This window comes from Protopterus annectens, chromosome 5.part0 (assembly GCF_019279795.1).
Source record: "Protopterus annectens isolate FY-2018-M chromosome 5.part0, PAN1.0, whole genome shotgun sequence".
NCBI classification, from domain to species: Eukaryota; Metazoa; Chordata; order Ceratodontiformes; family Protopteridae; genus Protopterus; species Protopterus annectens.
In genome coordinates, this window is record NC_056735.1 from 23,119,310 (window position 1) to 23,191,398 (window position 72,089).

The following is a 72,089-nucleotide window of genomic DNA, read 5'->3' on the forward strand; positions in this document are numbered from 1 at the left end:
ATCCGTATCTGAAGTTGACATGGATAAAATGATGAGGAGGTTCATTTGTACTCAGATCCAGATGGGAGTCTTGCCAGCCCACTCTCCCTCTGAAGGGGGGAGCTCGCTTCCTTTCTTCACACCAATTTCTCCTTCCCCGGTCTGTCCACTGGGTTCGTAGTACTTGCATCTGAGGATGGCCTTAGTCAGGGGGTCGGCGCCGACTAGTTCGGATCCGAGTGGATCTTGGAGCTGGAGCCTGGGTGTCAGATCCGAGGGCGTGGAACTTTTTCCATCGGCTCTGACATTGAGGGGCTAAGTTCCCCCTTTGGAGCTCCGTCCACTTCGGGCCCGGCTCCGATTCTCGCGTCGGATCTGGGGAGAGCGGTTTCCTTAATGGTGCCCCAGGAGGCTCGTTCTCCCTCAGCGTTTGACATGGTAGAAAGGGTTCTCTCCACTGGATCGAGACCCTTGACTATTTCCTCGCACTCCGCCCTGACTCCCTCGGCTCTGTCTACGAATCCCATCATTTTACCAGAGGGACAGCCCATGCTCCAGGAGCTGCAGATGGTTCCCCCTGAGGAACAAGTGGCTTGCGAGTTCCCCCTGGAGAGTCCCACCAGTGATGTACCTCACAAGTATACATGTAGGAGGAGGCACTTGGACTCGCCCGAGTCCCTCATCGAGGACACGGATTTGGATGATGGGGACGGTTTCCCCAGATCACCTCCTGAGAATGTCTCCTTTGGAGACATCATGGAACTCCTATGCCAGTGAGGAGGTTGGTCCACCCCAAAACCTTCTGATGAATCTGTGTTCCTGGAGGCTTTAGGCATGGGCCCATCTACTTCTTGGGTATCCCCTCCCACAGATCTCCTGGTGGACCTGGTCACCTCACGGGCCTGGAAGGAGCCGGACACCATGGAACTAATACCGCAATGTCCAGACAAGATCTTGAGTCCACCCTTAGATAGATCAGTGTGGAGCAAGGGCTCCCCTGTAGACGCTATGGTGGTAGCAGCAGACACTAAAAAGAAACTAGCTCAGGAGAGTTCCTCAGTTCATCCCCTCGACCGAGAGTCGTGGATGATGGACCACTTAGGGAAGTGGGTTTATGCATCAGCAACCTTTTCCATCAGGCCGCTGAACTACCTGGCACAAGTGAATAGACTACAGTGAGATCTGGTCAAGGAACTGGCTGAGTCTCACCTAAAGTCCATATTGCAGGAGGACAGAGACACATTCTCCATGAGGACGGCCACTTTAAAAGCAGTTTCCAATTCATCCGTGCGACTCCTTTCACGTGCTACTGAAGGAGCAGCTAGGGCATCTGGGTCCAGCGTGTCCATGAGGTGCAACTCCTGGCTCAGATTATGGCAGTTTTCAGAATATTTCAAGGCGTCTTTTGCCGATGCCCCATATGGGCAGGATAGACGCCAGCCCAGCGGTAGAGGGGGTCTGAGGAATTTTGGGTCTCGAGAACCATTCTTGGACAGGCTCGGACAGCAACCCTGAGGGGCTGCCCAACTGCTCTACTCTGGAGGCAGTTGGGGTCGATTGTTTTTGCATCTGGTGGCATGGGAGGCCATAACATCAGACCACTGGGTGCTTCAGATCATATCCAGAGGATACTCATTCCCTTTTGTGGTTCCTTCCAAAGCTACCAAACACCTCCCGGACATACTACCCATAGAAAGGGAGGCAGCAGCACTGGAAATATCCAAGCTGCTAGAGAAACGAGCCATTGAACCCATCCCTCCAGATCAGTCCGGATCAGGCATCTACTCCAGGTTCTTTTTAGTGCCAAAGAAAATGGGGGATTTAACGCCCATTCTGGACCTATCTACCCTGAGCCTGTCAGTTGCCAAAAAAAAATTCTGGATGGCCACATTACAGTGCATCATGCCGTACCTGCAAGAGAGCGACTGGATGTTCTCGTTAGACCTCCAGTATGCCTAATATCAGATAAAGATGCACAGAAGCACCAGGAGGTTCCTCCGCTTCCGGCTAGGAGTCAATCATTACCAATTTCGAACCGTACCCTTTGGTCTCACCACAACCCCCAGGGTGTTCATCAAAGTGATGGCAGTAGTAGCGGCTCACCTGAGGCTTCAGGGGATTTAGGTCTACCCGTACCTGGATGATTGGCTCCTCACTGCTCCCGCCAGGCATCTACTTTGTCAAACCAGGGATTATTTATTAAAGCTTGCACTTCACTTGGGGATGACAATCAACACATCCAAATCTCTTCTAAATCCTGTCCAGATGATAGACTACATTGAGGCATGGATAGACACTACAGTGCAAAATCTTCCTCACCATGGAGAGAGTTCAGAACCTGAGAGTGCATGTTTCCCTGATCTACCATTCTCATCTTCCTTGGGCGGAATCGGTTTTGAGGGCCCTAGGTTCTAGCAGTGACCATTATGCTTCTTCTGTGCACATGGCTACACATGCGAGTACTACAGTGGACTCTAGCAGTGCAATGGTCCCTGTTGGATTTTCCATTATTATATCCGATACACCTCAGTCGAGTCTGCAGGTCGTCCCTTCTTTGGTGGATGTACTCTCCAGAAATCTTGGAGAGACGACCTTTTGTCCCAGCCCCTGTCCAAGCCACAGTGACCACAGATGCCTCCCAACTTGGGTGGGGGGGGGGGGTGTTGTTTGGGCAGGACAGTCCAAGACCTGTGGTTTCCTGTCGAGACCAGCTTGCATATAAACATTTTGGAGATGAGGGCAGTCCTTTTAGCATTGCAGGCCCTTCATGCCTTTCTTCCTCTGGGAACCATTGCAATTCAATCAGACATGTCAGTGGTCTGGTATGTCAATAAACAGGGAGGGGCCAGATCTTACCCCTTTGTTGCAAGGTCAGGAGAGTTTAGGAATAGACAATCTCCACCAGTCACTTTCTCATAGCAATGCACATTCTGGGAGAGTCCAACATCCTAATGGACAGGTTAAGTCGGACTATACTGATGCCTTATGAGTGGTCTCTGAATCATTTAGTAACACAGCAAATCTTTCTGGAGTGGGGTCAGCCTTGCTGCGATCTCTTTGCATCTCCTTCCAACGCGAAGTACAGCAAGTTCTTCACTCTGAACCCTCAACCGGGGAGTGCCCCAGAGATGCTCTAGTCCATGCTTGGCCTCCCGGTCTTCTGTATGCTTACCCTCCAGCACCTCTTATTCCAAGGTTTCTACAGAAAGCTTGTCAGTTGGGGAGCAAAGTGATCCTCATTGCCCCGTTTTGGCCTCGCTAGGTATGGTTTCTTTTCCTTTGGTCTCATCTTCTGGCTCCACCTTGGGTCTTGGATCCCATTCAGGATCTTATTTCACACCCTTTGAGGGTTCCACATCCAAGCCTGGACAGCTTGAAGCTCCTCACGGCTTGGCTGCCCCAGTTCCCCTGATTGCTAGGACTCCTGGATTATCCTCTTCAGTCAGGTCTATTCTGGTGGCAGCTCATAAGTCTTTCACCAGGAAGATTTACCACAGCAAATGGAAATGTTTTTCTTTTTGGGCTTCTCAAAGGAGTTTAGACCCTTTAACGGCTCCTGTTTTTGCCATTCTCATCTTCCTAGCAAATATTTTTCAACAAGGAGCAAAGTCTTCTACTACCAAAGTTCAATTAGCTGCCATCTCTCATTTCCAGTTGGGTGGGAATTCTGCTTCTCTGGCCTCTTCCAGACTGTGCAAAGCCTTTATTAAAGGTACTTTCGTACTACGCCCCCGGTCAAGGATCCTGTTTCCTCATGGGACCTTACTGTGGTTCTTCAAGCTTTGATCGCTCCATCATTTCAATGTGCAGCAACCACAGATCTTTGAAAAACAGCATTTCTAGTCACTATCACCTCTGCTAAAAGGGTTTCAGAACTGCAAGTGTTGTCTATTAAAGTTCCATATATGATTTTCCATAAGGATAGGGTTTCCCTTCGGACCAATCCTTCCTTTCTTCCCAAGGTTGGATTACAAATTAACATCAGTCAGACTATTAACTTACCTGTTTTTTTTCCAAATTTTGCTAACAAAATGGAATACAGACTCCACTTGTTGGATGTTCATAGACAGTTACTATTTTATTTACACAGGACCTTTCGTAAATCTGATCAATTGTTTGTGTCCTTCTCTAAACCCTTTTTGGGTAAACCTATCTTTAAGGTCACTATCGCTAGGTGGATTTCCTTGTGCATCCTTCAGGTCTATAAAGGTTTGTCTCCTCCGGGTCAGGTGAAAGCTCATTCCACTAGGTCAATGGCTACTTCTGTGGGCTTTTGGTCTAGAGTCTCATTGGATGATATTTGTTCTGCAGCTACTTGGTTCTAATCTCATACCTTTATCTCTCACTGCAAATTGGATTTGACTTCTAGAAGGAGAGCTTCCTTTGGTACTGCGGTGCTCTGGAATATCCTTCCATGAGGGCCACCCAGGAGTTTAGTAGCTGGGAACTCTGTCCCACAGGTTGAAGACCAAATGAAGTAAATTACTTCAGATAAAGAAGTTATGTACTCACCATAACGTTCCATCTGAGTAGTTCTACTTCATTTGTCTTCAACCGTCCCTCCCTCCTTCCCCCTGGTCTTATCATATGGACAGCCTGTTTGGCTGCAGTTTTAGTACATAAGTTGTTCTTATAGGTCGGGTTCTCAGTATAAGTGGCAGCAAATTTGATCTGGGGGTTGGAAGGTAGTGGAGGTATATTATGGGTAAGGGGAGGAGATTGGGGCTTGGAGCAGATACTAGTGAACTTGCCGGCTCAGATCCGATACGGATCTGGTACCCACAGGTTGAAGACAAATGAAGTAGAACTACTCAGATGAAACGTTATAATGAGTACATAACTTCTTTTTTATTATTATTTTAAGTTACAAAGGTTATCATATGTATGCCATATGGGTACACACATGCACCAGGTTGGGAAGAGTGACATTATAACCCCTACCTTTCTAGTCTTATACACTATAGCTCACGGTACTTATTGCACACACCACGGCTTATGTCTGATGTTAGACTGTCAGCCAGTAGTCTTGAGGTGGATGACATCAGCAGGCCTTGTATAGGAGGGCAGTTTGGAAGCTGGCAGCTAGTTACAGGGCCAAAAAGTGCATAACCATTACAGGTAGATAGCCCATGAAGGCATGTCCATTGTGTTGCAGGGGGCTACACACACACACACACACACACACACACACACACACACACACACACACACACACACACACACACACACACACACACACCAAGTCGGTTGCAGTGAGATTAGCACCCCTACCTATCTAGTGTTATACACTATAGCTCACAGTACCTATCACATGTGCCATGGCCTATGTCTGATATTAGACTGTCAGCTGGCGGTCGTGAGGTGGATGACATCAGCAGGCATTGTAGAGGAGGGAAGTTTGATAGCTGGCAGCTAGTTACAGGGCCAGTGCATAACCATTAAAAGATTAGTATTATTCTGTTTTATCCACTGTCTTTTCAAGCTGTTGCTAGCATGATTATTAGGTTGAATAAAAAGCTGTATGAAATATAAAGGGTTAATCTAGAATATTATAAATGCTGAAAAATAAAATGTAGTATATGTGCTGGCGAACATATAATAGCTTAAATAGATTTTGGCATCCATGTGAAGGAGTAGAAACAAAGTCTGTAAGAATAGCCATGTAGATGGCAGCTGCAAGGACATCCATGAAGTAAAGCTGAAACTTCAAGCAAGGTAAAGATGAAACACAGATAAGCGCTGAAACACTGCGTTTCAGATAACTGAGTTTCCTTGGACCACTGAGCTTAAAGAAAGGACAAATCATAAATTAGAAGAACAAAGAAAGAACTGTTTTACATCAGACTCTGGAAAAATACCAGATGTAAATGTAACTATGCATAAACAGACTTTGGGAATTTGCTATAGAGCGCTGAGAGCATATGTGTTGCATGTTTGTAGAACCAAAAGTTAAATGTGACAGAAATGTCATACTAACTAAAGCAGTTTACTGAAGCAGTTTGCCGTGAATTTATTTTACTTAGTACAAGCCAGTATTTAAAAATAGCTGTTCATACTAAGAGTTAATATACTGTGATGTGCTTCCATGCAAAATATACATATATATATATATATATATATATATATATATATATATATATATATATATATGGCCATGTGTGGCTGATTGCAGTTAGATAGGCAAACCTGTGGCCAGGGACATTGTGCCCTGTCCGACAACATTATACATTACATCACCTGCTCACCTGTGTCTGTCTTCATGGTGACATCCAGCAGGCACAGGGGTTTATAGGTGAGTGGATTATGTGCTGTTGCATTCTTAGTTTGGTTCCTTTGAGCAACTGTATGGATGTGTGAGTGCAGATTTACTCACCATTATTAGGGCATGTGAGACAGTACATACATCCACACATATATATGTGTATAACATGGATGTCTCTATAACTGTAGCTGTGTGTGTCTATGATATGTATATGTGTTATGTAGATACATGTGGAGAATCTATGTATCATTGTACTATATATAGCTATATATATATATATTGGTATATATCTATTTGACAGTACATAGTGATAGATATACTAATCATGTGAGAGACAGATATTAACAGATGGATATGTATGCATATATTCTGTATGTACAGACATATTTACACATAGGAGGTCATTTTGATGGAGGCAACAGAATTGTTCTCATTTTAATTAAGTGTAGGAGCATGTCCAGTGGGACTGTCAGTACTTACAAGGTAACTCCAGGCCAGACCTACCTGTACTCCAGACTGGGAGTTTGTTACAGACATTGCCAGCTGCACCTGTTCTGCAGTACTGGCTTCCCCTCAAATTATCCATGGCATTCCCCAGCTGTCTGCTGTGCTTAATATCTGGCTGAGGTTCATAAAGTTACTCCAAACACAGGCTGACAGTCCGCATTCCTCTCAACTGTACAGATTTTCACAGAATGGCCAGAATTTTGCCTCATATTTCTGGTCTGTTCCTCATACATTTGTGGTGTTCTGGTAAATTATTGTATATTGAAGTTAATGAATAATACTAACTATATACAAACATTTGAGTGTCAGACTTTATATCCTTCAGATATTATGTAATAATGCAACTCAATTTCATACTAGCAAGTTTCTAGGTTAATCGGAACAATCTGTACTGTCTGTGTGTATTTTTGGGCCTTTGTCCCCCCATTCTTTCTAGCTTTGTCCAGATTTCTTCCACTAACAGATTGAGAGGTATGACAGTCTGTGGAAACACCAGCATACTAATACCTCACATGCAAAAGCTGTGCCTACTTCCAGATTTGAACCACCAATACCATTACCATTACTAACACCCCTAGCCCACTGAGCCACACAGGCTGCCAGACAGAGATGTTTCCTTCATCACACAATAAACAACATACATATGTACTTTTTACCCTGCATTATGTGAGACATACACTGTGTGATCAAGTTCTGTGTCACAGCCCTGAGATTGCCTGGTTTGCTGATGTACCATTACTGACTTAACTGTAACAACAGTTGTATGGGAACACTGATGTGTTGGGGTGGGGGAAGAACAGCACATGATCTGCTGGCATAGATAGTAGTGCAAATATCATGTGACCCCACTGTTTGACATCACCCTTGACTGCTGTAGTGAATATTCCAACCATGAGGCCTAGTGAATATTATGGAACACATACTACTGGGCTGGGTATCTGTAGTCCCATGTGGATGTTGCAGTTGTCCAAATAGCCCGTTATATTCCCTTGCATACATGCAGTAGGTCCATACATATGATACCATATTATTGTCCTCCTTACAAATGGTGTGTAGGTGAGTGGCTTACCTTGCGAATGCAGCAGTTGACAAAACTGTAGTTCAGGGCTGACTCTGTCTTATGCATGCAGTACACAGCCAATACATGGTTAGGTGCAGGTAGTGTGGGTTACCTAGCTTTGTGTTTAATATATGTATGTGAGTTGGAGTAAGGTGTCAGTCCCCAGGGCCCTAGGTTGCCAGGGCATGTGCTATGCGTTGTCTCTTAGCCAAAGCCAGAGCATACGGAACATGCCTATGTCTGCCTACAGGGACATCATCAGGGTTTTCCTCCTCCAAGTCCTCCTGTGAGTGTGGCTTTGGTGACCTAGGCACTGGTGGGGGGGGGGCTGTGTATCCCTTCCCTTTATTGATCCTGATGCAGCTGTTTCTACAGGATCATATTGTGTAGCATGGCACATACTGTGAATATCTGAGCAGATGTGCCTGGAGAGTACTGCAGGGCTCTACCGGATATATCAAGGCACCGGAACCATCACTTCAGAAGCCTAAGTACACATTCTATGATGTTCCTAGTTTGTGCGTGTACCTCTTTATGGCATTCTTCCATGGGTATGTGTGCATTTCTGATGGGCGTCATCATCCACGGTTCCAGTGCATAGCCGGCATCCTCCAGTAAATGGCCATGTGGGATGTCCCCTCTAGCAAACATGTGGTACAGCAGTGATGCATGCCAGATGTGGGAGTTGTGATAACTGCCAGGGCTACCAACACACACATTCATGATAATGCCCTGGGCATTGCACATGACCTGACAGTTGATGGAGTGGTACCACTTGCAGTTGACATAGATTCTACTCTCCTCACCGGGTGGTGCTTTGATGTGTACATGAGTCAATCTATGGCACCCGGTACCTTGGGGTAGTGTGCTACATGGTAGAAGTGTTGGATATTGCTGGCCCTCACCTCAGGGATGAGGGGAAAATAAATGTGCTCACTGGCATGTGGTAGCATGGTATCGAGGAACTGGTGGTGTACCTTGGATGCTGATGCCTGTGAGACATCCATCATGTCCTCAGTTGGTCTTTGGAAAGTACCTGTAGCCAGTATCCTAATGGCAACACATACCTTTGTTTCCACTGGGATGGGTTCTGCTTTGTTAGCTCTGGGCCTGAGTTGAGGGTGGCAGGGTTCAGTGAGTTCTTGTAGTATGTCCCTGTTCACCTTGCAGCACTCTACAATCTCCAGTTCATATAGCTTCTTGAAGTTTACCCTGAGCTTGAACACTCTTCTCCTTCTCAGTCTAGGCCTACTGTCAGCAGCGGCAGCACTTACTTCAGCATCTAGCAAATACAGATGTAGCAGACCTGCAGCAGCCCCTAGCATTCCTTCAGTTAAAATTCCCAAGTCTGTATTCCAATGGTGCAGAGTATGGAGGAAAATCAGATTGTAGGGTGTGTGCATACTTTATAGTGCTCTGTTGTAGGTGCTGACTGTGTGATTGGCTAACTATGATGCATTGCACCTGCCTAGTACATCATTAACATCATTTAATGCCCTAGTTTAAGTTAAACAGGGGTCATAACTAATTGATATATCATTGGCTTGCAGATACACTCAGCACTGTGGTGCGCCACACAAACACATGCCCCGTACATAAGCAAAGCTTAGCAAATAGTGTACACACCCCCGACTTCCTTGCTCAGCATAGCAGCACACCATGAAAACATGTGGAAATAAGTGCCCCAAAGGTAAACAAAGCTTTGCATCAGTGTACACCCCCCCCCCCCAGCTCAGTACAGCGGTGCACTGCACAAACAAGAGCAGCTGACCTCAAATCAGCTTACAAGTCATTGGACACACCCTCCCTTGATGTCAGCTACCTTCTGTGTGAACATCAACACGACTCTGTGCCAACATGAAGGGGATATGCAAGACACGAATAGCCATTTGTGCTATTCAGGAACTCCACCTCATTTGCATAGGGATCTGTGCTCACAGCCTGGAAACTACTCGGTTCAAAGCTCTACCTCGTTAGCAACAGCACCAGTGCACTATTGTAGGTACTCCACACAGGGTCCGATAATATATTTCTGTCACATAATATTACTTTTGGTTTTTCCACTTTTTTTAATTAATTTTTTTATTTTTATAAAGCATGTTTGCGCACTGTGGCTCACTGCACAAACATGCACAGATTACAGAAATAAATAAAATTATTTTAACTTATTTCTCATACTTTTGCAGACACCTGGTGGATAGCTTTGCTCATATCTGTATGTGCTATACCATTCTGTCCATCTACCTACATTTTTACAGTCCTTGTTGTACACTACGAATGCTGACACTGGTTCTGCAGGACTGCATATCTGCTTGATGGATCACTTAACTCATTTGCATGGAATTCACCTGCTTTTGTGGTGATCTGCATGCCACAAGTATTTCCGTGTTGGCATGTGCATGCACAACGCCCAGCTGTGTTTACTGAATCTAAGTCCTGATTACTTTAATATAAGCAATGTGCCACAATGCCTACACAGTGAAAAAGAATGTGTAGGCTTTATTAAATCCCCCCCTTAATTTTTTCCTCAAATCCAAAAAAGCAATGTTGGGATGTCTCTGCAATATTATAGCTTTTACACATCCTTTTTTCTATCATTTTATTTTTCATTAGCAGTTGGTCTACCAATAAACACCAGAGAAAATCATTAGCTTCAAAAAGATTCAAATCTATTCATCATTTTCCTTTTTGCTGTCTTATATTCACTCTCTTCCCCCATTTCCCGAAGGATCAACATAGTAGTGTTAGTTCATTATTTTATACTATTCTTTCCATTTCTACTTAATGTATCTCATCTTTCTATGTCTTTATTTTTCTTTCACAGTCTTTCTCTTCCAAACTTTTAGTTTATCTTTCCCTTTTCTTACACACCACCTCATCCACATATCTGCACTATTGTCTTTGCAGACACTTTTTTTACACCCAAACAGATTTATAGATGTTAAAAAAAAACAGATTTATTAAATTTATGCCCACTTCTATTTTGCATTATGAACTTTCCCTCTTTTAGATTCATTGTTGCTCCCCCCCCCCCAAAAAAAAAGAACACTTTCCATGCAACTTGGAACTATTATTACTCAAAACAAACAAAACATACTGGAGGGATAGGTTCCTGACCCAGAGACTCCCCAGACTCTGCAATAGACTGCCCATACATGTCAAGCAGAATGCCTCTTTGCCCCTCTTCAAAAGGAACTTTAACGATTGGATGGGAGAAAGGAAATTCACCCCGGGGATCATGTCAGTCACCCTGCTAGACAGGGTTCCAGGGAAGTACGTAGTGTGGGAAGAAATAGCCAGGGGAATTGTTATGGCTAGGCTTGTATAGGCCCTAGGGCCGATAGCCTAGTAACAGCCTATGAACATATTAGATATGCTTCCTAAAATGTATGTTTTTAGCATATATAAACCACTACCTATTAGCCTACACATTTCTTTTACAGCTTCTCTGCATTGTTCTATTAGTTTGTTCCTTCCCAAACTTGACAGAACACCATTCTCACTTCTAGCAAAATAAATTCCTGCTATTCTTTTCACTTCTGTGAAACTCCCAATGTTTGGACTTGTATAACTGTATCCCTACTCCACCCAGAATTTGTTCTGTTCTGAAAATTATCTTTTTCATTCAGTGCTTCTTGGCTACTAAAACTCATCTGCAATAAGTTAACATTACTGGAACCTTTATTCATTCCTTAATCTGCCATCTACCATCCTCTAATTCTGATCTACATGTCTGTATAACAACTTTCATCACATACAACCACATGCTCAGTGGTCAACCCTGCTTTATCCCTCTTCCCTGTCTTTTATCCTACCCATCCATTTACCATCACAGGCACTCAACAATTTTCATAAACTGTTCTCACTATCTTTCTTATTTTCCCTTCAGCTTTATATTATTTTAAAATATTTAGCCTTTCCCCATGATCAGTTCTATCAAATGCTTTATCCACATCGCACACCGTTACCTTTCCTTCTCCTTCACTCTTAGTTATACACTCGGCTACCTATTTTACAATCATTAACATTTCATTTACTCTTTTCCCTTTAATCTCATGCACCCTTTCATCCAGTCCTTCTTTCATAACACCCATCATGTTTTTCTGAATAATCTTTATACATAGTTTATAGTCAGTATTTCCCAACATTATTGGTTTCCAGTGTTTGTTTCCTTTCCTCTTTTTTCTGTATAAATGTTATAACTTATTTCTAAATCTCCTTATTTTATTCCCTACTGTATCCATTCATTCAATATTCCCATAAAAATATACTTTTCATTATTTGGCATTTATTTAGAAAAAAGAAACTGCACCCTAATCCATCTAGATCTGGTGCCATTTCTTCTTGTCCTTGTATTATAGTATCCTCTAGCTCAGACATGTCCAACCGCGACCCGCGGTCCGCATGCAGCCCTCAGAGCTCTTCCATGTGGCCATGACCTCCAACTACAACATCAATGTATGCATGCCGCAAAACACTTTTTTGGTGTGTTTTGCCTGTGACCTGTAACTCTAATGTCGGTGTGCGCATGCACCAAAGCACCCTTCTAGTTTTGATTTTTTTTTCGCCAAAGAAGGATCTGTGTGTTTGGGCCATTATTTTATGCCAAAGAATCAGTGTGTGTGTGTTCTCGCTGGAGGGACTCGTGTATGAATTTACCGCTGTTGCCTTTGAAAGTGACAGACCTTACCTATGTTAATTGGTAAGTATAGAATGAGTGAGTGTATGTATGAAAGCAGAATGTTTGTGTGTGTGTGTGTGTGTGTGTGTGTGTGTGTGTGTGTGTGTGTGTGTGTGTGTGTGTGTGTGTGTGTGTGTGTGCATGCATGACAGAGAGACACATGCACAGAGGCTAACGACGATCAATCTACCTACTAAACACAAATAAGTTAGCTCACAAATATATCATACATTAAAAGGGTTCCTATTAGATGACCGAAGATGCATTCTTTCAAATGCGTCTTGGTCGAACTTGAAAAGACGAAACGGCAAAATGACAAAGCAGCATATACGCAAATTCTTTCCCTGGGAAAGAAATCGCTTGGCCGCGTCCATTACTTTGCCATTTTCTTCATTGTAGTACAATCTCGGAGATGGTATATTTAAGTATGGGGGATAGGGGCATGTTATGTTTTAAGTGGTTTTATTTATTTATTTTTTGGAACAGCGATTTTTTTTTCCCTTGGAAAAATAATTGCTGTTCTAACCATTCGAGTTTGTAAGCTTTCGCTTACATGGAGTCAATATATCATCATTCGCTTTTCTAAGTGTTCGATGATCTAATATGGACCCCATTAAAAGTACACTTTCATTAAATTGTGGCTTTCCTGACAGAGAGAGTGTTGTATTGAATATGAAATCATACCTCTCAACTGTATGGATTTTCAAAGAATGCCTAGATTTTTGCCTCATCTTCCAATTCTTTTGCTTAGGAAATAAAAGTAGTCATCCAAGGTAATGCAGTTCCAAGGAGCAAGAATGAGATAACAGCTTAGGGTTAATGGGTCAGTAGTGGATTGACTTTGTAGGACTTCGCATATAAAGTTATATTGTTTTTTTTTCTGACAAACAAAATAGCACACAGTACTGTTTTGTCATTGGTAGGTTCTAAAGAGTGGCAGATTGGACAACAATAAGCAAAGCTTTGGTGGATCATCAATACTGGCAGATCAGGTGGACATAATGTCATTTTTTAAGTGTTGGGGGTTTTAAGTGTGTATGTGTTGGGAGGGCTACAACAGTAGATGATTATTAAAGAGAGACCCCCAGCATTTACTAAACTTCTGTCTAAGACTAGATTAGTCTTACAAGGAAACGCCAGTCTAAGAGTATGATGGCAGCGCGCCATGCATATTAATGAGGGTGCGCTGCCTCAACTCTAAAGCTTGCAAGGAGCATGGACGAGTGTAGGGGGTGTGTCGGACTGCCAAACAGTCCAAAAATCCACCCCCCTGCACTGACAAAACCCAAGAAATGTCGAGTTACATGAGCGAATCCACTCACATGTGTACATTGTATCACTACACTCCCCCATATGTTAAACCTCGTACAAATTTAAAAATTAAAATAAATTTATTTATTTTTTCTTTTATTTCCAATATAGCTGCCCGTATTTGCTCGGGATTGCGGGATTGCCCATTGCTTAGCTACAGTTAGCAACTTAGACACCGAAGAGGATAATAATAAAAAAAATATGCAAAGTAAGCAAAATAGCGATAGCGTAGTTGTTAGAGCCTTCGCATAAAGAGGAAGCTTTCCTGGTTCGAGTCCCACTACTGCATGTTCCATTTTCTGTTAGAAATCTGTATACAAAAATATTTCCTGACATTTATCATGAATAAGTTTTGCAAAAAGCATTCAAATGTTATATGTAGTAGTGAACAAATTTTATATTTATATATATATATATATATATATATATATATATATAAAGGTGAAATGGTTATGCATTCTGAAGCATGAGTAACTTATTTTAAGCAATATAAAGCACTGCTAAGCACATTAGCAGTATTTAGCATATTTAAAACCAATTGCTCGTAGCTGAGCACCGCGTTAAGTGCAATGTCTTTGCGCGTAGCTGTGCCAACCAGTGCAACTACAACGTATTTGCGTGTAGCTGCGCACCATGCTAACCAGAGCAATGTCAAGCAACATTGGGCAACATCGAGCAATGTTGGGCAAAGTCGGGCAAAGTTGAACAAAGTCGGCTAAACACGGCCACACATCCTTTACTGTACCTTAACCATTTAGGTCTGGCCAGTAGGAAAATAAAAAGCAGTGACAGGGCTCAAACTCAGGATACTGTGCGCTATAGTCACAGTACATAACCACTAAGCCATGACAGCATTTCATAGCTATGCACTTTCAACAGCCACATATCTATCAAAGGAATATTAAACATTGCCAGCATCAGCTAAGCAGGTGTGCCTACAGCTGAGTTTTTTTCAAAACTGGCCAATCACAAATAAGTGCAGGAAATGAGGCATATTTAAGCTCCACAGGTGGGATTACTTGCCATAACTGGTTGTAGCTCTCTTCTGCAGTCAGCATGGCCGGTGTTGGAGAAGGCATTCGATTTCGAGCTCAATGCTGGGGCATTGAGGAGACCAAAGTAATGGTTTGGCTCCTTATCCACAATCATGAGGAAAAACTCCTGCGGGGCCAGTATCAGGGCATCCAGTATAAAACGGAGGCCTGGAACAGTCTTGCTCATGATCTCACCAGTGCCACTGGCGTTCCTCGGACTGTTGAGCAGGTCAGGCACCATTTTTCTGACCTGAAGCGATGTAAGGAGGATCAACTGGACCAGTGGATACAGGAGTCCCATGTGATGCCTAATGCCCCAGTACTGAGTAAGTAGCCATTGTATTAAGTAGTTAAGAATTGCTATGCTTGTCTATAGTATGGATAGGTATGTCTCAATATCACTGTATTTACTTCACAGCTGCAGGTGTCCGGGCTATGAATCAGCAAGCCCATGAAGATAGTTTGCAAAGGCTGCATCATCAGGCAGGTTAGTAATTATTCTGCATGTACTTCAAAAAGTGTTTTAACCCAATAAATAAAGGTGTAATAATCCTTTCATAAATGTATAAATCCTGGAGTGCGTCTGTGTCATTTTCTTTGATATGTTGTTGTACTGTTGCATTTTACAAATAGTACTGTTGTATTAAGCAGTGTTAACCCACACTTGGGTAGGCCCATATAACGTGGATGAAGGGAGTGCCAGTAGCTTTTATGCATATTTACAGCCCTCAACTGTTGGTTCATGCCCAGCATGTACAGGTTAATCCGGCACATGAGTAGCTTGGTATTGTGATCCCCAGAAATGTCAGCGTGCTGCCAGAAATGTAGGGAGCTGTTAACATATAACTGATACTTTCACCTGAACATATCTAGATAATTATATGAAAGTCGAGCTGTCAGTGGACCATCTTAGCAGTACTGTGTGTGAGCAACTCTCAAAATATGTAGCAGTAACATCTGCTTCTTGGACAGTTTGTATGTAAGATACAGCTCATGTATATAATGATCTAGCAAAATCCAATTGCACAATATAAGGACATTGGGTAGTGTAATAATACATGTAAGGGACATATAACTGCAGTTAATAGGAATGTAGTGAAAACTAGAAGGATATATAAGTTGTTAATTGAGCTATCCTTTTCCACCTTACTGTATGTGCATAAAAAATGCAATTCCAGACCTCAATTGGTATGTCTAATCTCAAAACATTTGTTGGGACATATGTCCTATTGGTTTATAAATATTTGCATTTATTTCTATGCATGTGCCCTGTTAAAATACCACAATATTGGTGGCCTGTTGCCATCAATTCAACCTGCATGCTGTTGTAATGTCCACTATTGTTCTATATATGCATGTGTTATGCTTGCTTTTCAACTGTTGAAAATCTGGTGTGTTGGGTTAATGGGAATACCTCTGCATGCTGTTATAACTAATTGCATGCTGTTATAACTAATTGGGAATGCTGTTGACTGTTACTAACCCATATCTTTATTAAATCCTCCAAAACAGAGTTCGTATGGGAAAGCCGGTCCCGGCGGACTCACCTGTCCCACCTCAGCTGGCCATGGCACCTGGCACCAGCAGGTCTGGTGCCCAGCCTGGGACCTCCTCCTCCGTTGGCCCTGTGCCACCTTCGGGTGGAAGCGCTGCAGGGGATGGGGCTCAGCCCCCCCCCGTGCAAGCGTGGGTGGAGGAGGGCCGACTATCACCCTTCCAATGGTCCGGGCTGTGGTGCGTAGAGAGATTGAACTTTCTGTTGCAGAACCTCTATGCCAGCTTGAGGCACGAGTGGCGCAACTCCCGGGTTAGCCTGCCCCTCCTACACAGTCCCCAGCACAGCCACCCTCTGGGCTGTGAAGGTGCAGTGATGACTGCCCATGGGTGGGGACCTCAGTCCCACTGTTTCCATCTGTGGGCTCATGGGCTTGCGATTTCCAAACATCCCTCCCCGTCAAAGGTGTTCACCCACCACATGTCATATACCATCCCTGTATGTGTCTTGTTTATCTTGTCTACCACCCCAAACTACCTCCCTAAATATACCTACTTTCCCTACCCCACATTTCACTCTCACCTGGAAAAAAAGGGGGGCAATCTGCTCCAAAAAAAAATGACACCCCATACATAGCTGCCCATTTTGCACAAGTCCACTGGACACATAAAATGTAATTTAATTGGCATTACAACATACTTTGTTGTCCTCACCCCTCTCTCAGGGGTTGAAGGCTTCATATCTACCTCCAAATTTATTCCATATGCACAGCTGTTGCTGTTAAAGAAATGGACAGCTATGGACCTTCCCTACACCCATCCTGCACATCCCGAGCTACTTTCCATACTATCTTTCCCTCTTTGTGCCCCTTTTTCGCCACTTTCCTATCTCCCAATTTTTCTTTTCTTTCAAAGAAATGAGCTCGGGGGTTAGCGGGAGTAAGCACTATTACGCAGTAGTTAGCGGGTTTGCGCGAGTGTGCGCTTGTTTACGCTTAGCTAAGCATTGCTAAGCATCGCGAAAACCCGCTTACAACTGCTTAAAAGTGCCTTAGTCACTCTGTATGTGAGGGCCCTTGTTCTGCTCAGGAGCAAAATAAAACACCTCTGTCAGTCTTGAACCCCGGATCCTGTACACACTACACAACATGAAATACTACTACAGCCACAGTAGATATACAAGCTGGTGCTGAAATAAATATATCATGCATCAGAATGAGTAAATGTTAATGAAAAATAGGAATGCCATACCACACTACTTGTTCTGTGGATCTTTACCAACAGTTGTTGTGGGATTATATTACATGACTGTGATAAGAGAAGCAGCCATTCTAGCAGGAAATAATGTTACACCATCACTTTACAACCCACACAGTATCACAGCAGGACAAACACTGGCATAACTGTTTAGGGCAGAGGCCATACCTCCCAACTGTCCCTAATTTTCAGGGGTGTCCCTGATTTTGACACAAATTTTAGCTCTGTCCCTCTGAATCCCTCCTAAAACTACTGACTTTGGCCAGAAAGGTGGTGAATTACACTCAGTGAATAATGACAATAATTAAGAGTTAGACACTTCTTTTACTTCAGAAAAGGTGCATTAATTCATATGCTCTGATTCTCTCAATGTTTCAACTTAATGGCACTAACATTTTAAAGGTGCCCCTGAGTTTTTCTTTACTTTTCCCTGAGTCTGTTCAAATATGTACCAGAGTGTTTGAGAGGTCTGGCAGAGGCAGAAACACAGAGGTATATCAGCCTTTCTGCTGTCGCACACTGTGCAAATAGCTTTGGAAGGAGTTTAAGCTTACCCTTATGCAGGAATACAACACTGAAATACAAATGGATGTAGCCATGTACTGGTAGCAACCAACTGTAACAATGCCATTGCACTATTGCTAAAAAGACCTGTGTAGTGCACAAACAAAAAATAACAGGCTATTCTCTGGTTATCATGAGGATAGGTGCACAGTCAGGAGTTACGCAGACAGACTACTTGCCTTGATAAACTAACATGTACACAGCAACCCTGTAAGTCCAGCAAGATAAAATCCACACAATAATACTTACACTGTTTGTACTTCTGCACCCCTACCCAAATGTAGAATATAACTGTGTGCAGGGTCTACCAAGGATGTAGGTAAGCATACTCACAGTACTGACGTGTCCAGTTTTTCTGAGCAGCTTGTGCTAATGTCAGCACTAAAAAAGCGCAAACTGTTTAGAACTGAGTAAATGAATATTCACAGTATAGCAGTTCACAAACAATTATTGTGCCAAAGGAATACATCTCAATAACTAGCTTTGTATGGCAGTTAATTGTAAAAGTTGAAAAAGTACATCTTTCCATGTGTCTTGGGGTAGCATTTTGAGGGGTGAGTACATTTCTACACTGACAAGTGGGTACTGGAAGCAGCAACATTAGGTCTGAGTACAAAATGTAAATCTCTGGCTACATCCCTGGCTTCTGATATAAGAACTATACCAACCTTCTGTCTTAAACAATGATGTCCACAGCAAACAAGGATGATCTCCCATCTTGGAAAGCTGAAAGGGCCACGCCTACCCAGGTTAGCAATTTATAGTACTGGGTTGCTATGACAGTGATTACTGCAATTACTACACAGCAGGCTGCATGCAATTAGCAAGTGGTGGCCACTAATTGGTGCAGAGGCCATCACATGCTCATGTGCAAATACCTACAAAAGCAGGCTGCAATCTCTGCCAACAAACTCAATCACTCTACTGCAGAGACTGACAGAGAGAGAGAAGGAGAGAGACAGAGAAAAGAAAAAATAAATATTACCAAATCATACAAAGGAAAGGTATGTGACACATATGTATTTACTGGCATGTAGTAGATGTTATTGAAGAATAGTCTACATAATGTGAACCATTCATATGTGGCAGCAGTACTTATTTATGCACGGATGTTCTGCTTAACTACTGCTATGGACAATACAGTGTGTACCTGTGGGCAGTGGGACATACCTGTGAAATGTGTAGCTCGGCATTAAATGTCAAAGATCTGATCCATGTTATCTGTGTTCTGTACAGTAGTGTGGCCAATGGCTGTTGGGATTAGCGCTGACATTATATAAACATGGGTGTGACAGAACAACACATGCATGATAGTCGTATTAAAGTGTAGCTTAGCATTGGCAACTGCTGTAGCAGTCTAGTATGCTTATCTAGCATTTGTAGCCATATATACCCCCCCAATGTTAGTGTGCGTTCATATGTGACACCTGTTTGTGTTGCAGCAAGGCCCAACAGTTCAGCTGTGAGGTCCAGGGACATACAACAGTGTGGACCTTGTGTGTGTATGCCACACACAAATACGAGAAATATATATGTGTCATATATATTCACATCTGTATATGTGCATAGAGCAGGGGGCATATTGCAACTGTTTGCGAAGGGTGGAGATATATATGTAGGTGAAGGTTAGTATGCGCATATTTGTATGTAGGTTTTAATGTGTGACAAACAAGACAGCATACAGTGCTGGTATATGACATGTGGTGGTTAAACACTGTGGGTGGTTTGTTCAGTTTGCAATGTTGAAGTCAGTGACGCCTGCTAAAGCTACCTAGGCTGTGAACACCTTCAATGCATTTATCCTAAGACTGTACGATTTTATTACATTACTGTATACCTCACATCCTTTGTATAATTGATATTCTCACTATGAAAGGTGAAATGTATATGTGCCTACATATATATGTATATGTACACCAATGGATGTGTATATATATATATATATATATATATATATATATATATATATGTGTGTTATATATATATATATATATATATATATATATATATATATATAGATATATATATATATATAGATATATAGTTATATATACTCATACATGCCTACATCTACTTGTTGCAATAGATTCTCTGCACTGTTAACTGGCTGTGATGGTCAGTGTGTTTGTGAATACATCAAATATATGCATCTGTGAGATAGCTTAGTGGGAAACTGTTTCTGTCATGGTATTATGGGTCCTTGCTTTGATCCTAGCAAAAGCTGTGTATTCTGTTGCTAGGCAGAAAAAGTGCTATTGCATATAGTGTGATTAGGTCCCTTGGTTTTAACTAGGCTGTGTCATTGGAGGCTAAAGCACTACATCTATGATTATTGATTGGTACTGATGTTGAATCCAAATCCTGTGTGTACTGTAGTACTACTTGAAGCTCTGGACCTGTACAGCAAAGTATGGTGCATGTCCACATTGCTTGCATCCACTGTTTTTTGTGGTCCCTGTATTTATCATAGGTTACATTTCTCAAGATTAAGGTTGTGTAAGTACTGATACACAGTACTGTATAGTACACACTGAAAGCTTATCTGGGTTGTCATACCTTTGTGTCCTGTAATTATGTCTGATGTGTGTGGGTATTTCTGTAACATGTCTTTTGACATATGTGTGGTAAAACATATAACTGCGTATCTAGCAACATTCATAGTCTACTACAACAGTATGCAACCTATATTCCCAATTGTGCACATATTTTGGGCACGGGTTTGCCATTAACAAGTTGTGTGGTATAATAGTAATAGATTTACTGGAACTTACACTCATTGTGATGGATGGTGTATTTCTTTACACATCAGCTTCATGTATATTTGCTGTGGCTAGGTGGTGCATCGTGTTGCATACAGTGTGCCAGGTACTCTTGTATAGTCTTATATAGTGATTTTATTTTGTTGCTGTGCAGAACATGGTTCATTAGATTGAGAGTGAGCCAGGCACTTCCAAGCAGTTGTGGGGTGATCAGTGATGTGTCAGTTAAAGTGTTTCACTTTCGGTTAGCTAATAGGTTGCTATATATGGCAGTTCAGTGATATCTGTACTGTATAATGTTAAATGTGCCATATGACTTGCTCAGACATATTTTCATATTTATGTCTTCCAGGGATCATGGCACATCACAGGAACCCCAGTTACAGTAGTGCTGACGTAATTACTACCAGTATGATTCAGCACTACAGTCTCATTTTCTCACGAACCAGCCAGGACCAGCAGGAGCATACTGCAATGTGGCAAGATGTTGTCCGCAGGGTAAATGAAGTAGGCCTGCATAACTGGACATATGAGCAGGTACGCCACCACTGCAGTGATCTTCTCAGACATGTCCGTCAGTGTGCTGCTGATGTGCGGAGACAACAGTTTGCAACAGGAGGTGGTGTTAATATCCACCCCCCCCCCCACACACACACCAGAATGGAGGAGCTGCTCCTGAGCCTGGTGGCACCTGCCCAACAACAACAGCAGCAGACATACACCATGATGGAGGTTGGAGCCACCCAGCAAGCACACATGGAGCATGTAGGTAACATGGCATATCTGTAGACTACTGTTATCTGTATTGGTAGATCATGCATATATGAGATGTGGAGTGTGTCATTAAAAGATGTGGAGCCTGTTGTTGTGCAATACTGATCATTTGGAACATAATCTGTAGCCGTGTGAATGTAAACTGTTGTTGTACTGTAAGATTGCAAACACACTATTGCAATGCATCAGTTGTGGCCACTGACAAAACTGTCTCATCTATATGTAGGTCCCTCGGGGTGACATCAAGGCAGTGGACATATGCTGGTGAGTGTGTTCTACATTTATTATTGTAAATAAAAAGTGCGTGTCATAGTTAAGGTGTAGGCCATGTACACATGTAACACAACTACCCATAATGCATGCTGTGCATGTTTGGTGTAAGACCACGCACATCTCACTAATGTGATTAGCTGCCTCAAACACATGCAATACCCAGACCATCTCATACAAATGTGGCTAGACTGTCATGTCCATTGGATAGGCACAGTTGATACTCAACATGCACATAACATACACATTTATGTCATACACAGAGCATTTTAACATGCTACACATAAAGGATTCCCAAACCCTCTGTAAAGGCACACTCCAGTATCCAAAATCACATCCACACATTACACATAATATACCTGAGGGTTAGAGGTCTATCATGGGGCATTTAAACACTCTGCAACACACTACACATTCATGTCAGGGAATGCTCCTTATTGGCCTCCTTACAAACTCATGTAACAACTGGTTGTGAAATGGTGACTGTAGCCAAGGTAGTACAGTTCCGGTACAGCATGAGTAGTGCTGGTTTGGGAAACATTTGTAGCCTTGACTGACCACATGATGCTTCATGATGATGGCCTATGGTACTGTACCCCATCCAGTTATTGTAACCACAGTACTACACATAGCTTTCATTGTTATACACCTTAATGTTGCGTGTGCACACATATGCACCTCTAAACAATATGCATACCAATCACCATTTGCACAACTGACACATATATGTCTTGTGATGCTATTGAGTGGCTAGGTCATATGACACACATTGGGTATGTGCAGTGTTTAAATATGCAGTTGTGTTTTAGCATGCCATGTCATGGATGACACTGGCATGTCCCCAATATGATCTACACTCACCATAAGTACTATACATTGGGTATGTGGCTGAATGGTATTCCATCAATTATCCATGCACCACTGATGATGTTGTGTGAATACTCATCATGTATGTGCTAAAAATGTGTCTACAATTATTTGCTAAAGACACAGAGGCTGTAATCAGCATTTGATACCTATCTGACACACAGATACACATCCAGCCGTGGTATGTACACCTGTTTGTTATGGTGCACAGTACATTACAGAGTTTTGAATACCTGCACAGCAATGTTGTGTCCATGTATGCATTGGGTTCCAGGGGGTGGCCCATCACCTAATAACAAAACACATGCATCAAAGCCATGTATACTGTTAGTGACAAGGACTGTCTACACTTGCATTGCATGCTGTTGAGCAACACATGTCCTGCATGCTGACATGTGTGATATGACTGTTTTGCTTGTGATACTGTACCCCACCATCACCTGCTGTTGTGTATGTTCTGAGATTGCTGGTGTTGTGTGTGTGTCTGCTTTAGGGAGGAGTGTATTTTTGTATGTGTGCATGTGCGTATGTAGTCTGACATCATGTTCAGGTCTTAAAGTGTGATTCCTGTTTTCCTCTCACAGGTGCCGAGGTGGGGATGTCACTGAGACAGACAGTGATCATGAGTATAGGTGTGTTGAGGCACAGGCAGGTTTGTCAGGGCCTGTTGTTGCGCCACTAATTGACAGTGCACAAGTCTCCACCCCATCCATGCACACAGTCATACTGCCTCTACATCCATCATCACCATTGCCCTTAGCTGAGGGACAGTGTACGGTTAGCACTGGCCAGGACAGTGTGGTATCTATGGCACATGTATCAGGACACAGCAGCCATAGCCAGATGTCTGGAACGGTACCACATAGGCAGATGCCCAGGGGTTCTCGTCAGAGCACTGCTGGTCATCATGTCTCTGGCAGACGTGCCACACCTCTTTTTACCACATGCATGTTCCAGGCTGTCATGGTGACACAGACGCGAATGGAGCGGTACACCAGACAGGCACTTAGGCACATAGGGCTCATAACACCTCTGTAAATGACAGTATCCGTGACCTAGCAGGTGCCATACGTAATTACACAGAGGTCATTGATAGACGTTGGGGTGAGACATTGGATGTTCTCCACAATCTCATGTCCATGTGTCAGGACAGAGCTGGACGGTTGAGACGTGGACGTATGCCACCATCAGTGGCTGGAGGTCGCCGTGGACATCCAACAAGTCATAGCCGCTCTCGTAGTGCCAGTACCAGCCCCAGCTATGTTGGGGGAGCTGTCCATAGACCGTCCTAGAAGACAACATGCACGTGGCTCTGGCCAGTCCCAGCAGGGACCTGGATCCAGTGGACATATGTCAACCTCTTTGGATAGTACCCAGTCTGGATTAGTACCTAATACAGTCTGTAGCACCCCTGCAAGGCACTGGTTCTGTTTCCGTGGCCAGAGACGGTGATCTGTAAAGCCTGACAGGTACAGTCTGTAGCTGTCTCACAAATCCCCGTATATGGCAGCCACATGGTGGAACTTTGTGCATGCAGACATACACACATAAACCAGAAACCTAGGGCAAACACATACCCGCATACATTACATCAACATTGGCCCATAACAGTACTCATGGCCCTCACACACACACATGTCGATTGTATGGCTCAGTGTAGGCGTCTGGCAAACCAACAACACACCTTGTGCATATGATGAAGCCTGTGCCACCTCCTGTCATCTGTAACATTGATGCAGGAACGGGCTAACATGGCGCTGATGTACAGGGTGACTTTAATAAAACATAGCAATGGTTGAATGTGTAGCATGTTGTCCGCAGTAAAGTGTAATGATATCCTTGAAGGTGTAGCTGAGCAGGTATGATGCATTAAAGCTGTAATTAGCAATGTTGTATTGTTTCCACCAGTGTTTTGTTTGCCCATGTGCCACTTGGCTGATGTGTGTAGTTGTGTCAGCATGTGTTATACAGTGGACAGTAAGTGTGGGGTGTATGCAGCACAGGTCTGCAGGTGTACATTTGTGAACATGGTGGAGGTGCACTGGCTGCATGTGCGTGCATATTGGACACATGCCCTGTATTGTGTTAACACTCCATACTTTCAATTGGTGGCCAGTATGCATTCTACTACACACATTTTGGAACTCAAGTACACGTGTGTGTATGACACGGGTTGACACCGTGCTGTAGGTGATACTGTTGTTGCTATCTGTCATTGGTTTGCATTACTAAGGTTAACACTGTCCCAGCTGCATAATCCTTTATTAATGCACACTGTTCACCTACAGGGTTGCATGGACCATGCTATCACAAACACAATATTTTCTCACTTATACAGTAAAAGTGCATTAGTCTCATGGACCCTTGCCATAAACTAAATATATAATAGAAGGTGTGAAGTTGTACCAAAAAAGAGTTACATACCAAGAAGGGATAACCTCTCTGGTCAGTATCATAGGGAAAATACAATCCCTCAATAAATATACAAGGCAAGCTTCAAAATACAAAATGGCAAGGATTCCAAAGACAACACTAAAGCTTTCTTCAGTGTTGTCCATAATGTACAGGGGAAATCTCAGATTGGGTCACAGTTAATGTAAATGGCAACAAAGTACACTTCTCTAATTGACATTACCAATTTCTTGTCAGACAGTTTGAATGCGGATTTCACCACCCTGTCATTACACAAGGGCCACATTTCCAGACCTGGAGAATGTAAAACCTGATGATTCACAGACACTCTAGTTAAAAAATCTCTTTAACAAAGTACACACCACAGTGTTAATGGTACTGGACAGTGTCCCTGGCTGTGTCCTACACAAGCTGACATATGAAGTCACCACTCACCTAAACGCTCTGTCCAGATGCAGCCTCTATACAAGTTACATACTTTTGGAATGACACACGGTAATGGTGTTCACAGTCCACAAGGGTTGAGCTACAATGTCGTCTTCTTCTCCTTTCGGATGCTCCGATTAGGGGTCACCACAGTACATCATTTCTTCCTGCCCTCTGTATCTTGTGCTATCACACCATCCACCTGCATGTCCTCTCTCACCACAGCCATAAACCTCATCTTAGGCATTCCTCTTTTCCTGTTACCTGGTGACTTCATCCTTAGCATCTAGTTCACAATATACTCTGCATCCCTCCTCAGCACATGTACAAACCAACTTAATCCTGCCTATCTGGTATGGTCTACTAACCTTCAAACCTGGCCTGACCCTCTAATATACTTATTCTTAAACCTGTCCACCCTCGTCACACCCATTGCATGTGTTAACATAAAATAAGGGTAGAACTACAGCAGGTCCTGGAAACTCTCACCCTATAAGTCAGACCAATGTTATCTGGAAGGCTATGGAGCACAGCATTATGGAACTCATTAACAGAGACATTATGAGCCTGCAAACACTGCACCATAACCCATTTAGGTTCTCTAAAGGCCAGATCATGGCTCTTACACCTAGTAGACTTCAAGCTAGTCAACAGGGCTATAGGTAAGGGAGGGGAGGTCAACACAGCCAAGCTATAGCTCACCAGCAATTCATATCCATCCCACATACTGGTATTATACATAACCTCAACAGACTGACCATAAACAATTGTTAGATGATGGCTTGACAACTGACGCACAGATATAGGACACACAGTAACATTTGCAGCCTCCATGTACTATTCTATGCCGGTAACAAGTGATATTCACCTGCACTCAGTCCTGGGACCACTCCTGTTTGGCATATAGCTTTCTTAGGTACAAGCAAACACAGTAGGGATATGTCTGCCTACGTTTGATGACAATGCATACTGTGGGCTATACTTTATTCTCCAGATGACACACACATCTTCCAAAAGGGTATCATGCAGACAGATACCTGGTGTCAAACTCATGCTATAAGCTATATATGTTATAAGCTATAAGCCAAAGAAAGCATAGATCTGAAGTAGGCAGACTTCATTTGTCTGCAACCTGTGGTTATCGGATCCGACATCGGATCCGAGCCGGCAGTTTAAAAGCTTTAGGATCCGAGCTCCTAGCTCCTCCCTCTACCCATAACCCCTTGCCAAACCCTGACTGGCCTCAGATTTTCGTTTGCCACGTTCGAGTAGCCAACGGATTTCATGAGCTCCTAGTAGCAAGTATTTATCTTGATATTTTGACAGAAAAATTTCCTTTTTCTTTAAAAAATTTAGTTAAGAGTGTGTGCTTAGGCTTTTCTCCTCCCTTTAATTTAATTTTTTCCACGGGTTTTGCGTAGCTTTTGTGTCTGTTTGTGTGTGTTAGTGTAGGCCTGTTAGGGTGTAGTCATGGCAGAAGCCCCTAAGGCTATGTTTTCGAAATGTACCGAGTGTGGCCACAAGCTTTCTCCAGCTGATGGCCACACTCGGTGCATTAAATGTCTGGCGGTTGAACACCTGTCATCTGGTTGTACCATATGTGCAGGGTTCAACCCCCGGGCTTTAAGGGAGCGGAGGTCGAAGTTGGTTCTGGCGGGGCTTATCCCTCCTGAATCGGCCTCTGCCCCTGCTAGTCAGCAGCCCTCCCCGGGTGCTGCGGTCTCCCTTTCTCCGGCAGGGACTCAACCTCCCACCAAGAAGCTGGAGGATAGGGAGACCAGGAGAGAGAAAGAAAGGCACAAGGAGAGGCACCACAAACGGCGGGCCGATACATCTGTCTCGGCCCCCCGTCTAAGCGGGCCTCTCCTGTGGCTTCTAGCTCTCCTCCTCCTCATCTCCATTCCCCCCGGTTCTCTCCTGGACCCGAGGAGGTGGAGACTAGTCCTCCTTCGAGGTCACCGAGGTGGCACTCTAGGTCCGCCTCGGTGGCCTCATCGAGGTCTACCTTCTCTATGTCTGAAGCGGATATGGACCGGATGATGAGGCGTTTCATCCAGGCCCAGATGCAGATGGGAGTGCTCCTGGCCCCCCCCCCATCCGGGGGGGGCCTCAACCCCATGTTTCACCCCCATAGCTCCTTCTCCGACCTGACTCCCGGGTTTGGAGCTGTCAGAGCCGGGCAGAGTTGGATCCTGGGGTGGTTCGGATCCGATTGGTCGGCGCACCTCGGATCCGATCCATCCCTTGAGTGCTTCGGGTACTTCGGACCCGACCTCTCGGAGCCGGGGGCCGAGCCTCGGATCCGAGGGAGCTGGTGTGTCTTCGGCTCCGTCTAGGTCAGAGCACACCGGTCTCTTGGATCCGACAGTCTCGGCGCCAGCTCTGAACCATGCGTTGGATCCGAGTGGGGGTCGGCTGTCGGGGCTTAGAGAGGTCGGCTCCCCCTCGGCCTTCGACGTGGTGGAAAGGGTGCTGTTGAGGACTTCCGGACCCCCGGTCCCTGTCTCGGCTCCACCCCGCACTCCCTCGCAGCTGGGCCAGTCTCCCATCAGCCAGTCCCAGGGACAGCCCGCCTCGATGTCCCAAGTAGTTCCCTTGGAACATCTGGGTGCTGGCAAGGACTCCTCGGACAGTCCCCCCGAGGAAGTGCCTCGCAAGCGCAAGTGTAAGAGGAGGCACGTGGACTCCCCTGAGTCCATTACTGAAGACACAGACTTGGATGAAGGGGAGGGCTCCCCAAGATCACCCCCAGAGGATGTCTCATTTGGAGACATTATGGAAATGTTAAGGATCGGGGGGGTGGTCTGCCCCCAAGGCCTCCTCAGACGAGTCTGTGTTCTTGGAGGCATTTATGGCGGGCCCATCTACCTCTTGGGTGTCCCCTCCTGCCGATCCTCTGGTGGACCTTATTGCCACCAGAGCGTGGAAGGACCCGGACACCGTTGAGCCTGTTCCCAAGCGCCCGGATCGTATCCTTAGTCCCCCTGCAGACCGCACACATTGGAGTAAGGGACCCCCAGTAGATGCCAGGATGATGGCAGCAGCCACAAAGAGGGAGTTAGCTCAGGAGAGTCCCTCTATGCATCCCCTGAGCAAAGAGTCCCGCTCGATGGATCGCATTGGGAAGCGAGTCTTTAGTTCAGCAACCTTCTCTTTGAGGGCGCTGAACTACATGGCACATGTCATTAGGATGCAGGCCTGGCTCTGCCACTGTGACTTCGCAGAGCCCTTCAAAGCGACCTTCACGAATGCCCCCTTCGATGGTTCTTCCCTTTTTGGCAAAACAGTTCGCGAAACGCTGGTCCAGAGCGAAAAGGACGGGAAGACGCCGTCTGCCGTCGGAGTCCGCTTCTCAGCTCCCCAGAGGTCCTTCTCGAACAACCAAAAGGGACAGAAGAAGATGTGGTTCCGGAAATCGCAGCAATCCCAACCTGCTCCGGACAACCAGTCCTTCCGTGGCAGAGGAGGACAGGGGGGGTCGCCGTCCTAGAGGCAGAGGGGCTCCTAGGAACTTTGGGTCCAGAGAACCTTTCTCTGACAGACCCATGCAGCAACCCTGAGGGGTTGCAGGCCGCCCATCTCTGGAGGCGGTCGGGGGGCGGTTTTCCAAGCACCTGACAACATGGGAGTCAATCACGTCAGACCGTTGGGTGCTTCGGGTGATATCCCGAGGCTATTCAATCCCCTTTCATGGAATTCCCAGATCCAAAAGCCTCCCGGATGTACCACCCGATCAAAGGGAGGCAGCAGCTATCGAGATCGCGCAGCTGCTAACGAAAAGAGCCATCCAGCGCGTCCCCCGAGATCAGACCGGATCAGGGTTTTACTCCAGGTTCTTCTTGGTGCCAAAGAAGACGGGGGACTTAAGACCGATTCTAGACCTGTCACAACTGAACCTGTCTGTAACCAAGCAAAAATTCCGGATGGTCACCTTACAATCTATCCTCCCCCTTTTGCGGGAGAATGACTGGATGTGTTCCATAGACCTCAAGGACGCGTACTACCACATTCTGATGGACAGGCGGTCCAGGAGGTTCCTTCGCTTCCGGCTGGGAGCCAGTCACTACCAGTTCAGGGTCCTTCCCTTTGGTCTCACCTCTGCCCCCAGGGTGTTTACCAAAGTACTAGCAGTGGTAGCGGCCCACCTGAGACTCCAGGGAATTCAGGTGTTTCCATACCTGGACGACTGGCTCCTCACGGCGTCATCAAGGCATCTGCTGTGCTCAGCCAGGGACTATTTGCTTCACATAGCCCCTCGGCTGGGCATCACCATAAACAAAGAGAAGTCTTCACTGAATCCCACACAGCTTATAGACTTTATAGGAGGAAGACTGGACACAAGAAAAATGCGGGCATTCCTCACCCCGGATCGACTGTCCAACCTGAGGTGTCATGTCGCGGCCATCTTACGACCTGCTCCAATGGCAGCTTCGGTCCTGAGGGCCCTAGGTTCAATGGCAGCAGCCATTCCACTTCTTCTTCATGCTCGACTACACATGCGGATTCTTCAATGGACCCTCCAGGTCCAATGGTCCCCGCTTTACTTCCCTCTCAGCAGCCCGATAGCTATCAGCAAAGCATGCAGGAGCTCCCTTTTTGGTGGCTCCAGTCAACGGAACTCCTAACAGGGAGACCTTTCTGTGCTGCTTTCCCCCTAGCCACTGTGACCACGGACGCTTCTCACCTCGGGTGGGGTTGACATTCAGCGGGCAAAATTGTCCAAGGCATGTGGAACAGTTCAGAGACCTCACTGCATATAAATGTCCTGGAGATGAGGGCAGTGCTATTAGCATTGCAAGCACTACACAGCCTTCTCCCTGCAGGGACTATTGCTATCCAGACGGACAACATGTCGGTAGCCTGGTACATCAACAAACAGGGGGGAACCAGGTCCTATCCCCTTTGTCGAGAGGCCATGAGAGTCTGGGAATAGACAATCTCCACCAATCGCTTTCTTGTGGCAACGCACATTCCGGGAAGGTCCAACATCCTAGCGGACAAGCTCAGTCGCACCATTCTTTCCCCTCACGAATGGTCTCTCAACACTCTAGTAGCGAAGCAGATTTTTGCCGCCTGGGGGCAACCCTGTTGCGATCTTTTTGCTTCTTCCTCAAAAGCCAAATGCGACAGTTTCTTCACTCTAATTCCCCCATTCGGGGAATCCCCGAGAGACACCCTGGTGCATGCTTGGCCTCCCGGTCTCCTTTACGCTTACCCTCCACTGCCTCTAATGCAGAAACTTTTGCAGAAAGCCAACAGCTTGGGGAGCAAAATGATTCTCATTGCCCCGTTCTGGCCTCGTCAACCTTGGTTCCCTTTTGTGTGGTCTCACAGAGTGAATCCGCCCTGGATTCTAGATCTGATTCTGGATCTCATCTCCCATCCTCAAGGGCTTCCAATTCCGAACCTTCACACCCTGAAATTGACAGCCTGGCTGCTCCAGTTCCATCCCTGATAAGGACTCCCGGTATCTCATCACCAGTGAAAGCCATCTTAGTGGCGGCCCATAAACCTTCCACTAGGAAGGTTTATCGAAGCAAATGGAAGAGGTTTTCTATTTGGGCAGAACATAACAACCTTGACCCTTTTTCTGCACCACTTTCGACGGTACTGGACTTCTTGACAGACCTTTTTCAGCAAGGATCAAGCTCTTCCACGGTAAAGGTACAGATGGCAGCTATTTCCCATTACCATGTGGGTCATGACTCAACACCTCTCATGGCTGCAAAAATTTGCAAAACCTTCCTCAAAGGTGCATTTCTCTTGAGACCTCCGGTTAAGGAAACTATACCACCTTGGGACTTATCTCTAGTCCTGCAGGCCGTAACCGCTCCCCCCTTTGAGCCTGCAGCCTCTGTGGATTTGAAATACCTTTCCTGGAAAACTGCTTTCTTAGTAGCCATTACATCAGCTAGAAGAGTTTCTGAACTCCAGGCTTTATGCGTCAAACCACCGTATCTTTCCTTTTTTCCTGATAGGGTTTTCCTCAGGACCAGTCCTTCCTTTCTACCGAAGATTTCTTCAGAATCCAATATCAACCAATCGATTAACTTGCCAGTTTTTTTTCCCAACTATAAAAACAAAGGAGAATATAAATTGCATTCTTTAGACGTTCACAGACAGCTCCGCTTCTATATTCACAGAACAGCTGGTCATAGGAAATCCAATCAACTGTTCATCTCCTTTGCAAAATTTGCCCTGGGTAAGGCAGTCTCTAAGGTTACCCTGTCGAAGTGGATTTCTAACTGTATCTTGCAGGCTTATGACACCTCAGGAAGGCCAGCTCCTCAGAGAATTACAGCGCATTCTACCAGGGCAGTATCCACGTCTGCTGCTTTTAAATCTAGAGTGCCATTAGATGATATCTGTGCAGCAGCCACTTGGACCTCATCTCATACTTTCATCTCGCATTATAAAGTGGATGTTGTTTCCAGAGGGAGAGCATCCTTTGGCTCTGCGGTACTCCAGAACATCCTTCCATGACGGCCGCCCAAGATTTAGGTAGCTGGGGACTCTGTCCCACAGGTTGCAGACAAATGAAGTCTGCCTACTTCAGATTAAGAAGTTATGTACTCACCATAACGTTCCATCTGAGTAGGTGACTTCATTTGGATGCAACAATCCCCCCCTCCATCCCCCTGACCTTCTTAGCAATATTAGCCCTGGTTTCCCAGGAATCTGTTATTTTAGTATTTACAGGGCAAACTCAATCTGAGGTCAGTCAGGGTTTGGCAAGGGGTTATGGGTAGAGGGAGGAGCTAGGAGCTCGGATCCTAAAGCTTTTGAACTGCCGGCTCGGATCCGATGTCGGATCCGATACCCACAGGTTGCATTCAAATGAAGTCACCTACTCAGATGGAACGTTATGGTGTGTACATAACTTCTTATTATCCACTTTTAGAAAACAAAGTATCCCCAGAGTACCACATAGGTAGTAGCCCCCAAAATGTGGAACAGGTACTAATGTATACATAGAGCCATGTGCTAAGTCATCTCTCCTTTTAAAATCACATTACCAAAGGGTTTTGGAAATCCCTCTGTGGAGCACATAAGCAATAAAGGGTTTGCATGCAGATCCACAGAGGTTGTTGCACACCTATAATGATTAGTCATCTTTGCCAGACTTTGCTTGCTTTGAAACAGGTTTCAAATATGCCTCAAGCATAAACTCTCACTCACACTCTTCAATAGAAACCATGATGAGTGGATGTGAAATGGAAGACGTAGCCCAGGGATCACTGCAGTGGCTAAGCTTGTCACAAGCATACAGAAGTGACCTAAGGTCTGGAAAGTGCCAGCACGCTCTGGCAAAGATAACAGATGCGTTCATGAAGAAAACAGAGTGCCCACCTATGAAATACTTGAGGTCACATATATGTATATGGATTTGCCCCACAGCTACCTTACATGTGTAATGCACATACAGTTGTCATTGTGATATGTCATACACTAGAAAAATCAAAACTCACTTCACATTGGCCAACAGTGTCACACCCACAGTCAGCAAGTGCAAGATTCAAACTCTTTCCTAACTACATCATGATACTACAGCAGTATGCATTTACACATTACTGGAATTTCACCTTTCCACAGGTATATTTGTAGGATGGTGAGATCATGAGACTTGACAAAGATGAGTATACCAGTAGTCTCCAAAAAGGTTGCTCCTTCCCATGGAGACACACATACACTTGCAAGTGCAGGACTCAAACCCCTACCTACCTACATTATGATACTGCAGCAGTATGCAGTTACACGATGTGTTATACACATTGTTGGAATTTCACCTTTCCACAGGTATATTTGTAGGATGGTGACATCATGAGACTTGACAAAGATGAGTATACCACTTTTAAGGTGTTTGAGTAGTCTCCAAAAAGGCTGCTCCTCCCCAGGGAGAGAGACACACACACACACACACACACACAGTTGGTAAGTGCAGGATTCAAACCCCTACCTAACTACAGTATGATACTACAGCAGTACACATTTACACGACGTGCTATAAACATTACTGGGATTTCACCTTTCCACAGATGTATTTGTAGGATGGTGACATCATCGGACTTGACAAAGATGAGTATACCACTTTTAAGGTGTTTGAGTAGTCTCCAAAAAGGTTGCTCCTTCCCAGGGAGACACACACAGTTGGCAAATGCAGGATTCAAGCCCCTACCTAACTACATTATGATATGACAGCAGTATGCATTTATACGACGCGCTATACACAATATTGAGATTTCACCTCTCCACAGGTATATTTGTAGGATGGTGACATCATCGGACTTGACAGAGATGAGTATACCACTTTTAAGGTGTTTGAGTAGTCTCCAAAAAGGTTGCTCCTTCCCAGGGAGACACACACAGTTGGCAAATGCAGGATTCAAACCCCTACCTAACTACATTATGATATGACAGTAGTATGCATTTATACGACACGCTATACACAATATTGAGATTTCACCTCTCCACAGGTATATTTGTAGGATGGTGACATCATCGGACTTGACAAAGATGAGTATACCACTTTTAAGGTGTTTGAGTAGTCTCCAAGAAGGTTGCTCCTCTCCAGGGAGACACACACAGTTGACAAGTGCAGGAGTCAAACCCCTACCTAACTACATTATGATACTACAGCAGTATTCATTTACACAACGCACTATACACATTACTGGGATTTCATCTTTCCACAGTTATATTTGTAGGATGGTGACATCATCGGACTTGACAAAGATGAGTATACCACTTTTAAGGTGTTTGAGTAGTCTCCAAAAAGGTTGCTCCTCCCCAGGGAGAGAGACATATTCACAAACAGTTGGCAAGTTCGGGCTTCAAACCACTACATAACTACATTATGATACTACAGTAGTATGCATTTACATGACACACTGCACATATTATTGGGCTTTCACCTTTCCACAGGTATATTTGTAGGATGGTGACATCATCGGACTTGACAAAGATGAGTATACCACTTTTAAGGTGTTTGAGTAGTTTCCAAAGAGATTGATTTTCTCCAGCAAGACACACACACACACACACACACACTCGGCAAGTGCAGGATTCGAACCACTACCTAACTACGTTATGTTGCTATAGCAGTATGCACTTACATGATGCACTCTACACATTAGTGGGATTTCACCTTTCCACATCTATACTTGTAGGATGGTGACATCATCAGACTTGACAAAGATGAGTATACCACTTTTAAGGTGTTTGAGTAGTCTCCAAAAAGGTTGCACCGCCCCAGGAGGACACACACATAGCTGGCAAGTGCAGGATTCAAACCCCTACCTAACTACATTATGATACTACAGTAGTACACATTTACACAACACGCTATACACATTATTGGTATGTCACTTTTCCACAGGTATATTTGTAGGATGGTGACATCATCGGACTTGACAAAGATGAGTATACCACTTTTAAGGTGTTTGAGTAGTCTCCAAAAAGGTTGCTCCTCCCCAGGGAGACACTTACACACGCAGTTGGCAAGTGCTGTGTTTTTAATCCAAACTAAGTACGTCTTTACACTTCAGCAAGCAATTTGGAGTTACAGGGTGCAATACAGACATTACTAGCTGACAGTCTGCACAAAGGTTTTTTTCACATTTGCTAACCTCAGCAGGCTTATCATACTAGGTGTATTGTGAATGTATTGTATGCATAGGCCATGACCATATCATATATGGGTTGATGCACCACATGCTGGCACACACAGGGTCAAACCTTGATTAGCATCTTACCTTCACCTACATGATACTGCAATATAACAGAAAGATGATAAACTTCAACAATTGGCTGAGCTTCTGGTGTCATTCAAAGGGGATCCAGTCTCTGTCTGCTTGTGATGACATGATAGACAAGCCTTGTTGCTTTGCTACAGATGGTTTGCACCTGTCGCCCCTATGCTTCTGAATACTGGCCAAGGCTCTTGCTGTCCCCATATTACCTTTTTTAGGCAAGGCTCAAAGGTTCATAGGTAGGTACTAGGCTATCGGCCCTGAGTCCTATACAAGCCCAGCCAAAAAGGTACCCTGGCTTTTGCCATCCAAGAAATTTATTTTCCTGTGCCACTGTAGAGCAGAGACACAGAAGTGATTCCCAGGGTGAATTTCCTATTTTCCATCCAATCATCAAGATTTTTCTTGAAGAGTGCTAATGAGGAACTTTGTTTGATCTAGATAGGTAGTTTATTCTGGAGTATGTGAAGTCTGTGGGACAGCAATCTATCCCTCTGGCATGTTCTGTTTATTGTGGTGACAAGGTTTAGGTCCCTAGAGCAAGTACGTTCATAGGTAGGTACTAGGCTATCTGCCCAAGGGCATTTATAAGCCTAGTCAGAATGTGCTGGCTTTTGCCTCCCTTTTAAATTAGTTTCCTGGGCGTCTGTCTAGCAGGGCCACTGAAGTGATCCCAGGGGTAAATTTACAATTTCCCATCCACTCGTCAAGATTCCTCTTGAAGAGTGTCTGCGAGGGGCTCTGCCTAACATCAACTGGGATTCTATTCCAGAGGGAGGGAAGTCTCTGGGACAGGAATCTATCCCTCCAGCACATCCTGTTAATTGCTTTGCTGAGGTTTAATTCACTGGAGCGTGAGGGTCTAAGAGATTTGTTTTTCTTGAGGTGGAGCATGTCCATTAATTCCGGGTTGGACATGGCCTTATACGTTAGGCATAGATCACCTCTGAGCAGGCAGTAAGCAACCGAGTAGAGCTGGAGTTTCTTTAGTCGAGCTGCATAAGGCATCTCTTTGAGGCCCATGATCCTCTTGGTGAGGTACTTCTGTGGTCTTACCAGCTGTTGCATGTACCAATTAAGGTACATACCAAATGGGGCATTGTACTCTATTATGGGCCTAATGAGTGATGAGTAGAGGGGCACAATGACCTCTCTTGATCTAGAGGTGAACCCTTTCATGATGAGGTGGGCTACATAGAAGGAATATCTAACCACTTTGCCAATGTGATTATCAAAGGAGAGGTTACTATCTACCTGGGTCCCCAGGTCCCTAATTACATTTTCCATACCTGGTGGATTACCACCTATGTGGTAATTTGTGGGCACTTTGTTTTCTCCAAAGGGGATGGCTATGCATTTTTTGGCATTCAGCTTGAGGCCATGGTTTTGACACCAGGTATCTGTCTCTGTAAGACCCTTCTGGAGGATGTCTGTGTCAGCCAGGGAGTCGATTATGGCCCCCAGTTTACAGTCATCTGTGAACATGGTCAGCCATAGTCCTCCCGTGCTTGCCTGTACCTCAGAGAAGTATATACTGAACAGGAGGGGTCCCAGGACCGAGACCTGTGGGATGCCACTTGCGACCGGTTTAGAGTCGGACATGGCACCTGCAACTCTGACCATGTGCGTTCTAACCGTGAGCCAGTTGGCCACCCATCTCGTGACATAGGGGTTAATGTTCAAGCTGGTAAGCTTGTCTATGATGCCAGAGTGGGGAATGGTGTTGAAGGCCTTAGTGAGGTCCAGGTAGGCTGTGTGGACTATCTTCCCTTCATCTATGGCCTTGGTAACTGTTTCAAAGAAGTCAACTAGGTTTAGGAGGCAGGATCTGCCTTTAACAAAGCCGAATTGGGTAGGGTCCAGTGTCTGGGGGTTCCCAATGTCTCTGTTTATGAGTTCCATGATAATTCTCTCCATAGCTTTGCAGACCAGGCTGGTCAGGCTTATAGGGCGATAGTTCCTAGGTTCTGTTGTGGCACCACCTTTGTTGGATGACTGTTGCTGTATGCCATTCTTTGGGTACATAGCATGGGTAAGGCTGAGTCTGAACAGTGAATTTAGGTGAGGGCTTAGTTCCTTTTGGAGCTCATGTAAGACGCAGCCTGGGACATCATCCGGTCCCATTGATGCTGTGTTCTTAGCTTTGGAGAGGGCTGTTTTTACCTGCATGTCCGTGATGTCTGGGGCTCTGCATTCTTCTGGGATGGACACAGGCCCTTTTGGGGGTGAGGGGAGGGTGTGAAGTTTGCACTAAACTTGTCCGCCAGGATGTTGGCAGTGTCAGTTGGTTCAGTGTATTTTTTGCCATTTTGCAGTAGCTCAAAGCATATCTGAGAGTTGCCACCTAAATGTTTGATATAGCTAAATAAGGCTTTATGGTTATCTTTAGATTCCTTGGCAATTTTTCTTTAGAAACTGGCCTTGGATGATTTTATAAGCGATCATAGTTTCTTGCTAATAATGATCAGTGATGCCTTTCCTTTTTGGAATTTTGCTCTATCATGTAGTAGTTTCCTCCTCCTGTTGTATAGCTTATTTATGGCCAAGGACCACCAGACTGGTTTCTGCTTTTTGGAGGAGTGAGTCTTGGTTTTACTCGGGATGGCTCGATCCATGCATCCCTGTAGATGCTCATATAATGCACTTGTAAAGGATTCTGCGGATTGGATAGCATTATCCTGTAGCAAGGGGGCTTTGAAACTTTCCACTTCGGTCTTAAGAAGTGTGGAGATTGCTTTTGAAAAATTTTTCACAGTGGTTTCCTTGACTTGGGGTGGGGATGGGATGTGGATGTCCAGTGTGATTACTTTATGATCTGATCTTAGTGAGGGGTTTACCTCTGGTGTGGAACACTGATCCCCATGTTGGTGATGCTCAGGTCCAGTATGTTGTCACCTCTAGTGGGCATGGTGACCAGCTGTTCCAGGGCGTTTGAGTTTATAAACTCTAGGAAGCATTGGGCAAAGGAGTTTGTACTTGAGTAATTCTCCCAGTCAATGTTTGGGTAGTTGAAATCTCCTAATATCATGGTATTTGGTAGGACCTTTATATTTTCCAGTGTTCTCAGAAATGCTGAGTGAGGGTCCTGAGACAAGGTAGGTGATCTGTAGCAGGCTACGATCTGATAAGCAGCTTTGCCCACTGTTATTTGCACTTGGATGGTCTCCGAGGCCTTGTGCTGTGCCACTAACCTGGAGGTGTGGGTATCCTTTATGAAAATGGATACACCCCCTCCTTTTGTATTTCGGTCTAGGTTTTTGGGCCGAAGCTCGGAGAGATTGAGATTTCTTTAAGTGGAGTATGTCCAACAGCTCTGTGTTTGACATAGTTTTGTATGTTAGGCAGAGATCACTTCTGAGTAGGCGATATGCGACAGAGTAAAGCTGGAGTGTTTTGAGACGGTCTGTGTAGGGCATGTATTTGAGGCCGCTAATCCTCTTTGTGAGGTATTTCTGTGGGCTTTCCAGTTGTTATAGATGTTTTGTGAGGTACATACCAAAAGGGGCGTTGTACTCTATAATGGATCTTATGAGTGATGAGGAGAGGGGAACAGTGACCTCTTTTTTTCTGCGTGAGAAACCTTTTGTATTGAGGTGTGCCACGTAGAAGAATTTCCTGACTACTGTGGTGATGTGATTATCAAAGGAGAGTCTACTGACCACCTGTGTCCCAAGGTCTCTTATCACACTTTCAGGTGTTAAATATACTGCCGCCTATGTTGTAGTTCATGGGTACAGAGTTTTTTACCAAAGGGGATGACAATGCACTTTTTGGCATTGAGCTTGAGGCCATGGCTTTGACACCAGGCATCTCTCTCAGTGAGGCTCTTTTGTAGGATGTTCACATCGTTAGTAGTCTCGATTATGGCTCCTAGTTTGCAGTCATCTGGGAACTTCATTAGCCAAAGACCTTCTGTGTTAGCCTGTACTTCAGGGAAGTAGATACCAAACAGGACAGGACATAGGACTGAACCCTGTGATACTCCACATGTCACTGGTCTGAAGTCGGACTTGGAGTCTGCTACTTTCACAGTGTGGGCTCTGTCAGTGAGCCAGTTGGCAACCCATCTTGTGACATAGGGATTTATACCTAGTTTAGTGAGTTTATCTATAATTCCAGAGTGGGGGATGGTGGTGAAAGCCTTGGCAAGATCTAGATAGGCTGTGTGAACCACCTTGCCCTTGTCTGTGGCTTTGGTGACTGGTTTGAAGAAGTCTATCAGGTTTAGGAGACATGATCTGCCTTTGACAAACCCGAAATGGTTGAGGTCCAGAGTTTGGAAATTACCAGTGTCTTTGTTTATAAGTTCCATGATGATACATTCCATGGCCTTGCAGACCAGGCTTATCAGGCTAATGGGGCGCTAGTTCTCGGGGTCCGTAGTGGCTCCCCCCCTTGTCTAGTGGGATAACTGTCGCTGTGCGCCATTCAGCAGGCACAAAGCCTGAGGTGAGGCTATGATTGAACGTGGTACTTAGGTGTGGTGCCAGTTCATTCTGTAGTTCCTGTAGAACGCAGCCTAGGATGTTATCTGGTCCCATGGATGCTGTGTTCCTGGCTTTGGAGAGTGGATTTTACCTGTGCAGCTGTGATTACAGCAACTTTGCTTTCTTCCGGTATAGAGATGGGCTCTTTCATGGGTGAGAGGGGGGTAAAGTTAGCACTGATCCTGTCTGCCAGGATGTTGCCAATATCAGTTGGGTCTGTATATTTAGTGCCATTGTGCTGTAACTCAGAGCAGATCTGAGTGTTGCCATTGTGATTCTTGACATAGCTATAGAATGCTTTGTGGTTGTCTTTAGAATCAGTGGCGATTTTGTTTACGTAACTAGCTTTGGAGGATTTTATCAGGGATTGCCGCTTCTTACCGAGGGTGACCAGGGAGCTCCTCCTCTCATGGGTTTTACCCTCTTTTACAACAGTTTCTTCCTTCTGTTGTGCAGTTTGTTTATGGCAGGGGACCACCAGATTGGCTTCCTTTTCTTAGAGGATAGCGTCTTGCTTCTGTTTGGGATAGCACGATCCATGCACTGATGTAAGTGCTTATAAAGTGCAATTGTGTAGGATTCAGTAGTCATAACTGTATTGTCCATCTGCATGGGTATCCTGAAGTTCACCACTTCTGTCTTAAGAATCATGAAGTTGTCTTTGGAGATATTTTTTAACATTGTTTCCTTAATGGGGGGTGGGGGCAGAATGTGCATATGTAGGGTAATTAGCTTATGGTCAGATTGGACCAATGAAGCATTGACTTCAGGTGTGGAACACCGGTCACTCAGGACAAACCAAACCCCATAACCAACACAAATAACCACAAAGTGAGCTAAATGCTACTCATTGCTAGAAGTCTCAGCCTCCAGATGCACACGCTCGAGGCACTTCTCAGTATGGAGAATATTGATATCTGTGCAATAACAGAAACCTGGTTCAAGGCTCCAGAGAGCACACCAGCAGTACCAGGATACTACTCATTCCATACCTTCCAGCATCAGAACCTGGATCATAGCACATAGGGTGGGGATGTATCCATATTCATCAAGGATACCTACACCTCTCTCTACAGGATATGTACCCATAGAATGTTGCACAGCAACGTTCTTCCCACTCCACAGGGGTGGGGTCACAAAAGACCCTTGGCATTCACGCTGTATGAACCTGACAAGTCTGATCTGCAAGGCAATGGAGCCAGTCATAATGGAAGTCAACAATAAAGACATTGGGAACCTTCACACAGTTGAGCACACCCAGTTTGGCTTCGTCAAATGCAGATCACGCCTCCTGAACTGGGTGGATTTCTTTGAGACAGTTACACAAGCTACAGATGATTGAAGCGAGCTCCACACAGCCTACCTATACCTCGCTAAGGCCTTTGATGCCATTCCCCAGTCAGGTATCATAGATGAACTCACCAACCTGGGCATGAATCCATACATCACAAGATGGAGTGCAAACTGGCCCACAAATAGATCCCACAAATTAAGAGTTGCTGGCTACATGTCAGACTCTACACCGGTGACAACTGGTGTCCCCTGGGGTTCAGTCCTGGGGTCCCTCCTGTTTGGTATAGACTTCTCAAAAGTACATGCCAACACAGGAGGGTTGTGGTTGACTAAGTTTGCTGGGAACTATAAAGTGTTTGCCATAATAGATTCCCCTGATGACACAAATATTCTCCAGAAAGGACTCTATGAGACAGATGTGTGGTGTCAGAATAATGGCCTCAAGCTCAATGTGGAAGAATGCATAGTAATCCCCTTTGGTGAAAACAAAGTACCCACAAACTTCCACATAGGTGTTACCCCCTTAAAACTGACAAGGTAATAAGGGATCTGGGGACACAAGTAGATAGTCATCTTTCCTTTGACAACCATGTTACCAAAGTGATTGGGAAATCCTATGTGGCCTACCTAATCAACAAAGGGTTTGCATCAGGATCAGAAGAAGTGGTGGCCCTCTACTCATTGAGTACAATGCACCATTTTGGATGTACTCAAGTAAGCATATCCAGCAGCTGTAGAGATCACAGATCACCTCACCAAGAGGATTACTGGCCTCAAACAGTTGTGTTATGCAACACAACTGGTAAAACTAAATCTGTTCTCTGTTGCATACCACCTACTCAGAGGCACACACTGCCTAACATACAGAGCCATGTCCAGCACATAACTGTTGAACATGTTCCATCTACGGATCACAAAATTGAGTCGCACTACACACTCCAGGGATATGAACCTCATCAGAAAAATGAATACAACATGCTGGTGGGATAGAGTACCATCCCAGACACTTGCCTTACTGTGGAACAGAGTCCCAATGTACATCAGACAGAGCCCCTCGCTGACAATCTTCAATAGGAACCTTGATGAGTGGATGGGAAACAGACAATTCACGCCAGGCATTACATCAGCAGCCTCACTAGAAAGGGGCTTAGGGTACTAACTATTAGAACTAGGGCTTGGGAGACTACCCAATGGGGTGGTGAAAGCTGCACAACTTGCCTAGGCTAATATATGCCTTCGTGAAGATAGTCTACTACATACCTATGAACCTATGGGACAGGTACATGTCTACAGATAGTATTTGTGTACTTCATTGTACAGTCATGTTGTACAGCAGGCACATGGACCACATACACTGTAATGCTTACAGATACTGGTGGCTGTTATGTACAGTGGGTGACGTGCACCTCATGTCTTTTGTGCCATTGGGATGTGTGCTGGATGGGACAGTCCTGGATGGCTCCCTGTCATGGTCACCCTCTTACACACATCTCTGCCCATCCATCTTTGGCTTATTATACTGTGTTCCCCCTACACACACACACACACACACACATATATATATATATATATATATATATATATATATATATATATATATATATATATATATATATATATATAGATAGATACATAGGTAGGTAATAGGCTATATGCCTGAAGGCATATATTAGTATGGCCAGAGTATGCAGCTATCACCACACATGGGGTTAGTTCCCTAGGCCTCTGTGTAGTAGAGCTGATGAAGTGATCCATGGTGTGACAGTTCCATTTCACATACATTCATCAAGGCTCCTCTGGAAGAGTGTCAGTTAGGGACTCAGCTTAATGTAGATTGGGAGCCTGTTCCAAAGCAAGGGAAGTCTGTGAGTTAGTAATATATCCCTCCAACATGTTCTGTTTATTGTTGTGATGATGATATCCCTAGGGCATGTGGCACAGTGAGCTTGGGTTTACTTCAGATAGCACATGTACATCAGTTCTGCATTGGACATGGACGTGTCTGTTGGGCAGAGATCGCCTGAGTAGACAGTATGCAACAGAGAGTACAGATTGAGTTGAATTCAGTCTTGTTGCATGGGGCAACTGTCTGAGGCCAGTAATCCTCTTGAAGTACTTCAGTGGCCTTTCCAGCTGCTGAAGGTGCCTAGTCAGATTCATCGCAAGTGTGCATTGATACTCTCTGATGGGTCTGATGACTGATGAGTAGAGGGAACCTCCTTTGACCTACATGCAAAGACCTTGGCAATTTGTGGGAACACATAGTATGATTTTCTAACCTCTTTGTGAATGTGTTTCTGGAAGTAGAGATGACTATCCACATGTGTCCATAGATCCCTTATTATTACATCCATATTTAGGGTGTTGGCACCTATGTGGTATTTGTATGACTATAGCTCAAGGCCATCATTTTGACACCACATCTGTCTGACTGAGACCCTTTTTAAGGATGTCTTTGTTGTCCCAAACATCGATTATGACAACCTTTTTGCAGTCATCCACAAACTTTGCTAAACATAGCCCTCGTGTGTTTGACTGTATTTCTGAAAAGTATACACCAGACAGGAGGGGTCCCAGGACTGAGCCATGGGGGACAGCAGTTGTTACCAGCTTGAACAGGAGACCACGATTCTTACCTTGCGGGATCTATCTGTGCCCCAGTTGGCAATCCATCAGATGACATACGTGTTTATGCACAGGTTGTTGATTTTGTGGATACGACATGTGTGTGGGGTGTTGGAAAAGGACTTTTCCAGGTCTATGTAGACCGTGTGGAGCTCATTCCGTTGATGTATGTCATAGGTGACTGCCTTGAAAACAGTCTAGCAGACCAAACTAAAATGGGTAGGGTTGGGTGTTTGTAGGCTCCCAATAGCTCTATTTATGAGTTCTGTAATGATCGACTCCATGGCCTTGCAGATCAGGTTTATTAGGCTTATAAGACTATAGTTTACATGCTCTGTTGTGCACCAACACTTGTGGAGTGTGCCAAACATTGCTGTAACCCATTCAACAGTTTCATGTCCTTTACAGAGGGTGAGTCTCAACAGACTGTTCAGGTGCAGGGTCTGTTTGTTTTGGAGTTCACATATGACACAGCCAGGGAAACCATGAAATCCCATAGACACCATGTTTTTAGGTTTGGATAGAGCTGTTTAACCATTGCATATGTGATTTCTGGGTTTTCACAATCTCCAGGTATGGTAATGGGCCCTGTTGTCAGTTAGAGGGGGTAAATATGTATGAACCTGTCTGACAAGATGTTGACAATGTCAATCATGTACATGTATTCATTTACACTTTGCACTGACTCAGAACATATATGTGGTTACATTGATATTTATGACATAGCGAAAGAAAGCTTCATGGTTCCCTATGGACTCTTTGTCAATATTTATGCCAGAACTTGGCTTGGATAATGTTAGGAGTGCTCATTGTTCCTTTATGATACTGATCGGAGATTTATTGATCTTCTTTGGATTTTCACTTTCTTTGAACAACTTAAGTACTTGTAGTACATAGTTTGATTATGACAGGGGTCCAATATATTATATGGGTCTGTTTTCATATCCCTGTATGCACAAGGCAGGATTGGTGAATAGTGACAAGTGTCTGGAGTAAGAACTGTAACTGCCAGATATGTGTGGCCCACTGCTCTATTCAGACATGGCCTAAGTGTGTGAGCATGCCCAGTATGACCTTTCAGTATGTTGCTGACTGACATTTGCTAAATTTGTTTGTGTGTGTGAGCATGGCCACTATGGGCATATATACTATATGTGTGTGAAAAATCAAGTTGTTTTTTACTTCAGGGCTCACCTTTGTGTTGTACATCGACAGGAAGCACGCTGTGCCTGCAGGGCTTCCATGAGTCAATTTGCATAGACTTATCAGCATTTCTACATACAGAGGGGACAGCTATTATTTGTACATTTCTACCTGGGGGGGGGGGCACACCTGATTGTTACTGTGGATGTACATAGGATTAGGGGAATACCTGACACTTATACACATTTGCAAGGCCTGCACTGCTATGTCAGGTACTCCTTTTCAGTCTGTACTGTTGCCTAACGTACTAGCTTGAGGCATACCACTGTACTACAGACCTTAGTTTTCAATTACATGCATATTAGTTTGTGACTTCATAGCCCACCCAACCCACATTACACTGCCTGGCCTGCTGTTATCTGTCTGCATAGGCCTGGGGGGAGGTTACTCATATGCCTCTTCTTAGGGCATGATACAGCATTTGTTTGTGTTTGCGTTTGTCTACAATTGTCCTGCTGGCTGTGACTGTTAGGTATGTGACCCCCCCCCCAACTGGTATGTGTGAGTGACTTAAGTTGTGTCTGTGCCAGTGAAATGCTGTCATGGCTTAGTGGTTCAGTACTGTGACTATAGTGCACAGTATCCTGAGTTCAAGCCCTGTCACTGCTTTTTATTTTCCTGCTGGGCAGACCTGACTGGTTAAGGAACAGTAAAGCAGGTGTGAGCGTGTTTACCCGACTTTGCTCGACTTTGCCTGACTTTGCCCAACATTGCCCAACTTTGCCCAACGTTGCCCTGGTTAGCGCGGTGCGCAGCTATGCGCAATTGTATTTAAATATTCTCAATACTGGTAAAATTTGCTTAGCAGTGCTTTATATTGTTTAAAATAGGGACTCATGCCTCAGGTGGTGCTGCAGCACTGCCTATGTCTGATGCACATATCACACTCCCTATACATGTTTGAAAACAGGTAGTGTCAAGTTCGGCATCCCTTTTACTGTATGTGCGAGTCATAGAGAGGTGTCATTTCCAGGGTTCCTACTGAGTCAGTGTATGTGCTACGCATTGCCTCTTTGCCAAGGCCAGGGCATACTGGGCATGCCTCCTTCTGCCTACTGGGGTAGGCTCAGGTTGTTGTTCCTCCGAGTCACGCTGTGCCTGTGCAGGCCTTGGCAATGGTTGGGGGCTGTTTGGAACTGCCCCATGTTGTTCCTGCTGCAGTTGTTTCCGCAGGATTATATTGTGTAGCATGGCACATACCATGACAATTTGGGTACATGTAGTTGGTGAGTACTGCAAGGCTCCACCAGATGTGTCCAGGCACAGGAACCGTGACTTGAGCATCCCAAACATACTCTCAATTATGTTTCTTGTTTGTGCGTGTGCCTCATTATGGAGTTCTTGTTCAGGTGTGCGTGCATTTCTTATGGGTGTCATCAGCCACGGCTTCAGTGTGTATCCGGCATCCCCCACTAGATGACCATCAGGGATGTCCCCATTGGCAAATCTGTGGTACAGCTGCGTCAGATGCCATATGTGGGAATCGTGATAACTTCCAAGGCAGCCAGCACACACATTCATTATTATGCCCTGGGCATCGTTCACGACCTGGCATTTGATGGAGGGGAAGCCCTTGTGGTTGATGTAGACCCTACCCCGCTCACTGGGTGGTGCTTTGATGTGTATGTGCGTGCAGTCTATTGCACCCACTACCTCAGGGTATTCTGCTATTTGGTGGAAAAGACGCATATTTCTGGCCAATACCTCACGGGAATTGGGGAAATATACGTGCTCACCGACATGTGCTGACATGGCATCCAGGAACTGGTGCAGTACCCTGGATGCTGATGCCTGTGAAATCCCCATCATATCACCAGTTGGTCTCTGGAAGGTACCTGTAGCTAGTATTCTTAAGCCAACACATACCTTGGTATCCACTGGGATGGGTTCCCCTCTGTTGGTTCTGTGTGTGAGGCGTGGCCGGCACAGCTCAACAATTTGCTGCAGGAGGTCTCTGTCCACCCTATAGCGCTCCACTATCTGCAGCTCATGTAGCCCCTGGTAGGTTACCCTGGGTCTGTACACTCTTCTCCATCTCCTCACTTTGGGTTGCTCAGCAGCATTCACAACATCACCACCCTCAGCACCTTGCACATGTTGGTTTATGATAGCAAGAGCAGCCCCTAACATTTTGTCTGACTTTAAAGTTTTTAAGCTTTCCCTCTTTGTATACTGCAGTGTTGCAGAGTTCTTGGGAAAAACAGGGAAGAATGCTGTTTGCAGAGTTTAAAGTTCTGGGCTGGGCTAGTCTGCTACCTGTGTAATTGGCTGATTCTGATATATTTCACCTAGCAGCTCTACTAGTTCTCCTTGGTTAACTTCCTACTACTTCTTTTCCTTCCTTTTCCCTTTCTGTTTCTGCCCAGGGCAGCGCTGCACAAACGAGCACACATGCTGTGTGCACGTTTGCAAGAAATTTCCGATATATTCACGGCGTACACCTTTGGTTTCTGGTTTTCAAAAAGGACAACTGTAGACATGCCTCTTGCAATCCTGAGAAACTCAGGGCAAACACAAGACAGTGTGCTCCAATAAGCTTACAGCCTTTCTGACACACACCCTCATTATGTTACCTATATTCTACTCTACTAATCACCTACTCCTACACTTACACTCTTAGGACATGGCTCACATGCTGGGGAAAATTGGGATTCACTATCCTTATCCTCATTTGTATAGGATTGCCTACTAATGCATGGTTACATCTCTCACACTGAGCTTCCCCACTTAGCAACCATTACTCAGTGGCCATGTTGTCTTCAGCCTGCCATTCACCTGCATGGCAGGATAAGCTTTTTAGTGAAAATGCCTATTTTTGGCTATTTTTAAATTATTTTCTGTTTTTTTTTTAAAGCGCCGCACATTTACGCGGTGCTGCGCTACGCTTAAACATCAACTGTATGCATCCTTTATTTGGAGCTGTCATAGCTCCGTTTAGCTATTTGCAGAACGGTACTCCATTACCAACGGAGTACATTTCTAACACTAATCTTCCACGGACAGGTTAGTGTTTCCTGGATTGCAAATTTACCTCATTTGCATAGCTTTCAACAGCAAATGAATTTGCATACCATGATGCTGTCCGTGCAAGAGTAGCTTTAGCAGGTCTTGTGCACGCCCCTGCTGGATGTACCTGGATCGCACGGCAGACATATTGCCTCCATGAGCTCCTACACTCTTTTTGCACTCCGTGCAAGCTTTCGTAAATCCGGCCCAGAGACTTACAGACTGTAAAGAATATGTTTCTTTGCTTCAAAATCTGATACTTGGGAACTAGGCATGCAAAAAGTAGATTTTTAAAGACATAACTTCTTACCATTTGTAGTGGATGTATATTTACATTTAATGGACAATGCTAGCAGTATGCATGTGGTCCTGTAGGGATCTGAAGGATGCCAAGTCTACCACTGCCACTGTCTTGTAAAGTGACCTGGAAATTGATAGTGGGATGTTACTGAAAAAATACAGTAAGTGGGCTTAGAAATATAGTTTAATTAAACAAAGTGCACTTGCAATTTGCAGGCCATAATTTAATTTATTTCAGGTATTCCAGATCCTGGTAGATTGTATACCATTAGACTTAATTAGGGAGAGCTGTCATACTGGGGAAATAAGCAGCCCTAGTTTCGGTGAAAACTCTGTGGTTGTTTGCAGGTAGGAAATTGCAGGCTGTGGATGCAATGTGTTTTATTTATTATTTTTAATGCATTTGTCATTTCAAAGCATGTTTTTTTTTTGTTGCAAAAGAAGGCAGGGTTGAATGAGCCATGTAATGCTTAACTGACAATGATGGGATAGAAAGGTTATAAGTGATGTATAATGTTTCCAGCTACAGTTGTTTCAATGGTGCCTATGATGCATAACTATTTTTGGGCTCGTGTCCCACTTTTATTTTTTGCTTTTTCCAGATTTCTTGCTCTAAGTTCGAGAGGTATGGTTCCATACTAAATCAGAAGGCTGTATTTACCTTGGAAGACTTTTCAGCATAATTACGAGAAACAGAGTCTTTTTAATATCTCTGCTTATTTCCAATATAAACTGCTATGTAACCTTGCAAATAACCTTCTTATTAAGCTACTTTAATTCTTTTGGAATTGACAGGTATGCTTCATTGGTTCGGATGTAAGCATAGAGTCCTAATGTGACTTTGATTTCTTGCAGCAGTCTGTGGTTTGCTTATCACAACTTTTCTGTGTTTCTGGGTGTGTAATCAATTTAACAGTTTTAAAGATGTTTTCCAAAAGTAAATACACAATAAATTAAAAAAAAAATTATCCTCTCTGCACTTTGAGCTGTTGACAAAGTCTGGGAATTTGTTTTTTTCAGAAGCAAAGGTCATCATTACAACTCAGTAAACTGGTAGTCTGTGAATAACTTCTGCACAAATTAAAATGTCTGAATGTCAAATGGCTTTAGATTGGAGGGAAGTTATATGTTTACTCCAGTATGTAGTATGATCTTAGATAGAGTTTATGGATTTCTTTTTGATTTACTTGCTGAATAGTTGTTTGTTGATTTATTGATCGTCCTTTTGCTGGTGGGAAATTGCATGGATGAATCCATCTCTATTTTTTTTCAGATATTTTGACTTCCAGTTTCATTCAGTGAGTGTGTGTCATGTGATTACTGCGGTTGCCTATTTTACAAGTAGGGCCTCCTTTTGTGTATGTGAGTGAGAGAGAGTGTGAGAGTTATGTAATATGTATACTGAATATATTTTTGCAAATGGAATTCTTAGTTAAATACGCCCCTCTTCTTGGACAAGTAGACTTGAGTAACCAATATTAGATCTTAGCCATTCAACTAGGAAAGTTTAGTATGTAGATTTTCCATCTGGTTTGATGAAGGCTATGCTACATACTGAAGGGGTACATTTATGGCTATCCATCCAGTTGTCATGTTGCTGAACTACATTGTTTGATAAAGAGAGGAGCTTTTTACAGAAGCTGAAGTTTTTGTGTCAAGAACCTGTCCATACAAAGCGGCTTGTTTATGTTCCAGTGAAGGCTGTGGTCTTTGTAGTAAGCATTTTAAGTATAACCAGTATTTCTGCGGGGGAGGAAGTCTCTTAAGGTAGAATCTTTTTTAGCCTGGAAAGCAAGCCAGTGATGAAATATATAGGGGCCAGTGAGAGACAGAGGAAAGCAAGAAGCGTTTTAGTCTTTTTGGATAACTAAGTGAACTTAGTCCTTTGACCTTTTTTGTCAGAAATGGTTGTAGTCTTTCTTTTGGCAGGATGCTTTACTGAGGCACATGCCAAAAGGGGCATTGTGCTCAATAATAGCTCTTACAAAGGAAGAATACAGGGATGTTATGACCTCCTTTTCCCTGGATGAGATACCCTTACTAATGAGGTGGGCCATGTAAAAAGCTTTCCGTACAAAGGAGACAACATGGTGGTCAAAAGTCAGGTTTCTATCAACCTGGGTGCCCAAACACCTCGCGACTGATTGTATGCTTACAACATTGTTGTTAGTGTGATAATTTGTGGGGACACCTCTCTTCCCCAAAGGGGATGATGATGCATTTTTTGACATTTGGCTTGAGGCCATGTTTCTGGTACCAGTCATTTGTTTGGGTGAGACCCTCTTGTAGCTTATTCCGAACTGTTTTATTAAGTCAGTAATGTGAATTCTTTATTGCAAATTTGTTGGCTTATTTTTGTGGATTATAGCATTGTAAGGACTGCTAATGCTGACATTTTACGTAGCTGGACTGCTGAAGTGGTTTTCCCAGTGAGAAATGCTAGTGCTGTAGTGAATATATATATATATATATATATATATATATATATATATATATATATATATATATATATATATATAAATATACACACATATATATATATATATATATATATATTAACTAAGATGTTAGAGTTAACTGTTAGATTAGAGAATCAGAATGAGAATTAGAGTTTTAAGGCAAGTATTAGGCATTTATTACATTTATTCATTGTTTGAATGCACCTACAGTACAGCCAGGAAGTAGACTTTGGTCGCCCGCAGCAGCAAAAGAGTTAACTATATGATATATTTTATATACGGCCCCAAGACAATTTCTGTTCACTCAGTGTGGCCCTGGCAAGCCAAAAGGTTGGACACCCCTGCTCTAGTTCTTTCATCTCAATTCTTTTAACTGTTTCTTCCACCACCTCCTTTCTCATCTTCTTTTATTTCCATATACCCCATCTTACACTTTTGGTGCATATTTTGTATATGCATGTCAACTATTCAAAAGTTCTTATTGTTTATATTTTAACTGTCCTTTTCATCCTTTATTACATTACTTTTTTGTCATTTATCTCAGTTTCTTAGCTAAAAAAGGGAAAACTCATTTTCCTGTGGCAAATAATATTTCTGTCTAAATGCCATTCATTCCATGTGTTTCTTTATTATATAATTTCTTTTCTTCCTCTTCAAGACTGCCCTTCTTCACTCTGCTTTTTCAAGTTTCTTTTTGCTTGTTATATATATCATTTTTCCTTCTTCTACTGCTCCCTTTCTGCTATAAGTACGTTTGTCAGCTTTTCTTCATTCACCATCTACCACTTTGACACACATCCATAAAACAGCTTCATTATCATGTGACCTTCCCACTACTGCACCCTTTCTTTTTATGTTATTCTATTCGTGCAATTTTCCTGTAAGTCTTTTAACTCCTTTCCTTCTTTTATTACAGTCTCATTCTCTTCTATTATTACCCATACAGCTCTACGATCTGAAAACTTTGCTTTTCTAATTCCAGCTTTTCTTTCTGTCTTGTCTTCTGAACACAACATATATAATCAATCTTTGTTTTAAGGAAAAACTCTCTTATAAGTACAGTAGAATCTTTGTAAGTTGACCACCCAAGGGACTGTAACAAACTGGTCAACATATGGAGGTGGTCAAGATAAGGAATCAATACATTTACTTTTTTCTCATGGTTTAATCATTCTTTCTGAAAATAATCAGTCTTGTTCTGTTTATTCTTATTACAAAGGTAAGTAGAGAAAGCACTCTCAATGCTGGCTACATCATTCAGCATACCTGGGCATTTCACCACAGCAAATGACTTCAACTGCATTAGCAGATGCCTCACATCCTCTTCTTTTGGAGTCTCTGCAATTTCTGTGTCATCCTCACTTGCTTCTTCTACTTTATCAGCTACTTCATGCACTTTTATGCTGGTTTGTACTTTGGTCAGTATTGCTTGGAAAAGCACTTCTGGGTCAGGTTCATTTCAAGTTGCCACCTCATCATCCACTGCAACAAAACCTTCAAAATCTACTCCTTCAAATTCTGCCATGGGAGATGGACTGTCTGATGCGGCCAAAACATTGTGCTTTTGGGTTGTGACAAATCCAGCTTTCTTGAAACACTTCTGTATCATTATTGGCTGAACTTTATTTCAAGCAGAACTGATCCAGAGAACAGCATCCAGAGCATTAACTGATGCAGCGGATGAAGTTGCTTCCACAGGTGGACCACAAGTTTGTGTTTTAGTAATGACCGACTGCAGGAGCTGCGCTTGGTAGTGCATTTTAAATGTTTTGATGATGACATTGGTCAACAGGTTGAATTTCTGAGGTTGTCTTTGGAGGCAAAAATTTCAGTGTCACGTTTGTGAGATGATTCACTTGCTGGTGGCCAGGACAGTTGCATACTGTCAGTAGAATAGACCATTTTTTCTTCTTCATTTCTGGGTCAATACCCCTTACCCACTCCTCAAATAGGGCACCAGTCATGTGTGTGCATTTGTTTCATCTCTAAGTGAAGGGGAGGTCTTTGGGCTTCAGGTTCTTGAATGCGCATGGCTTTGCCAGTTTACCAATCACCAAGGGCTTTAGTTTCTGTCTGGTTGAGCTAATGCAAAGGAGAGATCTAATGTCACAATTTAAATTTTTTGAGCCAACCACTTGTTGCTTGGAAATCTGCTACCCTGAATTCTTATGTGATTTTTTTAGCAACATCTTGGATCATCTGCCTGGAGATTCTGGCATTAACTGCTAACATTTGTTGGAACCAGCTTAATGTGGCTTTATTGACTTCATCAAGGGAAGTTTTCCTCTTTTTCTGCTGTAGGTCTCTGATTTCCTTTCCATATCTTTCCAAGTACTCATGTTTAATATTTTGGATGTTTCTAACTGTGGTCTTGCTAACACCAAAATTTTTCACCATCTTTCTTTCTGCTGCTTTCCAGAAAATGTAGATGATCAGACTTTTCCTTCAATGTCAGTTCCTTGAATTCTTTCCTTTGGGCCATCATGTCTCGATTAACTGTAAAATTTTTCAGTAATTGTAGGATGTACCTACAACTTAGACTAGTCCTTCATGTTGAAAAAATACAGCAACACGTGATAAACAATAGTATATTAAGCCTAATCCAAAATGTGGTAATAATAAAACATGAAAAAAGAATTTATACTAAAGAAAAAACAATACAACTAAGGGACAAAGCCCACACCTTCTACCCCTTGGTGTAGAGTGGACTCAACTGGTCAAGTTATAGAGAAATAACTAATTTGTGTATTATAGTCCAAGTAGTCAAGATACATCTTACAGAGGTGATCAGTACAGAGAGGTGGGTCTTCCATTGAGTAGATGTGGTGCATGTCCGGTCTCTGAAAATTAGTTAAGGAGGTGGTCAACTAAGGAGGCTCTACCATATATTATTTCCCTTTACATATCCTTAACCTACCATTATTTACTGTCCCCTTCTATTTTTTATATATTGCACTATTTTCCCTTTCTGCTTTCTCAAACTATAATTAAAATCACTCATCACCATAATGAACACAAATATTATCACATAAGTTTGAATTTTCTCAAATATTTTTTTCTTTCATTTACATTTCTATACATAAGCTCTATCACTAGTGTAAACACTTTATTCCCGTTTCTTAAATCACCCAGTAAAAGTCTTGCAGCCATCACTTGTATATCTAATGTTTTAATCTCTTCATTTTGTATTAATACTGCAACCCCTGCTACGTATCACTCTGTGTAACCCACACCGTTTTTCTTTTGCACATCATTTCATACTTCACCGTTTCCCTTTCATCTTATACCAAGACAACAAATTACCCCTGCATGTTTTGCTCCATTCAAACACCATCACTCTCTGTCATCATTGTCATGCTCTTCACATTCAGCGATGCTATAACTATATTAATCTTTTCCATTTTTCTCATTTTTAGTCCCTCTTTCAGCCTCCTTTTTCTTTTCACCATACTTCCTCCAGTAGAACTTTTCAAATTTTTTCTGACTTGAATACTTTCATGTACTTCTTTTTCTTCCTCTGTATATAATGCCCCATACTTGTTTTATATTTCTATATACTATTCTTTTTGTTTTTTTTTTAAACTCATTTTTGGACTTCATCTTTTCATATACTTTCACCTTGTAGTTCCTTATCGCCATTCTGTTATCATTCATTTCCACACGTTCTTGCATAAAACTGGCTCCCTCCCCCATTTTCCTTAATTAGTGGACAATCAAACCAAAAATGCTCATTTTGTTTTGCCTACAGTATTTTTTTTTCTGGAATGCCGTAATTCCCCAGGCTGTCCATAGCTTTGTTTTATACAGTCCTGGATTAAATGTGATTCTTCTCCACAGGGAAAAAAAACATGCTTTTGGATGATCCTAGTACTTAATGCACCCATTTTCCACATTTATTATTATCAGAGGAGGCACATGCTACTGTTTGTTTCTGTTTTTAAAAGTTACATAAAGTTCTCACCCCCCCCCCCCCCAGTCTGTATTTTTCTGTCCACCATGGCTTTTTTTAATAGCATGCGCATCCTGATATAAGGTTAGAAAAAACACATTTTTAATTCAGTTTCGTCTGTCTTAGTTGTTCTACATTATAACAATATTTCATTTTTCACAGTACATTTACATTTTGATAAACACAGTCCTTTCAAAGTGGTTATTTCTCAGTTCACATTCTTTAACTAATTTTGCTGAGTGCAAATGTCTCAAAACGTTATTTCTCAGAAAGACTCCATTACTATATGTTTTCATGCCCTAACACCAGGCAAACAGAAGTCTAGGGCTTAACAGTATTTCCTAAAACACAGTACCTGTTACATGCTTTTTATACTTTTTCGCCCTTTTCTCCAGCTCTCAGCAGCTCCAGTCTGAGTCCTCTGCACATGCACATCCACTTCTTTCTACAGTCTTTCACTAGAATCCACTACTAGTGCTGCATAAACTTTTCCTCTGGTAACATAGTTCTCAGCCTGTCTCTGTTTACCCTCTCTGCTCAATTTTCCTGCACCCCAAAACAGAGCATGCCCTTGAAACTAATTACTCATTGGCCATATGTACCTTGTTTCCATCCATTATTCTTTACAGTATCCTACTTCCTATCTGTTGTCTCCTCATCTCTAAACCATCACCACACTCCACTACATGGCTCCTGATCCCTTTGCTTTTTCATTTATCAATTATTTTTGTAAGACAGACATGCAGACACCTTGATACCACAATGCTTACTTCCAATGCATCATTTCCTTACAAATTACATGGTGAATCTGGGAATCTTGAGGCAATGTTACAACTGCCTTATGTACACAGACCACCCTGTCCTCCTCCCAACAAGCTCAAATATATGTGAGAGATGCAACTATATAACCAAACTGGAGGCTGAGCTCTCTCAACCCAGTACTGGCGCAGTCAGTCAGAAGGAGAAGGTAACCACACACACCACAAATCCAGTCTCACAAAGACCTATTGCAACAGCAAACCAAACATATAAACACACAAAAACATACTCGGAGGCTCTAAATAAACATCTGCCCAAACAGCAGAGACCTCCAAAGCAGACATCCAAGCAACTGCTACCCCACAACAATACCCACGTATCACATAGTTCACAAAGTCAGTGTGCCACACAGTCACAGGCCTTAAGGCTAAACAACACACCTAATACACTTGTAATAGGTGACTCTATTGTCAGACACACTGACGTCCCACTCACCAGGCTGAACAAGGAGAAGGTCACTGTAAGCTGTCTGTCAGGTGCCAGGATCTGCCAAATAACACAAGCACTCAGGTCACTCCAAAGCATGTACAAATATGACTCCGTCATTGTCCATGTTGGTGTGAATGACCTGAGACGTACCTCCCTGGACTACATGAAAAGAGACATAGAGGAGCTCTCTGATCATGTAGCCCAGGCCGGTATGACCCTGACCTTGAGTAGCATCTGACCGTCACCAAGAAGGATGCCACAGTATAAAGACAAAGTTATCAATTTTAACAATTGGCTAAAGTATTGGTGTCATTCAAAGGGGATCCAGTGTCTGTCAGCCTGGGATGACATGCTCGACAAGCCACGTTGCTTCGCTAGGGACAGCTTGCACCTGTCACCTCTGGGCTTTCGAATACTGGCTAAGGCTCTTGCCACCCCCATAGTGCCTTTTTTAGGCAAGGCTCAAAGGACAAACCCACCTCCATAGACAACACAAGGAAAAAGAAACTAAGGGTAATGCTGCTCAACGCCAGAAGTCTAAACCTCAAGATGCATGCACTCAAGGCTCTCCTCAGTATGGAGAATATCGATATCTGTGCAGTAACAGAAACCTGGTTCAAGGCTCCCGAGAGCACCCCAGCACTACCAGGTTATACCTCATACCATGCTTTTCGGCCACAAAACTCAGACCAAACCACAAAAGGAGGGGGAGTATCCATATTCATCAAAGATACCCACACCTTCAGGTTAGTGGCACTGCACGAAGCATCGGAGACCATCCATATGCAACTAACAGTTGGCAAAACTGCCTTTCAGTTTGTAGCCTGCTACAGACCACCCTCCCAAACTCAGGAACCCCACTCGGCTTTCCTGAGAACACTGGAGAATATGAAGGTCTCTCCAAACACCATTATACTGGGTGACTTCAACTACCCAAACATAGACTGGGAGCACTGCTCAAGCCCCAAAACCCTCGCCCAACGGTTCCTAGAATTTATAAACTCAAATGCTATGGAACAATTGGTCACCACTCCCACAAAAGGGGAAAATATATTGGACCTGATCATCACCAACATGGGGACTCTATGCTCCATACCAGAGGTATACCCCTCATTGGTAAGATCTGACCATAAATTAATCTCACTGGACATCCATATCCCATCCCCTCCCCCAGCCAAGGAAACCGCAGTGAAGAACTTCTCAAAAGCAAACTTCACACTTCTCAAAACCGAGGTGGAATCCTTCAAAGCTCCTGGGCCAGTGGAAAATACGGCCCAAACCACAGAATCCTTTACAAACGCATTCTATGGACACCTACAGGAATGCATGGTTCGCGCTATCCCAAATAAAACAAAGACTCACTCCTCCAAAGGCAGGAGACCTGTCTGGTGGACCCCAGCCATAAATAAGCTATACAACAGAAGGAGGAAGCTACTACATGATAGAGCAAAATCCCAAAAAGGAAAGGCATCTCTGATCAGTACTAGCAAGAAACTACGATCCCTCATAAAATCATCTAAGGCCAGCTTCGAAAGAAAAATTGCACAAGATGCTAAAGATAATTACAAGGCCTTCTTTAGTTATGTCAGGAACCTGGGTGGCAACTCCCAGATATGGTCTGAGTTAGTGCAAAATTACAAAAAATACACTGAACCCACGGACATTGCCAATATCCTGGCAGACAGGTTCAGTGCAAACTTCTCCCCCCCCCTTCCCCCCAAAAGAGCAAATGTCTATCCCAACAGAGTGTAGCCTCCCTGACATCACAGATGCACATGTGAGAGCTGCCCTCTCCAAAGCAAAAAACACAGCATCAATGGGACCGGACAGTGTCCCGGGCTGCATCTTATACGAGCTCCAAGAAGAACTGAACCCTCACATAAAGTCACTGTTTAATCTCAGCCTTACTACAGGATATGTACCCAAGGAATGGCGTACAGCAACAGTGGTCCCACTCCACAAAGGTGGTGCCACAACGGATCCCGGAAACTATCGCCCTATAAGCCTAACTAGCCTGGTCTGCAAAGCTATGGAGCGTATCATCATGGAACTCATAAACAAAGACATTGGGAACCTCCAAACACTGGATCCTACCCAATTCGGCTTTATTAAGGGCAGATCTTGCCTCTTGAACCTGGTCAACTTCTTTGAAACAGTCACCAAGGCCATAGATGAAGGGAAGGTAGTCCACACAGCCTACCTGGACCTTGCAAAAGCCTTCGACACAATACCCCACTCGGGCATCATAAATAAGCTCACCAGCTTAAATATCAACCCCTATGTCACAAGATGGGTTGCAAACTGGCTCAGGGATAGAACCCACATGGTCAGAATTGCAGGTGCCATGTCAGACACTAAACCAGTTACAAGTGGCATCCCACAAGGCTCAGTCCTGGGACCTCTCTTGTTCAGTATATATTTATTTGAGGTACAGGCTAACACGGGAGGACTATGGCTGACCAAGTTCGCAGATGATTGCAAACTGGGTGCCATAATCGACTCGCCGACTGACACAAGCATCCTCCAAAAGGGTCTCACAGAGACGGATAACTGGTGCCAGAGCCATGGCCTAAAGCTAAATGCCAAAAAGTGCATAGTCATCCCCTTTGGGAAAAACAAAGTGCCCACAAATTACCACATAGGTGGTAATCCATTAAGTATGGAAGAAGTAATTAGGGATTTGGGGATCCAAGTAGATAGCAATCTCTCCTTTGACAATCACGTTGCCAAAGTGGTTAGAAAGACCTTCTATATAGCCCACCTTATCATGAAAGGGTTCACATCTAGATCAAGAGAGGTCATTGTGCCCCTCTACTCATCACTCATCAGGCCCATAATTGAATACAATACCCCATTCGGGATGCACCTTACCAGACACCTGCAGCAACTGGAAAGACCCCAAAAGTACCTCACCAAGAGGATCAAGGGACTCAAACAGATGCCCTATGCAGTTAGGCTAAGGAAACTCCAGCTATACTCAGTTGCTTACTGCCTACTCAGAGGCGATCTGTGCCTGACGTATAAAGCCATGTCCAACCCAGAATTAATGGACATGCTCCACCTCAGGAAATCCAAATCCCTTAGAGCTACATGCTCCAGGGACTTAAACCTCAGCACAGAAATAAATAGGACATGCTGGAGGGACAGATTCATATCCCAGAGGCTCCCCCCACTCTGGAACAAAATCCCAATCCATGTTAGGCAGAGCCCCTCAATGACCCTCTTCAAGATAAATCTTGACGAGTGGATGGGAGATCGTAGGTTTACCCCTGGGATCTCTTCTGTGTCCCTACTAGACAGAGGCACAGTAAACTAACCTTAATAGGGCTATCTTTTGTGACCTACTATACAGAGGCACAGTCAACTAATCTAAAAGGGTGGCGAAAGCCAAACACTCTCTGGCTAGGCTTATAAATGCCCTAGGGCAGATAGCCTAGTATCAACCTATGAACCTATGAACATGTACTGTTATCTCCTTCTCTGTTTCACCTCCACTCGTAGCTTCTGTCTTGGATTCAGTGGTGTCCAATAACAGCCCTCTGGTGCCAGTTAATGAACACCTTACAAAGAGTTTTCCAAACAGCAGGGGAGACAAATGTCCAACATAAGGGGCAACAGTTAGTGAACAGGATAAATTCCTTAATATGATGAGTGGACAGGATAAATTCCTTAATATGACCTTGTATGCTTTGAAAGTTACCTGAATAAAAGGCTTTGCATTAGCATGATTTTCTAGTGCTATTAAGTCTGAAAATCAGATATCTGTCATTATTTAGAAATTTCAGTTTTCAATGATTTGTCAGGAAAAAAAGTCCAAATGTTATAAGGAACTGACCAAAGTATAGGGCAAAATCAAAGACATTCTGCAATATCAGGGACAGTTAAGAGCATTTATTCCCCCCCCACACACACAGAAGTGACCATCAATTACAGCCACTGATATGGCTGCAACTATACAGCTCAGAAGTTTGATGGCAATCAAATGAATGAACAAATATTTAACTGCCACACAGGAATATAGATTTTGAGCTTATTGCCGTTTGGCATGGCTTAGTGGTAAATTACTTTGTCTATAATGTGCAGCATCCTGGGTTCGAACCTTGTAGTGGCTGTTTATTTAGCACTCTTCAAGAAAAATCGTGATGAGTGGATGAGAGATAGGAAATGCACCCCGGGGATCACTTCTATGTCACTGCTCAACAGTGGCACACTAAAATAACTTTCTTGGGTGGCGTAAGCCAGGGAACCTTGTTGGCTAGGCTTATGTAGGCCCTCGGGCCAATAGCCTAGTACCTACCTATGAACCTATGAATACAGTGTGCAATCAAATGTAACATTCAACATACCTTTTAATCTTTGACCTGAAGAATCAAGGAGAAAAATAGGTACTTGCATATTATCGCAACCACAATCAGAAGAGGAGAAACGGCTGTTTTCAAAGCCATACTCCAGCCGAAAACTGGACTGAAAGTTTGCAGTCAGGAGAATATAACACTCCTTACTACTTCTGTGTACCTTTCTGGCTGATAAATATGTATACTTTCCCTGTTTGTGTGGAGGGTATTCGGGCAGGCAGTGATGGGACCATGACTGTGGTAACAGCCTAATGAGTCTTACTTGTTCATCCTTGTCAGCTGGTTGAAGCAACAAGTTTTTTACTCCATTACATGAGTCAGGTACATGTTCACCTTTCTGGGCAGAGAACTGCATCGTTATTTCATAACATGGCTGGTGAAATGTGTTGTCCCAAGCATGCCTGTCAAGCGTACTAAGTGTGGATTCCCTATTGTATTGTCAGTGTCTCACGTGTAAAAGCTGCTTTTCTTTCCACCTCCAATTTTATACGCTTCATGCCATTTTTTTACTGCCCCAAATAACTTTATAATGGCAGAGTTTAAAAAGGTGTCTCCGGTTTAAGGCAATTTCCCCTTAATGTTTTTCAGTTTTCACTGCAAATCTTTAAGAAAGCAGGTGAGAAAGGTCTCCTAACACTAACAGTTGTACACCGCGGCCAAAGTATGCGACAGTGTGATCATCCACAAATCCTATCAGTTTGTCTAAAAAATATTTCCGAACACATTTTGAAATGGATTGCAGACAGTTGACATGCATACCAAGTCTGACATAGTCTTCTACAATTGAGAATTACAGTCTGAAGTAGCGACTGTAGAATGTAGTTGTGGTAATACGTAAGTACCAAAAAATAATAGGGGACAAATGACAAAAAGCAAGGATAAATACTGACCTGACAGACTTAGAAATTTGCTAGATGACTTTACATTAATCTGCTTTTTTCAAAAGTCTGAAACTCATGAGATTCTCTATACCTCCCACATTCACACACACACACACACACACACACACACACACACACACACACACACACACACACACACACACACACTTAAATTAAAAAACAAAGCGTATCTTCCTGCAACATAGATTAGTAGCACTCAGAGATATTAAAAATATACAGACAGAAATGAATAAATAAACAAAAGTTGTCTCCATGCTTGTATCTTTGGAGATATTCAATACTTCTTTTTTACAGTGTCAGCCTGAGCTAATAGAAATGTTTTCTCACTGCTCCATACAGCAGCCCAGGGACTGTCTTCTTCAAATGATCTCTGCCTTGTTCATTGTTGTCCTACTGTTCATTTGGCGTGCATGTAATGCCAGGCTGTTTTGAAAACAAGTGAACGGGCTATGATTCCTTTCTTTTTCCTTCACTGGAATTCAGGACTCAGAACACAGCACATGCAGATTAGCATGTGAGGTGTTCCATCTTTTATTTAAGGGAACAAAACTGAATAATAAATAGAATTAAACAAAAATTAAAACAATAAAAATAGTTCAATGTATTTGTTTTTTTTTTTCCGACTGTGTAAGCCACTGCCCAGCAGTCAGTACCACAAACCACCCCTGTAAGATTGTCAGTTCTGTATTTAAAAATAGAATGCACTGAAGGTTGCAACTTAACTCCCAGAGTTAAGTGATAAGGGCTTATCTTGTCTGTCTTGTATACCCTTAAGGTGTTCATCGTCATCTTCTGCTTTAAACAGCAGAATTCCTTTAACCAAAAAAAAGGTTGCCTTGCTGTCTTCAATGAATTGCATTGGCTCTAGCCAGGAATACTGATACTGTTCCTTTAGCGTTAGCTTTAGTGATTAAGTTGAGGAAATGTGAGAAATGTATTTAAATTAACAAAATAAGCCAAAACTTGGTTTACTTGAACATTTTGCAAACAGTTACGATGTAACTGCAACTCAGAGCTCCAAGCAGTAACTGTCCAATCTGCCACCATGTAGGACTCTGAAATCTCATTAGCAGAGTTCTGACAGGTGTGAATGGTTAAATAAAATGAATTCTGATATGTAAAGACTTGATTACTGATTACTGATTTTTATATTTTTGCAGAAATGAACTGCCTGTTAGATGGACAAAACTGTTACGTGAAGCTGCTTTTAAACTCATGGTGCTAAATCTGCATGATACAGTGTAGCAGACCTGTAGCTGCAGGTGACGAATGAGAATATCAAATGGAAACCTTCATGTTGTCACACCCCTGACCAACCCTGACCAATGAGTTTAGGAACATCAAAACAGGAACATAATAAGTTTCCTGTTGTCAATGTTTAGTTAGATTCGGGCTGACACGGTTGCGCACCGACTGCTTTGTGGACTTGGAGAAGAGAGAAAAGATGTCTCATCTTCTCCTTAGTTGAGTTTGTGCAACTTATGAGTGGGTATATTAAGAGATCAGTGGAGTGGGGGAATTGCTCCCACATTGGGCATATAGGACGGCTTCTTCTCCCTGCAAAAATGTTTTGCCTATTTTGTGGCTTCAGGGTTATTACTATTCTGAGACTGCAACCTCCCAAGGTTTTAAACTTTAAAGTTTATTTTCATATAAAGTAAATGTCAGGGTCTACTGCAAGTATTGACATGACATAGCTCAGGAGGACAGCCACAGTCATCCCTCTACACAAAGGTGGAGCGTCCACTGACCAAGGAAATTATAGGCCCATCAGCCTAACTAACCTGATCTGCAAAGTCATGGAATGCATTGTCATGGACCTTATAAACAAGGACATTGGCAACCTCTGAATGCTTGACCCCATGTAGTTTGGTTTTGTCAAAGGTAGATCATGCCTATTAAACTTGGTCAAGTTCTTTGAAACAGTCACCAAAGCCATGGATGAGGGGAAGACGGTGCACACCACCTACCTTGACCTAGCCAAAGCCTTCGACACTATTCACCACTCAGGCATAATAGATAAACTCTCCCAGCTAGGCATCAACAACTGGCTCATTGATAGAACCCACTCAGTCAAAATAGGGGAAGCCACCTCTAGTAGTAGACCCGTAACTAGCGGTGTACCCCAAGGATTGGTCTTGGGCTCTCTACTGTTTGAGATATACTTTTCTGAGGTGCAAGCCTAAACCAGTGGTATGTGGCTGACCAAGTTTGCAGATGATTGCAACCTGGGCACTGTCTTAAATTCCCCTAGTGATGTGAACATCCTCCATGAGGGCCTTACTCAAACTAATGACTGGTGCCAGGAGCATGGCCTTAAACTGAATGCCAAGGAATGCATCATTATCCCTTTCAGGGAAAATGGCATTACCACTAATTATCACATTAATGACACTGTACTAAGCACCAAGCAGTCGTGAAGGACGTGGGCACCCAGGTTGATAGCAACCTGACTTTTGACCACCACATTGCCTCCATTGTACGGAAGGCTTTCTACATGGCCCACCTCATAAATAAGGGTATTTCATTCAGGAACAAGGAGATCATAACATCCCTGCACTCCTCCCTTATCAGACCCGTTATCAAGTACAATGCCCCCTTTGGCATGTACCTTGCCAAGTGCATGCATCAGCTGGAGAGACCACAGGGGTTCCTGTTAAGGAAAATCCAGAGTCTCAAACACCTATGTTATACAGATAGGCTAAAAGCCCTGTCCCTCTACTCAGTCTCAAACAGACTGCTCAGAGCTGACCAGTGTTTGGAATACAAGGCCATCTTAGATGCAGCCTTGATGGACTTGTTGAATATCTGTAAGTCTAAATTCACTCAGGCAACCCACACGCAAGGCCTAAACCTGGTCTGTGACGTTAATAGAACTTGTTGGTGGATAGATTTGTGTCCCAGAGACTCCCCTCGTCTGTGAAATAGACTCCTCCTCCATGTTAAGCAGAGTACCTCTCTAGCCCTCTTTAAGTGGAATCTGGACAACTGAATGGGAAACTGAAAATACACCCCTGGGATCCCAGCTTTGTCTTTGCTGGACAGGGGAAACAGATGCTGACTTTGTGGGAACATGGGCGAAATTCTCGGCTAGGGTTATAAGTGCCTCTTGACCAATAGCCTAGTATCATCCTATGAACCTATGGTCACACTTGCTGTAAAAGACAAGTGCCCCAAATCCCACTAGCCCCATTCTACTTAAGTTCTTAGCCCTCTCAGGATCTGACCCTGACTATGAAACCCTAACTCTAACTCTGAAACTGCCACCCAGTTTATAACCAAACTTCTCCCTCCACCCTACTTCCCTAAACCTAAAATCCCTGATCAGTCTTTAAACCTAACACTCTATTCTCCCTCCCTAACCCTAAACTACAAGATTTAATCTTTAAGCCTGAAACTCTAATCCATGTCTCTAATCCAAAACTCCCTGTTGCTCCCTAGCCTTAAACTCCACTCCCGCTTCCTAACACTAAACTTCCTTCCTTGTCCCTAACCTTAAAACTCCCTTCCCACTCTGTAATCTAACTCTACTTCCCAATTATTGTCTGAAACCCTAATCAACACTCCCATCCCCCTCCACTCCCTTCCTATGACTGAATTACTTACGCTGCTCAAACTCGTAGAATGTGTTGGGATAAGGTGCGGTACCTGCCTACCAGAACTCATATTAGAGTCTGAGTAAGACCGGCAGCCTGTATGAGCTACAAAATGCTCTAGTGTCTGCCTTTGAGGACTGGGACTCTAGCACTTGTAGGACAGCCAATTGACACATTGTTAATAATAGTAAACTCATCAACAAAGCTGGTTAACTGCTTTGTAGTATAACAATAAGTGCAGCTTTTTGAAAAAGAGTTTTGATTCTAATATCAGGAACTTTCTTGAGAAAGAAAATTAAAGAAACAAGAACTATTTTGTCTATACACTCATGAAATAAACTCTGCTTTTTAAAGGCATAAAGATGAAAGCTGTAATGAGTTTAATCTATATGGTAAAACAGCTAAATTTCATGAGAGTTTAACTATACATAGCAATGGGTCTAACAATCAGTCAGAAATTAAATGTTTTTCAGGTACAGTGTCTCATTGCACATAAACATTTTCAGTCAGATTAATAAAAATGTTAACTTGCAGTACAAGAGATGCAGATGTGATTTTAAGTGCCTCAGCATATGAATTACAGTGGAGATCAGTGATGTTACCTCAGCATCCTATCATCAAAGAAGTTCACGTGATATCACATATAAGAAACAAATAAGGATATATCACATAATAAAAACAGTACAAGAATGCAAAAAATCAGCAGTGTTTAGACAACGGGCAGGATTCACGAAGCCTCCATGTAAGAGTTACAAGTCTTACACGGAGGCTGCAGTTAAACGGTGTGACATCAGCATGCCATGCATATTCATGAGGGCATGCTGACTCACACCCAAGGCTAACACGGTCCGTGTAAGAAAGTAGGGGGCGTGTCCGCAGGGCGAGTCCTGCAAACGGACACGCCCCCTGAAGAGTAACAGTCCCGAAAGTAAACCCCCACGAGAGAGTCTGCGTAAATGTCAACAAACACAACACAACACATGCCCCCACAGATTATAAACATAAAATGTAACAATGAACATGTTATATTTTTTTTATAAGTTTTAAAGATGTTTGCCCGTAATTGCGCTCGTTTGCGCGGGCATGCCCGTCGCTTAGCCACAGTTAGCAGTCAGTGGAAAAGCATATAAGATCTAAATATGCAAAGTAAGCCAAAAAGCAATAGCGTAGCGGTAGAGACATCGGCTGAAGAGGAGACAGTCACGGTTCGAGCCCCAACAACATCAATTTTTTTTTCAAGTGAAATAAGCAAGAAACAATTCCCTGACATATATGTACATATATATAATTATATTTTATGCAAAATGTAATGAAAAGGGCCATGTATTTTGAAGAAATGTGAGATAATAAAAAAAAGAAAATGTCAGAAGTGCCTATAGCTGAGCTACGCTCTAACAAGCTGAGTATATCTGCCCGTAGGTGAGCAATGGTTTAACAGGTGTAAAATGAGTGCCCGGGGTTGAGCAGCATTTTAACATGCTGAAACTGTATGCCTGTAGCTGAGCTGAGCGTAATATGCATGCTGACAGCCAAATGACGAGTAAACCAGCTTAACCCGTTTGCGCGGAGCTGCGCACCGCACCAACAAGCTTACCGGTGGGCAACGTTGAGCAAGCTATATCAAAACTGCCTTTACACAGACACACCTCCTAGCCTGTGTAGACAGTCATAAAATAAAAAAAGCAATGGCCAGACTCGAACACAGAATACCATGCACCATAGTCAAAGTACTGAACCACTAAGCCATGACAGTTGCTCTTAGAAATGCAGTATTAGCATATATATAGGAATGAATGGAAAGAGAAGCATGACAAAGCAGGTTTTGTGAATCTGATACATTTCTAAAATGGCCAATCACAGATAAGTGCGGGAAAAACGGCATATATAAGCCCCATAAGCGGGAATACACAGCATAACCGATTGTGGAACCTATTTGCAGTCAGGATGGCAGGTGTAGGAGAGGGTAGTTGCTTCCGAGCACAGAGGTGGGGCATTGAGGAGTCCAAATATATGGTTTGGCTCCTCGTCCACGATCATGAGGCCCAACTCATGCAGGGCCAGGTCCTGTGGGGAGCATACAAGGCTGAGGCGTGGGACCGGTTGGCACATGATCTCACCAGTGCCACAGGAATACCAAGGACTGGTGAACAGGTCCATCACCAACATGCAGACCTGAAGAGACGGAAGCAGGACCAAATGAACCGTTGGATCCAGGAGGCCCGGCAAATGCCCAACGCCCCACTACTGAGTAAGTTACATGTAATTATTTATGTAAGAAATTAACCTAGCTGATATTATGGAGATGTGTATTCCAATATTACTTCATTTATATTACAGCTGCAGGTGTCCGTTCTGCGAATCGTCAATCCTATGCCGATAGGCTTGTGCGGTTGCGCCACCAGGCAGGTTAGTAATTCTCTCCCTGTAACTCTTAAAAAATATAAGTATGACAGCTTACAAAAGAGTGCAGTGTAGTCACTTATTAATAAAAAGTTTAAGTAACAGTGTAAGAGAGATTCTGCTAGTACTGTGTGATTACATAAGTGTGATGCAGCCTGTAATCCAAAAATAAAAATGAAACAAGTCTGAAATAAAGATGTTCCACCTGTAATTTAATAGTACATAACCTGCAGCAGGCTGTAAATTACAGCTACACAAGCTGAGTACAACACGTGTGAAATATATCCCCATTTAAAATCTGAAACATGACACAAGTGAGACTGTTGGAAAGGATTGTTGTAACCAAGTAAAACATGTCAATAAAGCCCAGAATTAAGTACCATCCTGAATTGTTCATAGGTTCATAGGTTGGTACTAGGCTATCAGCCCTAGGGCCTATACAAGCCTAGCCATAACAATTCCCTGGCTATTTCTTCCCACATTATTTACTTTCCTGGACCCCTGTCTAGCAGGGTGACTGACGTGATCCCTGGGGTGAATTTCCTTTCTCCCATCCAATCGTCAAGGTTCCTCTTGAAGAGGTCCAAAGAGGCACTCTGCTTGACATGTATGGGCAATCTGTTCCAGAGTCTGGGGAGTCTCTGGGTCAGGAACCTATCCCTCCAGCATGTTTTGTTTATTGTGATGACAAGGTTTAGATTCCTGGAGCGTGTAGCTCTGAGGGATTGGGATTTCTTTGTGTAGCATGTCCAACAGCTCTGGGTTTGACATGGCCTTGTATGTTAAGCAGAGATCGCCTCTGAGTAGACGATATGTGACAGAGTATAGCTGGAGTTTTTAAGGCGGTCAGCGAGGGCATCTGCTTTAGGCCTGTGATTCTTTTAGTGAGGTATTTCTGAGGCCTTTCCAGTTGTTGCAGATGTCTTGAGAGGTACATACCAAATGGGGCGTTGTATTCTATAATGGGTCTAATGAGGGATGAGTACAGAGGGACAATGAACTCCCTTTACATGGATGAAAACCCCTTCGTGATGAGGTGTGCCACATAGAAGGATTTCCTGACTGTTGTGGTGATGTGGTTATCGAAGGTGAGACCACTGTCCACCTGTGTCCCTAAGTCTCTTATCACACTTTCTGTGTTTAGTGTACTGCCACCTATATGGTAATTCATGGATACATGTTTTTTCCCAAAGGGGATAACAATACATTTCTTGGCATTGAGCTTGAGCCCATGGCTCTGGCACCAAGCATCTGTTTCTGTAAGGCCCTTTTGTAGAGTATCCACATCATTTTGGGATTTAATAATGGCTCCCAGTTTGCAGTCATCTGCAAACTTTGTTAGCCAGAGTCCCATAGTGTTGACCTGTACTTCAGAGAAGTAGATGCCAAACAAGAGCGGCCCCAGGACTGAACCCTGAGGTACTCCACTTGTCACTTGTCTGGAGCTGGATATGGAGTCGGCTACTTTTACAGTGTGGGTTCTATCAGTAAGCCATTTAGCAACCCATTGGGTGACATAGGGATTAATGCCCAACTTAGTAAGTTCATCTATGATTCCAGAGTGGGGGATGGTGTCAAAGGCCTTGGCAAGGTCTAGATAGGCTGTGTGGACCACCTTACCCTTGTCCATGGCTCTGGAGACTGATTCAAAGAAGTCAATCAGGTTCAGGAGACATGATCGGCCCTTCACAAACCCAAACTGGGTGGGGTCCAGTGTTTGAAGGTTGCCAATGTCTTTGTTTATAAGTTCCATGATAATACGCTCCATGGCCTTGCAGATAAGGCTTGTCAGACTGATGGGACGGTAGTTTCCGGGATCCAAGTTGGATCCCCCCTTGTGGATTGGGATAACTGTAGCTCTGTGCCACTCAGTGGGCACGAAACCTGAGGTGAGGCTATGATTAAACATGACACTTAGGTGAGGTGCCAGTTCATATTGTAGTTCATGTAGTACACAGCCCGGGATGTCATCTGGTCTCATGGATGCTGTATTCTTGGCTTTAGAGAGTGCGTTTTGTACCTGTGTGGCCGTTATTACTGGAATTTGGCAATCTTCCGGTATTGAGATGGGCCATTTAGGGGGTGAGAGGGGGGTGAGGTTGGCACTGAATCGATCTGCCAGGATATTGGCAATATCATTTGGATCAGTATATTTAATGCCATTCTGTTTTAGCTCAGAGCAGATCTGAGCATTGCCATTTAGATTCTTGACATAGTTATAGAATGCTTTGTGGTTGTCTTTGGAATCTTTGGCAATTTTATTTTCATAACTAGCTTTGGAGGATTTTATGAGGCATCTCAGTTTCTTACTGAGGCTAGTAAGGGAGTTTTTTGCATCCTGGGATTTTCCTCTTTTCTGCAAAAGTTTCTTCCTTTTGTTGTAAAGTTTGTTTATGGCAGGGGACCACCAGATTGGCTTCCTTTTTTTGGAAATATAAAATATAAATAATAATATAAAAAATATATTTGTAAAAATAAAACAAGTGAGAGTGTGAGAAAGAGGTATGAATCCACCAAGAAAGTTGTAATAACTCCTGAATAAAGTATATTGCAGTCAGTACAGAATGAAATGAATGTGACAGGCACAACCAAAGAGTGAAATGTGTGCAATAAAGTACTGAAGCTGGAATGTCTGTCCCACAATTTGGATATGTTGCTGTACCTTTGCAGTATGCAGATAGTATGGTTGTATGAAATACCAAACATCCACAGTTGTCTAGAGCCATATAAATCAAATGTAGCAGGATGCTGTAGCTGAACAGAGCCAGATATGAACGTGTATGAATAAAAATGCGATGTATATTAATGTAGCAGTAACATTCCCATCACCAGCATGCCTAAGTTTACACATAGGAAACTGTAGTCAGACCTGTAGGGTGTAAATATCTGCAGCTAGTAGAAATGTACAGCATATGTATAGGTATTTGAAGTTGTTAATGAAATATTTCTTCACCCTACCCTATAACCACAAATAACCCATTCCACTTGAAGTGGGTATGTGTATTCACAATTAATTCCCCTGGACATTTGTCCTGTTGGTTCATACATATTTGCATGTATGTTGATGCATGTGCCCTGTTCATACATCCAAACCTGATGGCCTGTTGCCATCAATCAACCCTGCATGCTGTTGGATTATGTACTGTTGCTCAAATTATGCATGTGTTATGCTTGCTGTTCAATGTCTTGAATTTATGGGTGTTTAGTTAATGGGAATACTAATGCATGCTGTTACAACTAATTGTGAATGGTATTGTTTGTTACTAACCCAAACTGTCATAAAATATTGCAAAACATAGGATGACAGGGAAGGCGGGTTCCAGCGGACCCACCTCTCCCACCTCAGCTGGCGAGTGCACCTGGCACTAGTGCCCAGGCCGGACCCTCCTCCGGTGGCCCTGTGCCACCTTCGGGTGGAAGTGCTGCACGGGATGGGGCTCGTCCCCCCTCTGCAAGCGTGGTCAGAGGAGACCGTCCAATCACCCTCTGTAGTGTCCGGACTGTGGTGCGTAGGGAGATCAGGCATTCTGTGCTTGAGTCCCTACGCCAGCTTGAGGAATGGGTGGCACAACTCACGGGCGTGCCTGCTGCCCGTCCTACACAGCCCCCAGCACAGCCCCGTCCTGGGCAGTGAAGGCACAGTGGCAACTGCCCATGGGTGGGGATCTCAGTTCCACTGTTGCCATCTGTGGGCTCATGGGCTCGAGATATCCAAACATCCGTCCCCGTCAATTGTGTTTCCCCCCCACATGCGTCATACACCACCCCTGTATGCGTCTTGTTTGTCTTGTCTGTTAACCTCCCCTACCTACCTCCCCAACTATATCAACTTCCCGTAACTGACATTCCACTCTCACCTGAAAAAAAAAAAAAAAAGGGCACTCTGTTCCCGCAAAAAAGTTACGCCCCATACATAGCTGCCCATTTCGCAGACATGTCTGCTGGACATGTGAACTGGCAATTACAATTGGCTGTACAACAAATTTTGTTGTCCTCACCCCTCTCTCAGGGGTGGAAGGTTTCAAATTTCACACCAAATTACACATGTATGCACAGCTGTTGCTGATAAAGAAATGTGCAGCTATGGGCCTTTCCTACACCCTTACTGCAAATCCCAAGCTTGTTTCCCTACTGCCCTTCCCTCTTTGTGACCCCTTTTTCACCACTTTTCTGTCTCCCCATTTTCATTTCTTTCAAAGAAATTAGCGCGGGTGTGCGCAAGAGTAAGCACTTTTAAGCAGTTGTAAGCGGGTATGCGCTTGTGTGCACTTAGCTACGCGTGTGTGCGCGAAGCTAAACGCCATTGCGCATGCGTGAGCTCCGAGCAAACCAGCACTAACCCGCTTACAACTGCTTAAAAGTGCCTTAGTCACTCTGAATGACAAGGCCTGTAGTCTGCTTAGAAGCAAAATAAAATCCCACTGTCAATCCCGAACCCAGGACCTTGGAAACAGTAGTCTGCTTGTCTTACCACTAAGCCATGACTGCTATACAAGAACATTGTGCTGAAAGAAATATATCGTGAAATAGTAGGAATGAATGTAAAGGGAATATAGGATGTCTAGTACACAAAACATGTCATGTATATTTACTGTCAAATCTAGTGGATTTGTATAATATTAGTGTGTGAAGAGAAACAGCCATGCTAGTTGGTAGCTAGTAGGTAATGATATCACACATTACACAGTATTACTAGTCTTAGGTGTCAGTTTACATACACACTGAGAAGAGGAAACTGGAGGAAGGAATACTCAGGTTACAGTACAACATGCATTGCAGTGTCTACAACACAGCCTGAAATATGAGAGACATACCAACCTTTACACTCACAGAACAGTGTCCACAGCATACCAGCATGGT